The sequence below is a fragment of the Gymnoscopelus microlampas genome (genome assembly GCF_963454915.1).
Source record: "Gymnoscopelus microlampas genome assembly, chromosome: 16".
In the NCBI taxonomy this organism is placed as follows: Eukaryota; Metazoa; Chordata; class Actinopteri; order Myctophiformes; family Myctophidae; genus Gymnoscopelus; species Gymnoscopelus microlampas.
Window position 1 is genome coordinate 40340735 of NC_139953.1, and position 72089 is coordinate 40412823.

The following is a 72089-nucleotide window of genomic DNA, read 5'->3' on the forward strand; positions in this document are numbered from 1 at the left end:
CCCCCGGACCCCACTTTGAGAACCACTGTCCTACACTGTTTCCCTCTCAGCTGTCCTGTCTCTCTCTCATATACTGTCTGTCTCTCAGTGTTCTAGTAAAACATCTGAATGAGATTGAAAGCAGCCTTTTGGCACCGTCAACCCCTAACCCAACCCTAACCCCCACCCAAAAACAAATGCTTCTACTCAATCATTTGAAGCAATCGCTCTCCTCCTGTTGGCACACTTTACTATTTAGTTTGTCTGGAAGACTCTTTAAAAAACAATGGACCTCATTTGCCAACCATTCTTAAGAAGAAATGTCTCCTTAAGAGCTATTTACGCTGTTTTCACGAAGATTCTGACATTCACCAATGTTTTAGCTGCAATTTCTTCTTTTATAGGAAAGAACAGAATCTATACGCACAAATCTAGAGCAAGGGTTGCCAAACTTTTCAGGCCGCGACCTCCCAAAATAATCATATTTGAACTATAGGGACCCCCCACCCTGACAAGCACTTGGACTTGTAGGCATTACATTTAGTTTGACTCGGTTCCACACATATTGCAATGTTTGCCTCTTTCTTACGTGATATTTCACTATTTGGCCAATTTGGTATTAAAAAGGTCTTAAAGGTTGTTAAATTGTAACTTTAAAAATGTGCAGATAGTCATGTATACACTTAAACTGTTGAGTGAGAAAACAATGTTGCACATTAAGCTAATCATCTGGGGACCCCCCAAAATATTTTGGGGATCATCTGATCTGATTTATTTTTCTCCAATAACACAGTTTATAATAATAGGATTTAAATTACAATATTATTTTTTATAATTGTTATCATTAGAGTTCTCATCAGGCCTGAACATTTAAATTCAACCTAAACAGGTCCAGGTGAGTTGAAGCCTGAGTTGAAGCAACAACATGAAAAAGCAAAAAAGATACAAAACGGGGGAGATACAAACTAGACGCTTCACCGAGGCTTCACCGGCGTGTTTCAATGTTGTAGCGCTCCTTTAGCAGCCCTGCTTCTAAATTTCAGCGTTTTTCAGCGTTTTTTTTTTCTTCACGCCGTTTGGTGCCCCCTCCAAGGTTGGTGTCCTGTGCTTCAGCACCTCAAGCCCGTTGGATAAGCCACCACTGCATGTGAGTGAACAAATAAGTCGACTGCTGCTGAGTTCAGAATCCTGACAGCTTTCACATCTCTTATCTCTTATCTTGTTTATGGCAGTCTCTCGCTAAGCGGAATAATGACACACGCAGACACGGTCGGTAAGGCAAACATAATTGAACACCTGGCTCTTCTCGTAACACTAAAAAACAAAACAGTAAATGGCACACTGCAGTCATAAAGCTACTGTATAAAGCACAGTCTGGCACTTTTCTCAGTAATGATTATCTGTGCGGTAGCTGTTTCCTGTTTGATAGCCGTCCATAAAACCTTATATTACTGCCCGTACATATGCTTCTATTGACATTAAAAATGGTCAACAAAACACTATCTCTCTCTTTTAAAGCATTTATTTTTTAATGTTTAGGGGTATATTACTGTAGTCCTTTTTATAGCTATATTTATGCTCCTATTGACATTAAAAATGGTCAACAAAACACTATCTCTCTCTTTTAAAGCATATTTTTATAGGGGTATATTGCTGTAGTCCTTTTTCATAGCTATTTAAATGTTTGTCCAGCTGTAGTACAAATGACCCAAGATATAAAAGACAATAAATATGTATTTCATTTTTCTGTTTCTAAAATATAGAAGCATTGACCAAAACGTATCTGAAAATATCATGTTTGTGGATCTCTTGTGTGTATATGCAGCACCATAGTACACAGTTTTTTTTTGTACATTGTATAAGGTCAGAGAGAGAGAGAATGTTGTAGACATAATGAAAGCACTTAGATTTTACAGGGCGTTAAAATCCAAGTACTTTAATCATGTCTACAACATTTTGTAGACGTCCTCCGTTATGTTTTGAGTTCTCGGATCTTTCCTATTTTTCAAGGTGTATAAGGTCAAGTGGAAGTCTATGAAATCTGTGAGCTTATATCTCTCTATCTGGGATTAGAGGCTGAAGACACATGGGATAAGACATCGCAGTATAAGCACTCAATAACTGGATGTGATGAAGACAGACATAGACAAAGCCTGAATATCTGCTACTAATTTTTTTTCATTGTCCTCTTATTTGTATTAAACCAGCCAACATTAATCAACGTGGTTTAATGTTTTATGTTTTGTTTTGTTTTATAAAAACGGTACAAGAGCAAACCACTGTTCGTAATGACCTATGAACACAATCCTCTCCTCTCTCCTCAGGTTAGTGTTGATGAGGTCTCAGTCTAATGATGCCTCTTGTCCCCAATGTGCTCACAGCAAAGTGGAGGTGTCAGACGTTCCTTTGGGCCTGGGGCCCAGAATAACGTGTTCCTTCCACTCGCTATGTCCTACCGGGGAAACTCCCCCCTGTCAGGTGACAAGAAGGTGGCTCTCATGCATTGAAGGAGGCACAAGCTCGGCCCTGGGCTCCCTAGGGTGGTGGGGGGAGTGTAGTGCCCAGGATCACTTAGACAATTGGCACTGGGTGAAAAAGGGTTACAAAATCGTGGGATAAAAAAATAATAACTCTCACTTCTGGTCAGGCGATGGAGGAGCCAGGCCCGGAGGCAACCCACACAGTGCCTAGAGCCTCCTGGTGTCGCCAAACACCTGCTGCTAACATCTCACCTGCCACCCTAAGCCCCCAAGAGACAGTGGGGGCAGTAGCATGCCACTTGGACACACGCCGGGGTCTGATCAGCAAGACGCGAAACACCCAGTGACTCCAGGAAACAACACTGATGATGTGTCCAAGTTTGTGCATCAGTTGATGTTTTATTAACGGTAGGGGGATCAGATGATTAAGATTTAAGCCAGGGTTCTTCAAGAGGGGGTCCGGGACCGCTCCTCAGAGTTACAACAGGGGGGGCCACCAAATCTTTGAGTGATAGGATTTTTTTTTACATTAACCACTTGAACCCTATAGCATCCCTATTCTGAGGATAACTTTAGCCAAACCTCATATACAAAAGAAGCAGATCTACAAGCTCAAAACGCTTTGCGCCGCGTTTCGAGCTTGTGGATCTTCTACTTTAGATGCTTTTGTGTGACGCTGTAGTATGATCAAGTAGGGCGTTAGTTTACAAAAAAAAAAAACACAATACTTTTTTTTCAACTTTGAAATTGAAAAAAGTTTGTTTCAGTAGGAGTTTTTTGTCCCTTCAGCCATTGCTGCACTAAACAAACAAAGCTGATGGGATGGTTTTTGTGTATACTGGGGACTTTCCAAGCCCCCAGAACCAAGAGGGAGCAGTGAAGCGTTATTAAGGATCCCACTGCAGTTCTGGGCAAAACCCGCTGTGATTGGCCAGTAGTCGTTGTGATTGACAGTTCTCATTTCTGCAACTATGCCTAAACCTAGCCTTAACTCTTACCTCAATAAAACTATGCCTGCCAGGGAGCCAATCAGACACAGGTAAGGCGGGTCTATCATATAACGTTGGTGGGATTCATTAATCACGCAGCAGTGAAGCGCATTGGACATGGTGGCCGATCATAGGTACTGCAGCTTATTATGGCTGGGGCCAGACACATGAACGAGCGAAAACGGTTTCGACCAATGGGCTCGACTCGCGAGCTTTGCACGGCGTTGCGCACGGCCCCGCCGTCACATCTCCCAACCCCGGAAGAAGGGGTGAAAAGGGAGCATGCGATGGGTGAGCAACTCCATACAAGTGAATGGGCGGGGATTTCCGGTGCCCTCTCTATTATTTTTAACTCTATGGGACTTTCATGTATTGTCTTGGTGTCATGTTGTTGTGCGCTAATAGCTACGTTGCTTTGTGCTATATGTGCTTTTCTGTTTGAACATAATGTGAAGATGAATATCCCTGAGGGGACGATAAATACTATTATCAGTTGACCGGATTCCCAAGGGCTCTCCTGTTTTACGCTCTACTGTCCACTAAATATAACGCATTGTATTTCAGCTATTTTCGGCGAATGTTCCCCTCCCAGGACGGGGATGATATATAGGGTTCAAAAGTGAAAAGATAAAAGTGAACCATTCAACAAGATCACATCCATAAATACAGAATACATCTCTGTCTAGAAATGAATTAATTGATACATATTATGGATAATTAATTAGCCATAGTTTTATTTTATTTTTTTGCTGATAATGGATATCCACATCAAAAGAACTAGGCTACCACTCTTTTCGTACAAGGTCAGTCCAAAACATCCGCTAGTCGAGCCTGTCATTGTCTATTTAAAACCAAGAGCTCTTTTGTGTTGTCATAAATTAGTGTTTTCTGACACCTTTACTGTATGTGTGTGTGTGTGTTACAGCTCCTCAATTATACTCACTTCCTAATGGACAAGCCCTCTCTCTGATCTCCTGAATGCCTCCGTGTATGCGCGCTCGCACATAAATAAAATAGAAAAATACGTAATGGAAGAAAATATATATCATTGGAAAAACTAAAAGAAAGAAAGAGGGGAAAAAGAGGGGGAAAGGGGAATAAATGTTGTTACATAAACGTAACCTTTTTTTCACTCCTTCCTTCTCTCCCCTACATCACATACAGCTACTAATCATTTATATCACATCACGGGTTGGTTCACATTGGCTAGTATAAAACACAGTTCAGTCAAAAGGGTTAAGTGGTCTTAATCTGGGGGGAAGCACTGTTAGCTGGTCAAAATAACTTATTAGAGGCTGCCAGGTACATTTTTGAACTGATCCTCTGATAGTGAATTTTCCAATCTAAGGAATAACATGATGTCTTCCAGTATGAATGCTGATGATGGGGGTGATGGGGAGAGTCTGCAGTTCTGCAATGGGGAGTTCGTTCCACAGTTTTGGATCCAGAAGGGAGAATAGTCTGGGCCATGTGGAGCGTTGTCCCGGATGTTTTAGGGAAGGTTCTGACAGCTTCCCTGTGTTAGCAGATCTGCAAGCTCGAAACACGGCTCAAAGCGACACGCTTTGAGCTTGCGGATCTGCTACTTTTGCAGTTTTTTTATTTGAATCCTGAAAAGTAACAGTTTTTAGACATTATGAGATTTCCACCCCGACAGAGACAATAACGTCCTTGTATACTAGTGAGGGCCAAATGTCCTCAAAAAGTATGCAGAATTTGAGAAATAAGACATTGTTGAAGAATCCATGGTCGTCACATAGAGAACAAAATTGGTTGTTTTATGGTTGAAAAATATTTTTACATTCAGGCTTGCAATTAGGAAAAAAGATTCATGGCGTTAGTGGTTAGGGCTCTGGATTTATGATGATTGCCGTTGTAAGCTTGTAGATCGGCTATTTTCGGTACACGCAACACCGGCGCGCAACTATAACTATAACTATCACTCCGGCTTCGAGGTTAGTGTTTAAAAATGGCAAAGAAAATGGTAAAAATTACACTTCTAAAATTGCAGTCCTTACAATGTTGACGTCCTCACAATTATAGTAATACAAATGTGCGAGCGCGTGTGTGTGTGTGTGTGTGTGTACGTGTGTGTGTGTGAGAGGGCCCTCACACGCATTATATAACGTCTCTGTCGGGTGGAAACCTCATATCTCGACAACTGTTACATTTCAGGATTCAAATTCAAAAGCATCAAAAGCAGCAGATCTACACGCTCGAAACGCGTCGCTTCGCGCCGCGTTTCGAGCGTGTAGATCTGCTACTTTTCACGCTTTTGTGCGACGCTGTAGTGTGATCAAGTAGGGCGTTAATTCATACGGCGTTAAAATATGGAGATAAGAGGTTTCTGCCCGACAACAACGATTTTAACTTGAAGCACCCTGTTGGGTCCTTGAATGGGAATGAGTGAATGATTTCATGTTTCCATTGTTTTCCACTGATGATGTCACCTGTGTGTTGTTTTGGACGTGTACCTCCTGATAAGTTATCCCACACACAGCGCTGGACAGCAGTGGTGGAAAAAGTACTTACTTTTGAGTACTTTTAAAAGTATCAATACCGCATAGTAAAAGTATTCAAAATTGACTTGAGTAAAAGTACAACAGTATTGGTGTCAAAATGTACTTAAAGTACCAAAAGTATAAAGTACTCCTTGTGCAGCACGTCCCATTTCTCAAGTTTTCAAATGTATAAAATGTCTGAAAATCTTTTGAAAATAGCAGATCTATAGCATATATATATATCAAAAGAGAATATTTAATAATTTGTACTTTTGAATATATACTTTGTCCAATAGAGGGTATACGCATGCTTAAAGTGAATGGCATATCGAGTGGCAAAGCGAGTGGCAAAGCAACATGCAAAGTGAGTTTAACATTGTTTAATGTTGTTTAATGCAATCAGATATGACTTTTCTGTTTGGATGCATGGGCTGTCAAGGCCAGAAAGTATTTTTTTTACACTCAGTAGGCATTCCTGCATAACTTCCGGGTTTGATGATGATGTCACACGCATACCCTCTATACTGGTTGTTTTGAACATGTAAATCATACATGGGGTCATACGCTCTCCCACGCATTGGGCGTCCCTGTGGGCATGAAGGACAAAAACAACCAAACACCTGAAACGCCACGGCGTGTGCGAGGGAAAAAAATACAAGGCCTCTTCCTCTCTTCTCAAAGGATCAAACGGTGCTCGGATGGTTTATTGCTTTGTTTGGCACAGGGTGGGACGAAGACCCCACCCCTATACCAGGGCCGAAGGAAGGCTCCTCCTGACAAACAGAAAGGTGTGTGTGTGTGTGTGTGTGTGTGTGTGTGTGTGTGTGTGTGTGTGTGTGTGTGTGTGTGTGTGTGTGTGTGTGTGTGTGCTAATCAGACTAATCAATCTAATCAATTATAAAAAATATATAATATTGTAATAATTGAATCGAATATTGTTCAATATTAAGTGGTTAATGAGACTAATACATATATTTAAAAAAAAATCACATCAACTTCTCCATTGTTTGCCTAATCTGAAAAATAATTGTTAGAATAATCTAAGACAGTGATCCGGCCGGGGAACCCCAGGTGTTCTTGAGGCGGTTCCAGGGGGTCCCCAGCAAAAGTAGTTAATACAGCATTGCAATCATTTGAACACTTTTTATTATTTTAAACATTGGCTATTCAAAAATAGCCAACGGGGCTAGGCTTTGACTTTTACAGGGGCCAGTTCCGAATTGCAGCCAACTTGTAAGTGCTCTTTTAGAGCAGATTTGAAGGAGAGTAAGGATTCACATGTGTTTATGACTGTTTTTGTGGCATAGCAGTAGAACAAATTTAATCCCTTGTTAGTAAAAAAAAAAGGAAAACGTTTGAGAACCAGTGATCTAAGAAGCCAATGGATCTTTGCAGTCGTGTGTGCGTGAGAGAACGCATCCATCCTGACCAGTGGTGGAAAAAAGTACTCTAATTCTTTACTCAAGTAAAAGTACCAATACTGCAATATAGAAATATCGATCTGTTACAAGTAAAAGTCCAGAATTCAAAATTTACTTGAGTAAAAGTACAAAAGTATTGGCATCAAAATGTACTTAAAGTACCAAAAGTAAAAGTACTAAAATGATTGAAAATAGCTGATCTACAAGCTCACAACGCGTTGTAAGGTTGTAGATCGGCTATTTTCAAATAGCCTATGTATAAAATAGGGCTAAAGTGGTGAATTTATGTTTCATAATAGGCCTATCATAATTTATATCTGAAAAGTAACTAAAGTTTTCAAATAAATGTAGTGGAATATAAAGTACAATATTTGCCTTTGAGATGTAGTGGAGTAGAAGTAAAAGTATTGGAAATCGGAAATACTCAAGTAAAGTAAAAGTACCTCAGAATTGTACTTAAGTACAGTACTTGAGTAAATGTACTTAGTTACTTTACACCACTGCTCGTGTGTAGCGTGAGAGAACTCATCCCTCCTGACCCCTGGACAGGTGGGTTGGAAACCCCTGATTCTCTGAACGGATGTTGGAAAAAATAAGAATTAAGGAGTTAATATTTTTCAGGTGTGCAGAGCTGTTCATATGGCTGTGATGCAGGTCAATACTCTGGCCCTTTGTGTCCTACACAGTACAATCCTCAGCGTCCGTTTCGTTTTACCCTGGGAGCGTACAAACGGAACCCAAACGGAACCATTCGACATCCAGAGGGCCTCATTTGTCCAATGTGAGCTGAACAAATTTGATCGTAAATCGCTCGTAAACACATTTTACGCAAGCCGTGTGGGATTCGACGAAAGTATCGCGTATCAGTTTTGTTTGCAGGATACAAAGAGATTCCAGTGCTGTTTGTATCGTAGTAAATGGCGAAAACACAGCTGTATAAAACATGTTTTTCATGTTTTCTTTTTTGCTGTTATTACTCCATTCACTCATCTTTGATTTGGATCAAACTTAAACATGATGGAGCCCTGGTATTCTCTCTCTGCAGGGACCCCGCTGAATTGCCTTGTTCGCAGTGAAGACGGCTTATTATTCGACATACGATATCCATTCCAAAACACGACAAATGCGATATTACCTCACATCTGCACATGGATGTGGGAAATAAAAAACATTTTGTAAATATGGGAAAACAAAAACATATTGCTGTCACCCTCCAGGGTAATTTCAACTCTCCGATAATTCCAATGTGTTCATTCATTTTGAACAACTTGGCCAAACTCTGAGCAAAGTTGGCTGAGATTTTGCAACCCAACCTGAAAATGTATTTTCTGTTTATTAAAGAGCTGGGACAGGGCGACTCCTGTTACTGAACAGACACTATAGCAATGAATACTAACAGAATATAGTGATTTAACCTTTTACAAAAAAACTGTTTTAACCTAAAACTATCACTGTTTATGTAGGCCTGCACACAAATCTGATTCGTTTCTCAAATCTAATCTTTAGGACTGACTGTGCACACTTCTATTTGCAAGTGATCAGACTGGATGTGCGTATGACAGCACAAAGAAATAACAGATCTACTTTCACAACTGCTATTTTTGGTCGTATAACAAAGTATTAATCAGGCTTCAGTGTCAAGAGTGTCCAGCCTGAGACACATCTTTAGAAATCAGTCACAATCACAATCACTTCCATTAATCAAACGTTTCTCTGCCGTCTCTTTATATTGCAGCCAAAACAAAGGAATTCCAAGCTCCTTCAAATGGGATTTCTGGAGCTTCAACATAGGCTAAATGCCTACATTTTGTGACCGCTCTTCTCCTTTACATTTGATTGGTATTCATCAAGAAACGCTGTCTCTACACTTGTTCGGACAGACAGGCAGGCAGGCAGGCAGGCAGACGGAGACAGACAGACAGACAGCTGTAATTGTCTCCGCCAGGCCAGGAACAGCACTTTCCAGTACAAACTGAGATTGCAGCTGAGATCACAGCTGAGATCACACAATGCAACTAACTCTCATTACGCAAACTGAAGAAGCGGGAAATTATCGTCTGAAACCTCATGAAGAAGCAAAGGCGCAATGCCGACAGCAGAGAGCCAAAGCTAAGAAACAGAGACAAAGAGCCAAAATTAAGAAACAGAGACAAAGACCACCAATAAGAAGAGATGCTACAGAACAGCTAAAGAACAAGAAGACGTTCAAGCTGATGAAGCTGGTGCCGCATTCTTAAAGAAGATGTCAGAAAGTGGACCCAATTATGTCTGTTTCTCCTGTGAACGTTAAAACCTGCAAAGTACACAGCAACAATAGATACTGTACATGTCATCGCTCCATTAAAATGGGGAAACTCCCTCCACAGGCTTGGGCTAACAACTTATTACTGGACGCCATACCCCGAGAACTGCAGGATTTGCACCCGTTAGAGGAAAGGTTGGTAAGTCAACATATTGCCTTCATGAAACTTGTTGGCTTGCCAAGAGGCAGACAAAAGGCAATCCACGGTAATGCAGTCAATGTGCCATCTGACGTACACACTATCATCAAAGTTCCAATCTTGGAATAAATTCCAATATTTGATGGCGGAGACTTGTGCTCCGAGGAGCACATTTTCTATTTGTTTTTGTAGTCACTATTCTGCATAAGACAGACAGACATACTCCATTATTCCTTGTAGATCATTTCTACTTGTTCTCAAAGGGTTGTTGAACTGACTTTTTATTGTCTCCGCCAGGCCGAAAGGCATGGCTGAGAGATGTTATGCACTCTGTCCGTCCGTCCGTCCGTCCGTCCGTCCGTCCGTCCGTCCGTCCGTCCGTCCGTCCGTCCGTCCGTCCGTCCGTCCGTCCGTCCGTCCGTCCGTCCGTCCGTCCGTCCGTCCGTCCGTCCGTCCGTCCGTCCGTCCGTCCGTCCGTGTGTGTGTGTGTGTGTGTGTGTGTGTGTGTGTGTGTGTGTGTGTGTGTGTGTGTGTGTGTGTGTGTGTGTGTGTGTGTTCGCCCAACTGTAGACAGCTAATCTCTGGCACTGTTGGCTTGATCGCAGCGAAACTGTGCACACACACTCCCTGGATGCCAATTCTGCCCCAAATTTTTCACATGGGCCTGTTATAGCGCCAGTACTCCAACAGATGTTGTCCAAACATTACGCAAATCATTTGCAGGAGTGCTCCGTTTTGAACAAAATGCCTCAAATCATGAACACAGCGTGCAATTTCCGTGTAATTTTGCACATACATTCCCACTATGCCAAGGAAGAAATACCACTTGAAAATGTTCAAATCAGCCTCATGGTGGCGCTATAACATTCGTGTTTTTACCTGTAACTGCACCGATCTGTGTAAAACTTTGTATGTGCACTCCCTAGAGGCCCAAGAAAAAACATTGCCCTGCATTTATCACATTTGCCTTTATGCTGACTTATGTAAAACACATTTTTGGATTTTACTCCTTCAGATTGTATCCCAATTTCATGCAGATCGGTACACATGATCTCTATAGTCATGTGATCAAGACGGATCGGTTTGATTTTTCATATTCCATCCTGATTGGCTAGGATTGACTACATTTTGCAGGAGTGGCCCGTTTTGAACAAAATGGCGCAAATCATGAGCGCAGCGTCCGAGTGTGGTGAAACTTTGCATGCATATTCACACTGTGCTGAGGAACAAATGCCACCCTTTCAACATTGCCCTATTATAGCGGCACCAGGAGGCCGTTTTTTGGGGAAAAAAATAGATATATTACTCCTACAAATGATTTTTCACATTCCAGCCTGATTGGCGAATTCCAAACATTCCTGGCCCACACTAACCTACCTGACCTGGGGGAGACCTGCACTCTGAGGAGCACTTTTTCTAGTCGTCAATGAAACCTTTAAGATATTAATGTTCCTACCATCATGAGCTTTTCCCCTTTCTTTTTTATCAGTATTTCCATGGTTACAAGCTAAGAATCTGTGAATGTATATATCTCTCTCTCGCTCTCTCTATCCCTCTGTTTCTCTTCCTCCTCAGTACTTTTGTCCATCATTCTTTCATTTGTGGTTTTGTTATCTGCATCCACCCATCCATCCATCCATCCATCCCTCCATCCGTGGTTGTGTTGTGACTGCACTGCATGTCCTCCCAGGGGAGGACACACAGTGCTAGGGATACATAGTTCAGTCCCATCATGTTCCTCTGGGGACACGTCCGTCCCCTCTCTGTAAAATACAACCTGCCACTTGCACGCACGAACACACACACACACACACACACACACACGCACGCACCCACACACTCACACACATCCACCCAAGCACCCACCCACACACTCGCACACATACAGTACATGCACATACACACACCCCCACGCCCGCGCACACATACACACACCCACACACACTCTCTCTCTAAGGTCATTGGTCTATTATCCCTCCTTTCCACTTCTCTTCCGCCCACCCTCCCTCCCTCCCTCCCTCCCTCACTACATCCCTCCATCCTTCTCTCTCTCTCTCTCTCCACTCTTCCCCTCCGTATAGCTTCATCTCTCATTATGATCTGTTCTTTCTTTCTCTTTATTTTCCTGGAAGAGAAAAAAGGTGGAGAGATGATAACTGCAGGAAGGATATACCTGAATAAACATGCACCGTGTGTGTGTGTGTGTGTGTGTGTGTGTGTGTGTGTGTGTGTGTGTGTGTGTGTGTGTGTGTGTGTTGAGTTATACTGTGCTGCACAATGCTGTCGTGCACTGAAAATAGCTGATGTACAAGCCCACAACGTGTTTGCATTGCGATGCGTTGTGAGCTTGAAGACCAGCTATTTTAAGTGTGTGACACTGGCAAACAACTATGTATTAAACAGGCTTCTGTGCGCGCGTGCGTGCGTGCGTGCGTGCGTGCGTGCGTGCGTGGCTTCATGACAGCAGTGCTCTAATTAATACCTTGTACAAATGGATGAGACTGGACGATGTCAGCGCACGCACACACACACACACACACACACACACACACACACACACACACACACACACACACACACACACACACACACACACACACACACACACACACACACACACACACACACACACGTGATCTGCCATTGATGTTCCAGAGGAGAGCAGAGGAGGAGAGACAAGGAGTCAAGGATGGATAATCTCTACTCCTCCTAACTTGAATCACGCATTTAACCCATTGAGACTGGGAACATAATGTGTCATTTTTTAGATTTCCTTGAATTTTCCCAATTTAAAAATAGCAGATATACTGTACAAGCTCATAGCGTGGCGAGCTTGTATACAGTATCTGCTATTTTTGGGTCCGTGGGGTCCCCAGCTAAATGTGTTAATATAGCGTAACAATAATTTTAACCACTTTAACCATTATCTTATACTTTGGGTATTCAAAAATAGCAGATCTACAAGCTCATAGCGCGGCACCGAGTGCCGCGCTATGAGCTTGTATATCTGAAGTGAATGTTCACCACTTCCCCAACACCACTGAAGTGCCCTTGAGCAAGGCACTGAACCCCAACTGCTCCAGTGGAGCTGCGTAGTGGCCAACAGTATAAGACTGTGGTTGTACTAGTCAGCTCCCAGGTTTTAATGTGTCTGTCTGTCTGTGTGTTTCTATGTGCAGGGCGTTGCTGAAAATGAGCACTTGTGCTCAGCTACTACACTGGGTAAATAAAGAACAAAAAAAAAAAAGATCTGCTATTTTTGAAAAATCATGAAAACTTGTGCAAACTTTTGAATATATATATATTTTTAAGCAAACATTTGAAACTGGAATCTTTGCTTCTAAGGGTCCCTGGAACAAAATATTTTGAGATGGGGGTCGCGGGCCAAATACATATCATTTTGGGGGTCCTTGGCATGAAAAAGTTTGAGAACCACTGGGTTAAAGTATATCTTCTCTTCTCTTCTCCCCTCTTCTCTTCGCTCTCCTCTCCTCTCATCATCATGTTGTACTGATATACAGACATTCAATGTGTGTGTGTGTGTGTGTGTGTGCGTTGCATTGTCATATTGCTGTTCAGAGAGTGTGTGTTCAATAGGGAGTTGCGAAGGCTTTCATCATGACGGTCCTCTCAGCATCCTTAAAAGCTCCCTATAGTGGTCTCTCAGACACACACACACACACACACACACACACACACACACACACACACACACACACACACACACACACACACACACACACACACACACACACACACACACACACACACACACACACACACCTTAAGGAGGGAACTTGATAGCGACTTCCCAGCAGTGAGTCGTGCACCCTTTGTTTTTTCTGAAGCCCCCCTCAAACAGGTCGGATTACCACCTGTGTGTGTGTGTGTGTGTGTGTGTGTGTGTGTGTGTGTGTGTGTGTGTGTGTGTGTGTGTGTGTGTGTGTGTGTGTGTGTGTGTGTGTGTGTGTGTGTGTGTAGGAGAAAGGTGACACTGCAGTAATCCTTCTCTCCTTTCACCTCTGTTTTGTTTTCCATTCGTCTTTCCTTCTACTCCCAACATCCATCCATGCATCCATCCATGCTCCCATCCATCCATCATCCATCCTAACCATGGACTAGTTGAGTTGCAACAGGTTCCATGTCGTCTCTGTCGGGTGGAAACCTCATGTGTCCAAAACCGTTGCTTTTGAATTAAAAGCATCAAAAGTAGCAGATCTACAAGCTCGAGACACGCCACATTTCGAGCTTGTAGATCTGCTGCTTTTGATGCTTTTGAGTGACGCTGTAGTAAGATCAAGTAGCGCGTTAATTTACGAAAAAACAGTTAATATATGGAGATAAGAGGTTTCTGCCCGACAACAACGATTTATATCTACTACTTAGTTAGTTACTTACAGAACCCATGTTGTTCTTTGCCATGTTACTTGTCTAGTATGCTGGCATTGTATGAATGTTTAGTATTGATCATATGTTATTATGTATTTATCTGCCATCTCCCCAAAAAACAAATGGCACTGTTCCACATTTGCACTCAAAGGACCACAATGGAATACATATCAGATTTGCCATGTTTTATCGTTTTGACAGATATGTAAAAGTATCCATCGATCCAGTGTTGTAAAGTAACTAAGTACATTTACTCAACTACTGTACTTAAGGACAGTTTTGAGGCACTTTTACTCTACTGGAGTATTTTCAAATTTCAATACTTTTACTTCTACTCCACTGCATCTCAGTGACAAATATTGTACTTTTACTCCACTACAATTATTTCAAAACTTTAGTTACTAGTTAATTTGTAGATGTTGATTATTATTACAAAACGTATTAGCCACGCCGTATATACATTTCAGCCATTTGAAAATAGCCGATCTACAAGCTCACAATGCGTCGCGATGCAACACAGATTGGCTATTTTCAAAACATGTTTTTATACAGTACATTTTTAATTCCAGACCTTTTCTTGTAACAGAGTATTTCTATATTGCACAGCATTATTGATACTTTCACTTAAGTAAAAAATGTGAGTACTTTTTCCACCACTGTCTATCTATCCATCTCTTTTAATTTCTATCTCTCCCCCTCTCTATTTTAATTTCTCTTCTCTTCTCTCTTCTTTTCTCTTGCTCTTATCTAATCTTCTCTTATCTCATCTCCTCTTATCTCTGCCATCATCAGTGTCGTACAGCTCATCCAGTCATTATTTAGTGACTCTCATCATGTCACCAGTTCGTTTCCTTCCCAAACAGAAACTCCTGGTCGGATTTGTGATGAGCGGTGACCCCTACTGGTCAGCATGCAGAACAGCAGCACATATAACTGCTCAAACCCTGGAGGAAGCTGTGTGTCTCATGTACTGTATGTTTTACTGTCCATGTAGAGCAGGGATTCTCAAAGTGGGGTCCAGGGACCCTCAGGGGTCCTCGAGGGGTGTTCCAAGGGAGTCCCCATGCTCAATGAGTGATAGTTAGGAACCAAAATGGACCCTTATGGGTCTGTAACTCAGAGAGTGTATACAAATGGAACCAAATGTTCCTGTTAGCGTTGGGGTCCATTTGGTTCCATCCCTGCGTACATTCTCTCAGAGTTAAAGGGGTCTGTGGCCTAATGTATATCAAACTGAGGGTTCTGGAAATTAAAACGGCTGAGAACCACTGATATACTGTGGACCAGTGGTGGAAAAATAACCCAAATGTTTAACTCAATTAAAAGTATGAATACTGCAATGTAGAAGTACTCTTGTTACAAGTAAAAGTCCGGAATTAAAAATGTAAAAGTACAAAAGCATTGGTACTTAAAGTACCAAAAGTAAAAGTACTAAAATGTTTGAAAATAGCAGATCTACGAGGTCTTTGTAGATCGGCTATTTTCAAATAGCCTATATATAAAATAGGGCTAAAATGGTTAATGTATGTTTTATAATGTAAAAAGTGATACAGTATCTGGAAAGTAACTAAAGTTTTCAAATAATTGTAGTGGAGTAAAAGGTACAACATTTGTCTCTGAGATGTAGTGGAGTAGAAGTAAAAGTATAGACAATTGGAAATACTCCAGTAAAGTTAAAGTACCTGGAAATTGTACTTAAGTATAGTACTTGAGTAAATGTACTTAGTTACTTTACACCACTGCTATACCCAAACCAAACAGACTGTTTGACTCTGAGGAAGACGGCAAAAAATAAAAAGTGCTGCAGACCCAGCCGAGTGCTCCAGTATTTTATTTGGGTAGTCTCCTCTAAAGTGCCCAGATATTATTCTTTAGAGTACATGCTTGTTTGTCTGAGAAATGTGCTCATTTTTTTTACAAGCTAAGAATGTCTGAATGTACATATATCTCTCTCGCTCTCTCTATCCCTCCATTTCTCTTCCTCAGTTATTTTGTCCATCATTCTTTCATCTGTGGTCTGTCTTTCAGTTACAGATGAGAATAGACAGATCCACCATCCCTCTCTCTCTCTCTCTCTCTCCCTCCCTCTCTCCAACCCACTCATCGTCCTACGCTGTTCCTCTCCTCCTCCTCCTCCACACACACACACACACACACACACACACACACACACACACACACACACACACACACACACACACACACACACACACACACACACACACACACACACAGTGCAAACACACAGTGCAAACACACACACACACACACACACACACACACACACACACACACACACACACACACACACACACACACACACACACACACACACACACACACACACACACACACACACACACTGCAAACACATGAATATGCACATACACACCCTCCCACACACTTGACAGCACTTCTCTCTCCCTAAGAGCTGGAATAGCTCCTACAGTGTAGAATCCAGTACTTATATTGTATTGTCAAGTCAGTCATAATTCATGTTCATTTGAGGTTAATATTAAACAAAAAAACACAACTCTTGAATCATATCATTTGGTAAGTCTAGGAAAAGCATGGCATAATAAACGAATACAATATATTGTCCATGTCGGGTGGAAATCTGAAATGTCCAAAACTGTTACTTTTCAGGATTCAAATCCAAAAGTAACAAAAGTAGCAGAAAACGCTCGAAACTCGTCACTTAATGTTGTACTTTGTCGTACTCGTACAAGAGTGTCAGGCACATTGTGCCGCGCTGCCAGCTTGTACATCTGCTTTTTTACAGATTTGTTTAAGTGTTTTTTGTTAACACAAGTTTTCTCTTCTGGGACACAAAATATTTTCAGATTGGGGTCCGCGGCCAAATGTATAGACTTTTGGGGGTCCTTGACATGAAAAGGTTTGAGAACCACTATACAGTGTTTGTTCAGTAACAGGGGTCTCCCCATCTCCCAGCTCTTCAATACACATCATAATTTCATCCAATCAGGAGAGAGTACCCAATTATCAGCTTCAATGTTAAAGTGTTCCATGTTAAAGTGTGTCATCACTTCCAATTCCACTTGTTTATCCTGTATCCAGTATGAGTTCTCTCAATTTCACTTGTTTATCCTGTATGAGTTCTCTCTCTCCCGATTGGATGAAATCGGTATCCTTATCTGGAATAAAAAAACACTATAGCAATGATTACAATAAAAAGATATATATAGAGCTATTTAACTTATTTTAAGAAATAAATATAATTTACTGCACCTTTAATATGCAAGATTAATCATCCATCCACGTTACAGTATTATGGGGGGGGGGGGGGGGGCAGTTGAGTGGCTGTAAATTACCCTGAAGCTGCCTCAATTAATTATTCATGACCGCTAATTAATTATGGAACGATATCAGTAATCCAACACCAGTCCAGTAGGTTTGTGGTTGCCAGGTAACCGTGACCCATATTAAATGCCAGCATTGTTGTCCGTAATCAGAGCGCCCGTTTTTTTTCTTTTACCCAGAAGGCAATGGGGCCTTAGTGCGTGCCATGGTGGTAGAAGAGGTAGTCAGATTTATTTTACTTTAGCAGTGGTGGAAAAAGTACTCATATTTTTTACTTAAGTAAAAGTATCAATACTGCAATGTAGAAATACTCTGTTACAAGTAAAAGTCCGGAATTCAAAATTTGCTTGAGTAAAAGTACAAATGTATTGGCATCAAAATGTGCTTAAAGCACCAAAAGTAAGTACTCGTTATGCAGAATGTCCCAAGTTTTACTTTTTTTTGTTGAAAGTAGCAGATCTATGTACATAGGGCTGAAGTGGTTAATGTATCTTTTGTGATAATAATCAAAATCTACAAAGTAACTAGTAACTCAAGTTTTCAAATAATTGTAGTGGAGTAAAAATGTGTCACTTAGTCACTTTACACCACTGTAGCTAAAAGTAACAATAGCACGATATAAAAATACTATATGGTCTCAGTCGGGTGGAAACCTCATACTGTACGTCCAAAACGGGATTCAAATTCAAAAGCAGCCAAAAGTATTAAAGTAATAAAGAATAGTTATAGGCATATAGAATATGGAGAGCAGAGTTTTCTGCCCAACAGCAAGGAAGTATCACAAAATGAAAATAGTCAAGTAAATTAAAAAGTACCTCAAAATTGTACTTAATACAGTACTTGAGTAAATGTACTTAGTTACTTTCCACCACAGCTTGCGCCATTGTGGTGGAGAGTAAATAAAACGATGTGTGTGTGAACGTACACATGTGGGTGCGTGTGAGTGTGTGTGTGTGTGTGAGAGTAAACGAGTTCGCATTCATAAATATTAGAGTGTGTTTGTGCATGCAGTGCATACATCACGCCATCATGCGTGTTTGTGTTGAATATGGATGTATGTGTGTGTATAGGTTCGTGTAAGCTAACACACACCCACACACACACACACACACACACACGCACACACACACACACGTGTGTGTGTACTTGTAATACAATACTTGAGAGGGCCAAATATTCCTAAACAAATATGGTAAAATTTTTGCCAATAATTTCATGACCAGCGCACCGGTAGGCAGCGGTACCGGTAGGAGACACAAAGGAGACTCTTTGTGTCTCCTACAGGTCCGCTGGTCATCAAATTATTGGCTTAGGAATGCGACAAAAACAAAAAAAAATCCATGAATTCAAATCTCCATGGGGTGACTAATCGATAGAAAAAAAGTCATTTTGGGGGGGAACTATCCCTTTAAACCAGATAAATTGTTATTCAGGTTAGGAATTGATGTCCTCACAAGTATAGTTGCACAAATGTGTGTGTGTGTGTGTGTGTGTGCGTGCGTGCGTGCGTGCGTGCAGTCATATCATAATGGCTGAGGTTGATCACACAGGGCAAACAAGTGAATCTGTTTAATAATGCAGTGTTTTTGGCTCGTGTGGTGAATTGAGTTGTGGTCGGGGTGTGTGTGTGTGTGTGTGTGTGTGTGTGTGTGTGTGTGTGTGTGTGTGTGTGTGTGTGTGTGTGTGTGTGTGTGTGTGTGTGTGTGTGTGTGTGTGTGTGTGTGTGTGTGTGACCACTAATGGGCTTCACCGCAGCGAGTCCGACCGACCCGAGAGAACAACAACAACCAGCGGGGCAGAAAGTCACTAAGTACATTTACTCTTACTAAGTACTACTTACTGTCTGGAGCACGTGTAGGTCTGCTGCCGCTCTTATTTATTTTAAAACACGACTAAAGACCTTTCTTTTTGCCGCTGCCTTTGGTCGAGTTATTTTTCTTTCTCTTCTGCAATGTAACTGTATCCGTTTTAGTTTTAGTTTTTTAACTTCTTTTGTTTTATGCATGCTAATGTCATTGTATAATTGTGTTTCCTTTGCTTGATGTTCTGTGTAAAGCACATTGAATTGCCTTGTTGTTAAAGTGTGTTATACAAATAAAACTGCCTTGCCTTACTAAGTATAATTTTGAGGTATTTTGTTTTTACTTTATCACTAAATGTTTTTCAATACTTTATAAGTTATACTTCTACCCCGCTACATCTCAGAGGCATTGTTTTCTTTATTCACAACAATGACTTGAAAACATTACTTTGTTTACTCAAGTAACAAATCTGACTACTTCTAGAACAACACTCTCCCGGCCAGGCCCCCGGCCCTGTGACACAACACACACACCCACACACACACACACACACCCATCCACTGGGACACATAACCACTAAGCACTCCACTTTGTTGGCACTTGTTCCACAACTGTATGAAGCTCATTTCCCCAGTGGGCATTCCGAGACTTCAATATAATGATTTGCGTCAGTGTTTGTGATTGTTGGACCGGCTGTTTTTTTATAGGAGGGGATCAAGTCTTGTGGCTGTGTGTTTTTTTTTTCAGAGCCATTAATTTTTATTAAGGTTCTGACACTTAAAGCGTACATTGATGTCCCTGACATGATGCGCCAAGCATTCACGTTATGGAAGCGCCAAATCGCCTCGATACTCGGCTGTGTTGTGTAGAGCAGTGGACGTGGTTCTCAAAGTTTTTCATGTCAAGGACCCCCAAAATGATTTGGCTGCAGACCCCCCATCTCACAACTATTTTGTGCCAGGGATTTTTTTTAAATAGCAGATCTACAAGCTCATAGCACGGCACGAAGTGACGCGCTATGAGCTTGTAGATCTGCTATTTTTGAATAACCAAAATATAAAAGGTTAAAGTGGTTAAAACTATTGTGATGCTATATTAACACATTTTTGCAAACCCCCCCCAAGGGTCCTTGGGGGGGGGGTTCCAGGGGGTCCCCGGACCCCACTTTGAGAACCAATGGTGTACTGTATTGTTGCTTGGTGTTTTGTATTGTATGGCTGCCGTCTGTTCCCCGTAGCTGGCCGTATTCTCAGGAGTATAATAGGCAACCTTATAGGCACGGGTGCCAATATTGGCACAGGGGACGGTAATCACTAACTGGCATAAGTGTGAGAGAGAATTTGTGTAGTCAATTAGTCAATTAAATTAAGTCCCCTCACATCTGTATGCAATTTACAACCTGCACATACATTCTACATTCATTCAAACTCTGAACTCTGACTGGGGAGGGAGTCTGGGAGATACTGTAGGTGGGTTATTACCAGTGGTGTAAAGTAACTAAGTACATTTACTCAAGTACTGTGTTTAAAGGGGAAGCTGTTAGAGCTGTTGTGTGGAAATAAGAAAAAAAAATCCATGTTGTCCAGAACTGGATAATTGATTGAGGCCATGTGATCAGTGACATACGCAAGGTGTACTTTTGGCTGAGGGGGCGGGGCCAAAAGTACATGACATGTCCAAAATAGGGAGGCCACTTTTTAAGTGATTAATGAATGTATGGTTGCTGAAAGAAAACAAGTGTCTATAAGTGTCGATCTATTAATCTGCAAAAAAAGGTGGGAGAAATATTAATAAAAAGACGAAAAGCAAAAGCTAACCCCAAATGACGCCCCGGGTATACGTACCAAAACACACAAACCACAACCCACACGACAACATGGGAAATCTTATGCCTCAGCATGCCTTGGCTGGCATTCTTCTGACACAGATGTGTGATCATACCCAGAGGAGACATAAATACCAGGCCCGGATTAACGCATGGGCTCACGGGGGCACCAAGCTCCAGGGGGGCAAAAAATAGTCACGACCGAAAATGGAAAAAACCCTCCAAGAAACAATGTGGTCGGTATTTTTGAGGAAAAGTATTTCATCATTTCTTTATGATTTGTATGTGCTGATTCCATTTCTGCTGTATGCCAAGCTGTTAAAGTCACTGTTGTTTGTAGTCATACATGGAGAAATTAGCATAGTTTAGCATAGTTTAGCATAGCGTAGTAGCATAGTTTTGCTTCTATTTAACTTCATCTGTTACCATGGTGCAGTTATGGCACCTTTCCTTTTATAGCATCATTTGTATAAAATGTAACAGGTACAGTATGTACAAAACAGGAAATTGCTACGTTAATTTCTTTATTTTAGTCAACTTAGAAAGATGATCTTAGTCTAAAGTCTAAGTTTTAAAAGTTCATCTCTTGTCATACTGTATATATATATATATATAAAAATAAATGTTGTGCCCAAGCGGAAAGGCCCGTCTGAGTCTTGGATGTGCTGTTGCATGGTGGGAGATCGTATCATCCTCTTCGGAGCATACAACACCACATGACTTGTGCATCTTAGACTTAAGTCCTAGCCTGAAGATGATAGCAGTTATTCAGTATGGTCTGAAGCAGTCTGGACTCCCAAATGACCTCCTGTGGAAACTGGTGTCCATGACTACCAACAACAACAGATACAATACTCCTACTGTAGGCCACTATCATAAGAAAGAAAACAATGACTCGTTGGGTTCACCACTAAAACAAACAAATGAAAAAAATAACAGTGAGACTACAAAAACGGGTCTGAGATCAACCCCACCCACAGCAACCAGCCGGGGTCAGCACCGCCTGAGAAGAACAACACCAACACCAACCAGTCAGTGGCCGCACCACCCGAGGAGGCCAGCCCTTTGGCCATCTTGGAGGACGATGAATGCGGAGCCTTCAAGTGTATGGATACTCATGAGGCTGGGAGCCCAGACGGGATCCCAGGTGGCGTCCTAAAAGCATGTGTGGACCAAGCTGGAAGGAGTCATTGCCTCTCGCGCTCCCAGGCCGTGGTCAGGTTACTAAACCTCCACCTTTGTGCCCATCCCCAAGCAGGCTACCTGGCTGGCAGGTCGGTTCCACAAATATTGGGAACATTCTTAGGAAATATTTTACAATGTGAATGTGATGGTCAGTGTTTGACCATCATCTGGGGACCCCCTGGGGGTCCTGACCCACAGGTTGAGAACCACTGACCTAGATGATAAGACAGCTGAAGGACAAAAATGTACGATGGATGTTGTTTCAACACCATAGTCCCAGCCAGGCTCCACACTAATCTCAGAAACCTCGAGCATGTGTGACTGGATACTAGACTTCCTGACGAACCGCCGCCAGGTGGTGAGAATGGACAACCACATCACATCTGACTCCCTTACTGTCAACACAGGAGCCCCCCCAGGGTAAAAGTAAATTCCTATCAGTGTCGTTCACTGCCGCTGGTTTTCCTTTTTCTCCTTTGTACATAATAGTGTTTTGTATTTGTTGATGGAGAAGATAAAAACATCCGCACACTGTTTTTAAGCTCCAAAAACATACTTTTATTTATCAGCGCAACTTTTCAGAGTGGGAAATATTTCAATATTTGCTTGATGAAGATCTAAAAACAAAAAACAGTGTGCGGATGTTTTGATCTTCTCCTTGATTCTCGCCTTGATGCCAATCACCTGGCCTAAATACAGGCATAAGATGTGCACACAATCTTCTCTGTGAACTTGTATTGTTGATGACATGTAATATTGTGTTCATCTTTTATGCTATGTTGATGAATTGAATACAAAAGTCCCCAGGACCTTTTTTGTGTTATGCTCTTAATGTCTGACTCGTGCTGTTTACATTTCTGAAGGGTAAAGTATTCAATCAATCAAAAAAACGAATGCGCGCCAAGTCCTCTCCTCTACTCCAATGTCATCATCATCAAGTATGCTGACGACGCTACAGTGATTGTGCCGGATTGCCAAAAACGATGAATCAGCCTAAAGGGACCACCAGGTCACTTCACTGGCACTCTGGTGTCAGTGAAAAGACAGTCATAATACTGTACCATCAGAGAACCATCAGACTGCTGTGCTGAACAATGAACCCACTAAGACCAGGAAAGTATTTGTGTCATTTTTACACACAGACGATGCCTACCTGACCATGGTGTTGATGCGTTCGCCCAGGCTTTGGAACATGACCAGGGTGAGCGGGATGCCCAGGAGAGCATATACCATGCAGAACACCTTCACTCCATCTGTGCTGGGGGCTGCATGTCCGTAGCCTGCAGGACACCACACACACACACACACACACACTTTTTTAGAAAGGGTACAAAAACGACTCTGCCCATAATGACGACATGCCCAAAATAGGTGACGCCAGGTTAAAAGAGGTTTGAAAACAGATTCGGCGTAACTGTGTGTAAAAATGGAGCATGAGTCAAAATAACAGCCTGTAAATAGAGAGTGTTTGCTACTCTTAAATCTGGGAACATCCTGCTCCGAGTGACACGTGTGTGTGTGTGTGTGTGTGTGTGTGTGTGTGTGTGTGTGTGTGTGTGTGTGTGTGTGTGTGTGTGTGTGTGTGTGTGTGTGTATATTTGTGTGAAAGGTAGCCTATTTGTCCCTTTCCTTCCCCATCGTGACCCAGTGTGAGTCTAGGAGTGGAAAAAACTGTTTCACAACATCAGATATAAATAAAAAAAGACATTGAAGAGTGTTCAATACTGAGTGTACAGCACTGTTTACCAACCCTGGCTTTTTTCCCTTGGGAACCCCCCCCCCCCCCCCTTCTTTCATCAGATAAAAGTTGAGACCCCCCCACACATGTGTGCACGCCACAAACTTGCACAAGTGAGCACGTGCACACGCACACACACGTTTTTCATGTTAACCACTCAATTAACTTGACCTTAGGCTTTGCCCCTGTACTTTTTCCCCCTCTACACCAAATCTCTTTGCCTAAAATAGCAGATCTACAAGCTCACAGCTCTATTTACTGTGACCCCCCCCCCCCCCTAAATAGGGATGCTAGGGTTCAAGTGGTTATGCCTTATTTAAGCCTACGATAAATAGCGAAAGTAGCAGAAAAGTAGCAGATCTACAGAACCTCACAAAGTAGGTTTTGGGACATATAATGTTTTCACCCACTGACAACATGTTGGCCTAAATGAGCCAATTCGCCAATCGGTACAGTTGTCATAGGTTCGGCATTTGAGAAAAGGAGAAAAACATAGGGCAAGACAAAGAAGAGGGTCATAGTCATACTATTGTCAGTTTAAGTGCAACACGTCAGCTGTCAACTACAGTAAACAAAGAGCCACACACGCAGCAGTGTGAGCAGTGGTTCTCAAACTTGTTTTGCCAAGGACCCCCAAATTGATATCTATGTGGCCGCGGACCCCCACCTGAACATATGTTGTGCCAGGGACCCCCTGAAACAAAGATTTGCATTAAAAATGTTCGCCTTAAAAAAAAAAAAAAAGATTTAAAGATTTGCACACATTTTCAAGATCTCTCAAAAATAGCAAAGCTACAAGCTCATAGCACGGCACTCGGTGCCGCGCTATGAGCTTGTAGCTTTGCTATTTTTGAATAGCCAAAGTATAAAATATGGATAAAGGGGTTAAAATAATTGTGACGCTTTATTAACAAATATTGCCCCTAGTATCCCCCCCAAGGACCCCTGGGGGTCCCCGGACCCCACTTTGAGAACCAATGCTCTAGAACACCCCACACACACACACACACACACACCCCCCCAATAACAACACCACCACATAGTGCCGTATAGTACGTGCCCCTCCTGAAGACCTCTGCATTTCCTGTTAGTTCCTCAATAAATGCAGGAACAAGCGGCTTCCATTTCCTGCTTCTCAGGCTGGCAGAGGAAGGAACCGCCGTCTGGTCACACGGTGCTCACCCCCCCCCCCCCCCCCCCCACCCCCTTCACACACCCTCCTCCCGTTCTACACTCCTCTCTCTCGCTCTCTAACCTCGCGTCACCAGGCGTTCCACCAACGGAGGAGGAAAAGCCTGGTTTCATTTTCACTAAAACTGCAGCCGTGTGATCTGGTTTAGAAAAAAAGGAAAAGAACCTTTGGGTTCCGGTTGGCGTGGCATTGTTTTTGTTCCTCAACATAATGAGAATCAATTAGTTTTAGTCTCGCTGGTCACGCTATATGAGTTGAGAAACGAAACGATTACACCAAACCAAACACATTTTTAACTTATAGGGGAATCATTTTGGAGGTGCACGGCGCGCTTGGTCCCGGCGGTGGGGTTCCGGCCGCCTGATGACGTAAAGTTATTTCCGCTCCAGACCGGATCAGAAAAGGAAAATGTTATTGATCCTAAGGGCTGTCACGATTACAAATTCAAGTTGACGATTAATTGTCAAACAAATAATTGCAATTAACGTTTTAATTGTGTCTCTGTCGTTGAACATTATTGGAACATTGTGAATAAAAATGTAATTTCTGTTTGGCTTTTAGCCTTCGTAAACAACGGTTGCACAGGGCAGATATGACAAATAACACATATTTCATTAATTACACTATTACTTAAATATTAATAGTGTAAATAGCAGATCTACAAGCTCAAAACGTGTCGCGACGCGTTTTGAGCTTGTAGATCTGCTATTTCTACAAATATTTTTTTTCTAAATATATAAACATTTTTTACCTTAAAATGATTATGACGATTGTGCAAAAAATAATTGCCGTTTATCTAAAATAATTGCAATTAGGCTATTATGTAATAATTGTGACAGGCCTAAATGATCCCAGGTTACTCTCGCTCTATCCATTATTATTTTCCTTCCCCCTCTTGTTTTTTCTCTCTCTCTCATCTCTCTGTTCTCTACGGCAGTGTTTCCCAACCTGGGGTCCGGGCCCCCCCTAGGTCACCGGAGGGGGGCGTGCCGTGGAGATGACAGGAGGGGTGGGCGTGCTGTGAGGTCTTGTCTGCTTGGAGGTAGTCCAACATTTTAAACATGTTACACAAAACCATAACTTGCTTTAATCCATTCAATGTGATATCAGTCCAACTTTGTCATAACATTGCTGTCAGGCAGAAACCTCTCATCTCCATGTGTTAACTTTTCGTATTTTTTTGTAAATTAATGCCCTACTTGAAAAAGTGCTCCTCGGAGCACAAGTCTGCGCCAGGTCAGGTAGGTTATTGTGGGCCAGCAATGTTGGGAATTCGCCAATCAGGATGGAATATGAACAATCTGACGGACCGGTCTTGATCACTGATTTGCGTGATGTTTTGCGTGATGTTTGGACAATGAAAAAACACAAAAAGTTAAAAATACGGAGAGGTTTCTGCCGGACAGCAACGATAAACATGTAGGCGGAACACAGAACTGAAGGCCTCACGTAGAATGCCTGGTGTCCAGGCCTTGGCTCCCTTCCTGGGTTTAACAGTGTGAACATTCTGCAAGGTTCCCTCGGCCATCGCTCTCTCCCATGCATGCATGACGCCCAACACGTCACGCAATTAACGCCAACGCCCCGGACAAGTCCCCACCGACACACTTTGATGAGAGAGCACAAAAATTAGCCTGCAGGACGTCATGAGCGCCGTTGCCAGATTTTGTGAGAGAAATAAGCAACCAGGTATATTGAAAACAAGCCCAAAAGAAGTGACTAGGCTACATGAAGACTTTAAAATAGCCCAGCTTGTACAGCAGATCAGCTGTCTTCAAAAAGATATTGAGAAGAAAAAAAGCGACATTCAGATGGGGGTCTGTGGAGAAATACACACATTTGGGCGTCCTTGACATCCAGGCCCAAATAACTACACTTTAAAAACAATCCCGAAAAAACGCAACCCCCAATATTTACAAGCAACTTTACAGACAAACAAGCCCAAAGTTGCTTATAATAAGCAGACATGGCAACACCGGCCATGAGGGAAAGTGCCCGCGCGCCAAGCATGTCGCAACCGCCGGGGCCCCATAGGGGGGCCGCAGGCCAGGGGCCCCATGCAGCTCCTCCTTGGGCAGGGTCTCTCTCCCGTCTCTCACCATGGCATCTCCCCTCAGCCCAAACCCAGCTGAACAAATGGATGACATGTTGGATGTCACAGTGAATAATAGAGGCTTCTGGCCAAGCCTTCTACTACCGGTCGTCAAAATAATCACTGTAGCCTGTGCAAACAGAGCGCAGGTGCTTTGCAGTGGCGGGGGCTGGATGAAACGGGGCCCCCCACGCCGGATTGCAGGGGCCGGCGCCTCGCAGCGGGTTGCCTTGGGAACCCCTCGGTCTCTCACTCTCTCCTCTCCTGCTTATCGCCACGTTTTTTTTATTTTATATGTGCACCATGCTTTCAGTGACAGCCCCCATCCCCCATCCCCCTTAATATGTACACATACGCGCACACACACACACACACACACACACACACACACACACACATGCACACACACAAGCTTGCGTTACCATACTTGTGAGGACATCAGCATTTCGGGACAGCGATTTTTTAAATGTTTTCCCCATTTTTAACTCTAGAACAGTGGTTCTAAAACGTTTTAATGTCAAGGACCCCCAAATTGATAGTTTGCGAGGGACCTCCAGAAGCAAAGATATTTGTTAATGCTCCCTTTAAAAATATATATTCAAAGATTTGCACACATTTAAAAAAAATAGCGGATCTACAAGTTCATGAACTTGTATATCTGCTATTTTTGAATAGCCAAAGTATAAAATTATGGTTAAAGTGGTAAAAATGATTGTGACGCTATATTAACTAATTTAGCTGGGGACCCCTGGTACCCCCCAAGGACCCCTGGGGGTCCCCAGACCCACTTTGAGAACCAATGCTCTAGAACAATCTACTGCACACACACACACACACACACACACACACACACACACACACACACACACACACACACACACACACACACACACACACACACACACACACACACACACACACACACACACACACACACACACACACACACACACACACACACACAGCGTAAAGAGAACATGCTATTACATCCATCAGTGAGGAAAGTGCCTGTGGTGTGTTCTGGAAGGCAGCCGTCCTGAAAGAGCATTTCTTTGGTTTGGTTTTTAATGGATTCTGTCAAGTACAGCTTTGTGGAGGCGGCAGACAGACAGTGGCTCAACACTCAGGCGGTACTGTAGAGCGGACGCTTGGGGAATCGGAGAGGTTTCCCGGTTCAATCCCCGGTCCATGAGCAAGGCAGGCACTTAACCGTTTAACGCCTTATACTAACTGCTCCCGATGATGATGAGCAGGCTTGGTGCCTTGCATGGTTGCCTTGCGCTGTTGGTGTGTGATTGTGTGTGTGAATGGGGTTAATGCTGTGATTTCCCCCAGGACCTCCAGTTTGATAGGCATTAGGCCCCACAGACCGCCCCATGGGGGGTGGGGGCGCCCCTGCCAGCTACACCCCCCCCCCCACACACACACACACACACACACACACACACACACTGGTGTTCTGGATACCAGGGGGTCCCCAGCTAAATTAGTTAACATAGCGTCACAAACATTTCAACCACTTAGCTTTGGCTTTATCTTTGAATAATACATATGTTTTTAAAGCGAACATTTTTAACTAAAATCTTTTATAGCATGACACTGTCATGCTATACAATGACATCTTGTTCGTTCTCGCTTTCCTTTTCGAGCACTGGACCCCTGATTTCTCTCTCTCTCTGTCTCTCTGTCTCTGTCTCTCTCTGTCTCTCTCACACTTCTCTCTCAATTGAATTCAATTTAAAGGAGTTTTATTGGCATGAGAAAACATATACTTTACATTGCATCGCTAAAGCAAGTGGCAATCTTGTCCTCCATCATGCTTCAAATCAAACCACATTCTCCAACCTCTCCAGCCCCCAACCCCGGCCGTTTTTTAATTCATTTAATGTATACATCCTATGTTACACAACACGCAGGCCGCTCTGCTAGGTGACGTGTAGGGATGCCACAATCTGACCTTCAGCCAATTCGAAATTCGGACAGCCCTGGCGAATATTTTTCGATTATTCGACAGCGCCGTTTTTTGAAAAATATTTTTAAAAAAAAAAAAAAACATTTTTTTTTTTTTTTTTTTTTTTAAATATTTTCGCTCCTGTTTTAGCATTATTACGGTCATTTCCGGGTTGCGCGGCCCAATTATCAGTTACATTAATGTTTGGGCTGGGATGCTTTCCAGCAGGGGCCTCAGTGCGGCTGCAGAGTTCATGTTTGGGCTGGGCTGAAACAGTGAAACGCTCTGAAACTGTGGCCATTTACAATTATTAAGACTATAATATTACTATTATTAGTATTAGCATATATTTTGATTGAAACTAAGGCATACAAAAGTAAAAAGTAAAAAAAAGTAAAAAAAAAAAAAGTAAAAAAAAAAAAAAATCTTAAAAAATAATAAAAAATATATATAATTAAAATCGAATTTTAAAAATCATTTTCGATTATGGAGACTGTAACGAATATTCGAAAATTCGAATATTAGGTGGCATCCCTAGTGACGTGGCCTGCATTTAGCGCAAAAAGCTCTTTATGACATAGTGCATAGTTCTCAAACCTTTTCAGGTCAAGGACCTTGATATGTACTGTATTTGGCCGCAAACCCCCACCTGAAAAGGTTTGGTGCCAGGGACTGTCCGCCGCCACTATCGTAAAACTATCGTAAAACTATCGTCCACCGTACCTCACAACGCCTCACATCATCCGTATCAAAACCATCCCCCACAAGATGAGATTCATGTTAAAAACAAATATCAAAATTATTCTAAAACAATAAATAAATCAAAAATAGCAGATTTACAAGCGCGGCACGAAGTGAAGTGCTGTGAGCTTGTAGATCTGCTATTCTTGAATGGACAACATATAAATCGATAAAAGTGGTTGAAACTATTGTGATGCTATGTTAACTACTTTTGCTGGGGGGGACCCCCTGGAACCCCCCAAGGACCCCTGGGGGTCCCCAGACCCCACTTTGAGAAGCAATGCTTTATGATTTCGAGAGAAGAGAGAGAGAGAGAGAGAGAGAGAGAGAGAGAGAGAGAGACCTTGGCTCATCACCAGCAGAGATGACTAAACTGGAGATTGCCGTGGTGAAATAGTTCACATAGTAAATCTGCATGAAGTCATTGAATAGGGAGCGCGTATTGTTCCAGGGGAAGGCCATAAATCACTGCAATGTGTGAGATTTGGACCATGAGAGTGTTGATTCTGATATAAACATTCACATTATAACTTTTCCGCAAATCTATACCAGCCATATTATGATTATATATCAAAAGCGGAGCGCCACAGATCTCTGTATATGATAACGTTTGTTTTTTCCTAATTTGACTAAATATGGTTTCCCCCTCGTCGTGTATCAACAAATACGAACACAATACTGTGTGTGTGTGTGTGTGTGTGTGTGTGTGTGTGTGTGTGTGTGTGTGTGTGTGTGTGTGTGTGTGTGTGTGTGTGTGTGTGTGTGTGGTGCTCAGGACTGGACCTCTACTGCCTCTTAGTGGACGTGGGAGGGAGTGCAGTCATCTCATGCTGTACTTGTATGGAATGGAACACAATAGAGAAAAGAACACAAAAACATAAACATTGAACAAAACATTCGGAAATTTGGGTTTGGGAGATTATAGTCTCTCTGTTGAAACAATGTTTCTTGGCAATAACTTTTACGCTGTTGGAAAACATGTTTATTTTCCTTTTAAATGCTGTCCCACTTGTAAGGAACATGCATTTTTAGGACCAAGTATGCGGGTTGCGCCCATGAGAGATTTGCCAAATCCATTCTGACAATGCCAAACAGCTTATCTTTGCTATCGGGCAGAAACCTTTTATCTCCATATTTGAAATTTGTTGTGTTTTTTCGTAAATGAATGCCGTACTTCAACACATGCAAACTCCACACAGAACACTATTGATTCTGATATTACATACTGTACATGTATCTGAATCATTCGGTTTCTGTTCTCTCAATTGCACTCAGAACCAAGACACAAACGCTGCAGGTAATTAAACGCTTTGCTGACCACAGCTGATAATGTGTTACTGGTGTTACCGTGCACCAGTACGCACCAGTACCACCAGTTTACCTCCATGTTCAACTGGGAGGCAGAGCCGCTGAAAGGTGTGAGTCAACGCAGCACTTATTCTCCGCTAATATGAATCTCACACACACACACACACACACACACACACACACACACACACACACACACACACACACACACACACACACACACACACACACATACTCAGGGTCATGGGAACGCGACGGTGAGCTCATTCAGTGTTTATTCTCTATGGTTTCCTATTGGAGTGTGTCCTGCTCGCAGGAATCTTAATGGTTTCCCCTTTCCCAGGCCAGCAGGGGAGTGTGAGTCAGGTTAGAGTGTGAGCAGACCATTCCAGACTGTGCCAGTGTGTACCAGCCCACACCAGGTCATACCAGACTGTGCCTAGCCTGGGATCAATACCATTTTTCGGGTTTCTGATCCGGTCGGAGCGGAAATAACTTTACATCATCAGGTGGCCGGAACCACCGGTATTTCGTTTTGTTTTTTTTGGTACAATTATCGTTTGGTATTTCCATTTTCTCGTAGCGCGACTAAACTAATTGATTCGCAAAACAATGTGATGGGGCAACCGGAACCCACCACCGAAACCACAATAATTGTCTTCCTTTTTTTCTAAACCGGATCACACAGAATATTTTAGAACAAATACCAGGCTTTCCTCCGCGGTGGAAACGCTGGTGACACAAGGTAAGACTGTGCCAGGTGGTACCAGGTCGTGCCAGTGTGTACCAGGTCGTGCCAGGTGGTACCAGGTTGTGCCAGTGTGTACCAGGTCGTGCCAGGTGGTTCCAGACTGTGCCAGTGTGTACAAGACTTTGCCAGTGTGTGTACCAGGCTGTGCCAGGCGCAGCGCCAGACTGCTACCAGGTCGCATCAGGCTGCAAACAGGCCACACCAGACCAGACTATTCCAAACCATACCAAACTATACCAGAATGTACCACGTCAGGCCAGAGTAGCTACAGCCACCATGTATGAGGTACTGCAAACCCCTAGAATCCTATTGACATTTTTATCCTCTTGTTTAATGGTTGCTTGAGGCTGACTGTTGACTGTACTCATAACATTGATTTATTGCATTAGTTGTATTTGTTTTCCTGTGTTTTATTGCATGCGTGTGTCATCATCATCTGTCTCTATGTCTGGAGAGTCCCGTCCAGGACAGGCTTCAGACGTGCCTCCTGCAGGAGACTTAGCTCAACTCTGAACCCATTTGATTTGGCCAGAGCCTTGTATTAGAGAGTTGCGTCACCTCGGGGGCAGAAAACAGTGCTGGTCCCGTGGTTCATCTAAACTCGAAATAGTGACAAACACTCATAGACTCCAGTGCATTCCGTAAACTTCTGGTTCAAGGCTTTGTCACTATTCGCCAATGGAAGGCTCTGTAGAAGACTGGCCCGATGAAGTGAACAGAGGTGACGCAACTCTCCTTATATGGCTCCGGATTTGGCATTAGGGACCTGTTGCGACCGCATGCCCTTGCTGACATCGACACCGAGTAGGGTTCAAACCCGGCCACAACCTTCCACATGAAAGGCGTATAATATGCGCTAACCGCTACACACAATATCCGAACCTGGGTCTGCCTCATGGGAAAACCAAACATGTACCGCAAAGACATATTAGGCTTTTGGGCTTGAGGCTGAGCTACTCTGCTACACATGCGTGAGTGTGTGTGTGCATGTGAATATGTGTTGTCCCACGACAAACTTAAAAACAGCCATGAAACAAACCAAGGTTATAATAGTTTTTTCATTTTAGTTTAGTTTTATTTAGTTTTAAATATATATTTTTTCTAATTCAGTTAGTTTTAATTAGTTTTTAGATTAAAACGTACTTTTAGTTTTTATTTTTTTTAAATGCTTTAGTTTTAATTCGTTTTTATTAGTTTTAGTTTTTTTATACTTTGGGTTATTTGTCAGGTGCAGGATTGAAAAGGTAAGTATTGTGTAAAAACTTAACAAAGGATAGCATTTATTGTCTATAATTTCAGTTATTTTTTGTTAGTTTTGTAAACACACAATACATTTTCAGTTAGTTAATACTTTTTTTTATTCCAGTTTTTATTTAGTTCAGTTAACGAAAATGTTTTTTAAATTTTGTTAAATACAATAACCTTGAAACAAACTCCAGAATGTTTGTTGAGGCCGTGGGATGAGAATGAATGGGTTCCTATACTGGCTGTAGTGTGTGTGTGTGTGTGTGGGTCTGTCTCTCTTACGAGTTACAATGTGCTTGTAGGTGTTGGCAGCTCTGTCAGGATGTAGCCGTCTGCTGACTGCCCAGCTGAAGAATGGAATTACTGGATGGCAGCCATAGTGCTGTAGGCTAATGTAGTGGGTTCTCAAACACTTTCATGTCAAGGACTCCCAAAACTGATGCAGTATCGCTGTTGTCTGGCAGAAACCTACCATCTCCATATTCTAACTTTTTGTGGCTTTTGGTAAATTAGCGCCCTACTTGACCATACTACAGCGTCACACAAAAGCATCAAAAGTAGCAGATCTACAAGCTCGAAACGCGTCGCAAAGCGACGCGTTTCGAGCTTGTAGATCTGCTGCTTTTGTATTTGAATCCTGAAAAGTAACAGTTTTGGACGTATGAGGTTTTCACCCGACAGAGACAATATGTATTTGGCAGTGGACCCCCATTTGAAAAGGTTTCTTTGCCAGGGACCCCCGTATCATAAGATTTGTGTTACGTTCAAGATACAAAAAAAGGGGTTAAAGTGGTTCAATTGATTTGGATGCTATTTTAACAAAACATTTACTTGAGTAAAAGTACAAAAGTATTGGCATCAAAATACACTTTAAAATACCAAAATAAAGCTACTCAAATATTTTAAAATGTGTCAATCTTTTTCAAAAACAGCATATCTACAAGCTCACAACGTGTCTTGATGCAGCACGTTGTTAGCTTGTAGATCGTCTATTTTTTAATAGCCAAAGTGTAACATAGGGCTAACATGGTTAACATGACCTGTGTACAAAACACAAAACGTTAAAACATGGAGATAATAAGCGGTTTCTGCCCCGACAGCAATGATATAATATATTATGCTGTGACTGGAATCTGGATCTGGACAGTATTACAAAAGTTGGCCGTAAATATTCAATACGAACGGTATTTTCGTTTATCTGTTTACCAGGATGATTTATGTACACATGTGCAGAGTTCATCTGGTAGCACAGTGAGGAGTGGATTTATCTGCTGAGACGTGGAGTCTGGAGGTAGGGGTGTATAACTCAAGCCGAGAGCCCCGCGCCGCCGGCTGAATTGGCTCTCCAAAAGAATGCTAATGTGACATTCTAGCTTTAACCCATTCAAACCGGGAACGCACCGGTGTAACCGCTTTATCCATATTTTTTACACTTTGGCTATACAAAAATATCAGATCTACAAGCTCATAGCGCGGCACCGAGTGCCGCGCTATGAGCTTGTAGGTCTGCTATTTTAGAAAAATCGTGAACATTTGTGCAAATCTTTGAATATATATATATTTTTAAGCAAACATTTGTAACTCAAATCCTTGCGTCTGGGGGGTCCCTGGAACAAGACATTTTGAGATGGGGGTCAAATACATATAATTGTGGGGGTCCTTGACATGAAAATATAGCTGATATATAGCAAAAAAAAACTGTTAGGATTTAGAAGACATTTGTAGAATCCCCCAGAAGCATGAGTTACAAACGTTCGCTTTAAAAAAATATATATATTCAAAGATTTGCACACATTTTCACGATTTTTCAAAAAATAGCAGATCTACAAGTTCATAGCGCGGCACTCGGTGCCGCGCTATGAGCTTGTATATCTGCTATTTTTGAATAGCCAAAGAAATCCATTAAAATGACACAGATGCGTTCCCGGTCTTAATGGCTTAATAATCTCCCAGACGCTTTGGACAAATGTTGACATTTCGCGAAAGCGATTCAACTTGAGACGCCGACAGTAGGAGTCACAGCGGCCCTCAACACGCCGGGGCCCTTACAGCGGTCCTCAACACGCCGGGGCCCTCCACTTTCAACTCAGACATCAGTGGTTATCCTCCCAGGCTGATGTAAAAAGTACTTTCTCTGAGAGAGAGAGAGAGAGACAGAGAGGGGGGAATACAGATGAAGAATGGCCACTTGAAGGGAGATTGATCGGAGTTGGCTGTTTGTTGGATGGTGGTGTCGCTACCCCGGGCCCACCACTTGAGGGCACTGTTGTCAGATTTGTAATTTCCTTTTCCCACAGCTCTCACATTTTAGAGCATATTATTTCTCAGTGTTGAATCTGTTGATGATAATAATTCATATCAACTGTGGATGTTAGAAGCAGATGATGATATTAATGTGTTGGCCTTTTACACCCAAAGCCTGCTCTATACTTCAATACATCTCCTACAGCCTTGCTCGGTGGAGCAATTTGGCTTAGCAATAATAATAGTAATTTCAAACACCTTCTTGTAGCCAGCTCACCGCTGTCATCCATCTATATCAGTGGTTATCAAACAGTGGTCTGGGGACCACCAGTGGTCCTTTATGGGTTCCCAGGTGGTCCCCAGCTAAATGATGGAGAGTTGGTAACCAAATGGACCCTTATAGATCTTTAACTCTTGAGAGCGAAAAATGAGGACACAAACTTTGTGTCACATTTGTGCCGCTGCACCAATATTAGTGGTAGTTCAACGATACCATTCCTGTACAGCAATGCACACAATCTATCTGTCTGTCTGCGTGTCTGTCTGTCTCCCATGTATGGCCATGTACTGAACATCATTGGTTCACAAAGTGGGGTCCGGGGACCCCCAGGGGTCCTTGAGGGGGGGTTTCCAGGGGGTCCCCAGCAAAAGCAGTTCACACAGCATCACAATCGTCTTAAACACTTTATCCATGTATATGTTGGCTATTCAAAAATAGCAGATGTACAAGCTCACTGTGAGCTTGTACATCTGCTATTTTTGAAAATATTTGAAAAATGTCGAAAATGTTTGGAACATTTTGAATAATTTTGAATTATTTTAACGCAAATCTTCTCTTCTGCGGGTCCCTGGCACAAAACCTTTTCATATGGGGGGTTTGCGGCCAAATACATATGAATTTGTGGGTCCTTGACACGAAAAAGTTTGAGAACTACTGCTGTAGCCTACATCATCAACACAACCACCATATCATTGCTGTCAGGCAGAAGCTGAGAACTTTTGCCGTTTTTCATAAATTAACGCCCTAATAAGTCATACTACAGCATCACACAAAAGCATCAAACGTATCAGAATTACCAATGATCAAAATAAAGAATGCTAAATAATTGTATATTCAGAAGGCACCCTGAAGGCCTCAAGAAGAGTCTATTAACCACAGAATAAAACTACTTTTGTACTTTTTTAAAACTCAGCCCCGCTTGTCAAGTTCATTCCGTGTTGAGCACACATCTGCGTGGGGAAACTTTTCTGTCTGAACATCCAGGATCTCTCACCTGCCAAAATGTAAGCCGATATCCTAATTATTCAGACAGAAGTGCTCAGCCGAATGAACTTGACAAGCGGCTGAGTTTTTAAAGTACAAAAAAATAGTTTTATTTGGCGGGCAGCCACATGTAAGCCTCTCTCTCCCTTCACTCCCGTGCCAATCTGGCTAGTGATTAAACTGAGGATTACGCCACTCTCAATTGGCAGGTGAGACAATGTGGTTATCAGTGGTGGAAAGTAACTAAGTACACTTACGTATACTGTACTTAAAAAATGCACTTGAAATGAGACCTTCTGCATATTGAGTACTTTAATTTTGGTACTTTAAGTATCTTTTGATGCCAATACATCACTGCCCACACAGGAGTGCTCAAACTGAATGAACTTTGACAAGAGGTTGCGTTATAAAAGTATTAAATAGTTTTATTTTGGCGGTGAGCAGACTCTTGTTGGGGCTCTGGGGGGGAGGGGGGTTACTGATGACTAATAAAAAACACTCTAAGCAGAAACAGGCACAGAACTAATGTAAAAACAGATGAACCTGAACGACTAGGAAATGGGAGGGAGGGGGATTCATATCCCCCAGAAGAAAAGAACCCGGGGCCAATTAACCACTTTCAACCTGGTGTGTCCCTATCTTGGATGTGTCATGATAGGCAAAAATTGTCAAACATTGTCAAAAAATAGCTGAGCTTGTAGACCGACTAATGTTTGCGGCGCGAAATGCAACTCGGTTCAAAGCACTGCCACTAGGGGGAGACTGTGAGGGCGTAGTGACTAAAGACAGTGGTTCTCAAGGTCCGGTCCCTCTGGGGGACCACCAGGTCCGGTCTGGGGGGACCACAAGGGTTCCAAATGGACCCCCAGTTTGATTAACACTATAAGGCATGGGTCTTCAACAGGGGGTCCGGGACCCCTAGGGGATCCTCAGAGTTATTACAGAGGGGGCCGCCACATCTTTGTGTAATTGGAATTTTAGTTTTTTTACACTAACCACTTGAACCCTTGCATCACTATTCTGAGGGGAACGTTAGCCGAAAATAGCAGATCTACAAGCTCACAACGCGCCTTGCACTGTGAGCTTGTAGATCGGCTATTTTTGGCAAAGAGGTTTGGCGTAGAGGGGAAAAAAGAGCAGACCAAGCCTATGGTCAAGATTACTAAGAATTGAGGGTTTAAGTGGTTGAAGGTCTGAAAATACACATTAACAGGAATCCAACATATGAATAGAAAAGATAATGTGTAAATAAACAGCATAAATGTACACAACACGGATGATAGTACTGTCAAACAAGTATATGAAGCTATCTATGAAATCTAATAAAACATACTTTCATGCGCTATGTCCCTGCTTCATTTCTCTCTCAGCTAAGGGGTCCTTGGACCCCTGCTCTAAGGATTTCACAGTGTAGATTGGGGTTCCAGAGATACAAAAAACAACAAAAAAAACAAGACTGACATTTAAATGTCATTTACAGGGTTAAATCTGACACCGCTGTGCTCTGCTGTGTCTCTGTGTCTCTCTCGCGCGCGCCGGTAAGTGAAATCTTACACCACTGAGGAAAAAGTGTTGAGAAGTGATGACTAGGTACGGGTCTGTTCATAGACAAGCTGGCTTTTCAAGCCACCCTGTAAAAAAATAATGGGGGTCTTTGGCCTCATGCCAACCTCAAAAGGTTAAGAATCAATGAACTAAACGGCGAGGGAGATGCAAGTGGAAGAGAGAGGCCACTACACCGGGGCTTGGTGATGAGGTGGTTATCTTCTTCCTCCATATAGTGTCACATCAGCATAATGAACCCATACAATTACTTTGAAGCCGTTTTCCTGCGAGATTGAAAAGGGAAACTAATGAAGGTGGATGTCTAAATGACAGAGGGGTCGTTACACCACACTTACTGTATCGCTCCAACCTAACGCTGTGATTGGCTCAGAGGCCCTCTAAAGCAGTGATTTACAACCTGTGGGTCGGGCCCAGGGGGGCCCGACAAATTATTTTGGGGGGTCCCCAGATGATTAGCTTAATGTGCAACATTGTTTTCCTCACTCAACAGTAAACGAACGAACATACTGTACATCATAAGTGTATTTTGAGTTTTTAAAATGACAATTTAAGGACGTTTAAGTCCTTTTTAATACCTCTAAAATGAAAAAAAAATAAAAAATAAAATAAGTAATCAAAAGTAATCATCAAACTATACTAACAAATTGTCAAACATTGGCCAAAGTGTTAAATATTACCTATAAGAAAGAAGCAACAACTGTGAAACTGAATTTCTTACAATATTTATCTGTGGACCCGGGCCGAGTCAAACTAAATGTAAAAACTCCTACAATTCCAATTGCTTGTCCCAGTTCACATTATGATTATTGTGGGGGGACTCGGGAGAGCTTCCTGTCCGACAGAAACGATCAATATTTTATAAATACATAAATAAATATATATATACATACATACCTACATACAAATACTACTACTACTACTACATGAGGTGGAGCTCCATACCGTGACATTAGTACTGGTGAGCTGATCTACTGCGATTGCAGAACAGGCTAAGGGACTGCTGTACTTACTGTAAGGTAGTCAGTAACCTTACAGAGCACTCCCTTAGCCAGTCATTAGCATATGGAGCACATCACACATACTGTAGGTATCGATGGATCCTAACGAGAGGCACACACCTGCATTGATTCTCAGTCTCCACCGAGGGCCCGCCAGGTGTCATATTCCCCTGCTCTGTGTACAGTAGGTGATGCAAGAGACAAGGTCATAATAACCCTCCACCAACCCCCTGTGTATATTTCTCATACATATCTACTGTATATGAATGTCTTTATGCGCATTGTAAGGCTTGATTTACACATAGTGGTGCACCGGTGTATCGTGCACTGAAAATAGCCCACCGTACACGCTCACAACGCGTCGCAGAGCTTGTAGGTCTATTTTCAACTTGTGTTACTTCCTACAGATAGAGGAGAGGAGAGTATAGTTTCCAGACTACTAATGATGCCTCCATTTATCCTGTTCTAGCCTGTACGATTTTGCTATAAAAATGTTTGAAACAGGAAAAGTTTTTTTCCTTGGAGCCCTCCCTTCTCACATCTGACAAAGCTGAAACCACGAACACGTGTGCAGGTACAACCGGATATTTTAACCAGTTAATTCCTATACTCGTTGGACAAACTTCCAAAATGGCAGATATACAAGCTCACAAGGTGTCACAATGCACAAAAGACTCGCCGCAAAACACGCTCTGCCCCCATTTTTCAAGAACCGTGGATTTGTTTTACTGAGGATACGGTTAGATATAAGTTTAGGGTTAGGCATAGTTTGACTGAGGTTACGTTTGGGAATAAGGTTAGGTTTTGGCGCCGTTTTACTGACATTACGTTTAGGAATAATGTTCGGTTTAGGCATAGTTTTACTGAGGTTACGTTTAGGAATACCAGGTGAATACCGCCGGATTTGCCCCGGGGCGACTGGTTTTTGCGGCGAGCGTTTTGGTATTCTGCAGACAACCACCCCCCCCCCCCCCCCAAAATAAAGAAAAGAAAAGGTTTCTACAGTATATAAAGGGAACCATTTTAGCTTGTTCATTTCAGTTGTTCGTTTTTTTTTACAAAGAACCCACGCTTCTTTTTATAGAAACAAAATACTGTATGGTTCCCATGGAACCTTAATACAGCCTCATAACCTTCTTCACTGTAATATAATTTGTTTTGTGGTAATAGGATATGGAGAAAAAAAAAAGCTTTGGCTTTCGGGGCATATAGGAGAAACAAACATAACATTACAACGTATAAACCTCCAGCAGCCCAGACAGACTTGACTCTCGTGGGGAAACGAGGCGAGGCTCGACATCCTCATTAGCGTCCCTGGCTAGCGCTGCGGCTAGCTGAGATTGCCAGGTTCTCTGGGATGTGGAGGATGCGTGTGAGAGAGGGGCCCCGCGGCCCCAAGCCAACACATTACCATAACCCACACAGCACTGTAGCCAGGCCGCAGCGCTAATGAAATGTCGATACGGACTACCATCTACTTTAATCAGCTCCTTAAGCCTTTCAATCCGGGAACGCATGTCTGTGTCATTTTTTAATTCCTTTGGCTATTCAAAAAATAGCGGATCTAGAAGCTCATAGCGCGGCACCGAGTGCCGCGCTATGAGCTTGTAGATCTGCTATTTTTGAAAAATCTTGACAATTTGTGCAAATCTTTCAATATATCACATTTGTAACTCAAATCTTTGCTTCTGGGGGGGTCCCTGGAACAAAACATTTTGAGATGGGGGTCTGCGGCCAAATACATATCTAAAAATGTTTTCTAAATCCCTATAACAGTATGTTGCTATATCAGTGGTGCTCCAACCTTGTCAAGGACCCCCCAAAAATGATATGAATTTGGCCGCGGACCCCCATCTCAAAATATGTAGTTCCAGCCAGGGACCCCCAGAAGCACAGAAAGGAGTTAGAAATGTTCGCTTTAAAACATACATATATATATATTCAAAGATTTGCAAAAAAAAATCCAGATCTACAAGCTCATAGTATGGCTATGAGCTTGTATATCTGCCATTTTTGAATCGCCAAAGAAATCTTAAAATGACACAGATACGTTCCCGGTATTAATGGGTTAATTGAGAAAGTGATGGATGATGACTGCACTGCAGCTACAGTTTGGATGGATACTCACTCTTTTATATATCGTCACTGTCCTTCAGAAAACAATGATATCGTTGTTGTCGGGCAGATATATATATATATTTTTGCGTCACTGTTGGGCAGAAACCTCTTATCTCCATATTCTAACTTTGCTGTTTTTTTCCCCGTAAATGAATGCCCTACTTCAGTGGTTCTCAAACGTTTTCATGTCAAGGACCCCCAAATTGACCCTTATTAGCCCGCGGACCCCCATTTGAAAAGATATGCCAGGGACACCCATAAGAGAATATTTTTACGGCTCTAGCAGTGATTCTCGACCATTTTAATTTCAAGGACCCCCAGTTTGACCTGCATTAGGCTACGGACCCCCATTTAATGGCATTTATATCTCTGGGACCCCAATTTAAATAGTAAAATCAATGTTAATTTAACTCTGAGAGTGTACAAATGGAACCAAATGGACTCGTCAGGGTCCATTTGGTTCATAAAATCATTTAGCTGGGGACCCCCTGGAACTCCCTCAAGGACCCCTGGGGGTCCCCGGACCCCACTTTGAGAACCAAGGCCCTAATTGATCATAGTACAGTGTCACACGAAAGCATCAAAAGTAGCAGTTTTTGTATTTCAATCCTGATAAAGAGCTTCCTGATGAAGTAACAGTTTTGGACAGATTCCACCCGACAGAGATGATACATACATGTAAACAACATACACATGTAAACAAGGATACAAATGTAAAATATAGCAGCAATTGTTCAAAACTATTCAACCGTATATTATGCTCTGTTTGTATTTATAGTACTGTAGGTCTATGTACTGAGATCCTTATGGTTCAGATACTCCATGATTCCAGTGGAGGTCTTTTTCTTGTCACAAGAGCTCACAAATCTGTCTGCAATGACCACATTCTGTTGGCACATTGCTGTACTTGACCCAGCAGATATGGTAAATGGTGCATTTATATAGCGCTTTTCTCCAAAGCGCTTTACATTGATTGTGCCATTCACCCATTCACACACACATTCATATATCGATGGCGGAGGAAACCATGCAAGGCACCAACCTGCTCATCGGGAGCAATTAGGGGTTCAGCGTCTTGCTCAAGGACACTTCGACACTAACTCTAGGGGAGCGCCCCAGCCAGGGATCGAACTGGGAACCTGGTGGTTTCCAGTTCACTCTACCCGGCCACTCTACCCCTGAGCCACTGCCGTCCGGTGGGAGTGGCTCATGGGAGTTTTTTGTTACTAGATTTTCAGCCCTATATCGCACTCATCAAAGCAATGCTCATGGCCATTTGAAGAGTTAAACACTGCTGTAGTGCCCTGTACTGTATGTGTGAAATATAGTTTTTTTTTTTTGTGTAGCTATTCTCATGCCAGACGCCCAAAAAGTATTTGTGCCAAGTTTGGAGTGGATCATAGCAACGATATGCCTGTGGCCCCCGGAGGCTCCTGGAGGCTACTGGTGTGGCCCCTGCTGTGACTATTTTCATTGCAGTGTTTGTGCCGGTGCGCCTCGCAAGTTTAGTTATGTTATGTTTGTTAAGTCAACCGCCGCCCCCTCTGCTTATCTATCTGCCAGTCTAAGTAGATCTGCTATTTTCTGCAAAGATATTTAATGTAGCGCAAAAACTGAAAAATACACTAGTATAGCGCCCTGAGGGACTCAGGGCTCAACAACATATTGGGTTTAAGTGGTAAAGTATTTGTGTGTGTTTGTAATCTGTGGCTAGTATGTGTCTCTGTAGCTCTGGTCCATAGCGTTAGGAGTTCTCCTTAACGCTTTGTTACTTTCGAGCCGTGGCCCACAGACCCCCGGTAGCGCAGCGACCGCAGCCTCTCGTCAAGATGTTGAAAGCCTACTTTCCTTAGTGGGAAAACATTTAAAATAATCCACCGGTGGAGGAAAAAAAAATGTGTTTACTCCCCTGTGCCCTCTACAGATCCGGTCAATGGAATTTTTCTATTGAGTTCTATAGAGGGCACAGGGGAGTAACACATTTTCTTTCCCCCTTCCAGAGGATTATTTCATATTTTGGTCAAAAAGTGTATTTTAGATGTGAGGTTGGGGGCTCCGAGTGTTCCCACTCTGCCGTCTTTTAAAACCGTCTTTGTTTTGGTGAGTAGCAAGAGTGTATTTTTTATTTTTTACTAAAGACGAGAGGCTGCGCAGGCTAGGGTGTGCGCGCAACGGCTCAAAAGTACCACAGCGTTAAAGAACCAATACACTTCTTTTTTTTTACTACATATATATTTTTTTCATTTTGTATAGTACCATTAAAAGCTTATAGTGTTTCGCTAATTAGTTGGGGGCCCACTTGCAATGACCGCCCCATGACCCATTCTCAACCTGCAAGCCCCGGACGCACGGGTTGAGAACCACTGCCGAAGCAATAGCTATACCTAATTACCTTAAGCTTAAGTTTGGACCTCAGCAATCTGGCATCAATTGGGCTCTAGTACTGTATAACGTTCTGTCTTATAACGTCTCTGTCGGGTGGAAAACCTTGCATGTCCAAAATTTTTCAGGATTCAAATTCCAAAGTAGCAGATCTACAAGCTCAAAACGCGTCGCTTCGCGCCGCGTTTTGAGCTTGTAGATCTGCTACTTTCGATGTTTTTTTGTGACGCTGTAGTATGATCAAGTATAGGGCGTTAATTTACGGAAAATGGACACAAAAAGTTAGAATATGGAGATAATAGGTTTCTGCCCGACGGCGTCGATATGCCATGGAAAAGCACCATGTTTCCACTCCTTGATTACACAGCTGAGATGGAAATCAGCAGCTGTCTGGTTCGATGAGGCCGGAGTTGAGAACCGATGTTCAGTGGTGGAAAGTAACTAAGTACAATTTTTTACTCAAGTATACGGTACTTAAAGCTGTACTATGTAACTTTCCTCTTCTACCGTGAGTAGGAGAGGTGTTGATTGTGCTCGGGTGGCACATTGCTCATCTCCTAACAGTGTACTGTGTGTGTGTGTGTGTGTGTGGGTGTGCGCGCACACGCGCGTTCGTACAATGATGGGGTTTCAAAGCTTGAAGTCAGTAATTCTAATTACATCTGCAGACAAAAGGTCAATGTTAATGAGACAGAGCATCTGATTACATTCAAGATATGAATCTGTGTACACACTCACACACACACACACATTCTGACTGGCGCCCGCACAGCAGTACCGTGCACCGATAATAGACGAAATACATAAGCTCACAACATTCGCGACGCGTTGAGAGCTTGTATATCGGTTATCAATGCCGCGTGACACCATCGTACAACAGAGCATAAATTAGGCATGAGGCACTCGATCGCAAACTGACATTTTGTAGCGACATTTCGTACCCAATGCCCCCTATAGCCCCGCTCGCCCCCCCCCCTCCTCATCCAACTCACTCACTCCTCTGCAGACACATCATTAGCGCTGATAGCCAATTAACCCATTCAGACCGGGAACGCATCGGTGTCATGTTTTTATTTATTTCTTTGGGCTATTTTTGAGAAAATCGTGTGACATTTGTAACTCAAATCTTTGCTTCATGCGGGTCCCTGGAACAAAACATTTTGAGATGTATGGGGTCCGCGGCCAAAACAAAATCTAAAAATGATTTCTAAATCCTAACAGTACGTTGCTATATCAGTGGTGCTCCAACATTTTCATGTCAACGACCACCCAAAATTATATGTATTTGGCCGTGGACCCCCATCTCAAAATACGTTGTTCCAGGGACCCCCAGAAGCAAATAAATGAGTTAAAAATGTTCTCTTTAAGAAATATATATATATTCAAAGATTTGCACACATATTTCACGATTTTTCAAAAATAGCAGATCTACAAGCTCATAGCGCGGCACTCGGTGCCGCGCTATGAGCTTGTATATCTGCTATTTTTGAATAGCCAAAGAAATCTAAAAATACACAGACACAGATGCGTTCCCGGTCTAAAAGGATTAACAGAGATGAGACTTGCTAACCTTTTCCCCGTCTCTCCTTCGGGCACACTAACGACCCCCGGCCCCGCGATGCCTCTCGTTCATGTGTGTGCTCGAACCGGCAACGTTCCTCGCTGTCTGTCTGTTGCGGAGGCGTAGTCAGTGGCAGTCTTTAGCTTTAATTAGTTTCATAGGTTATGAGGAAAACGGAGCGATGGACTTCATCATTTCTACAAAGCTCCAAGCATTTCGCAGAGTTCTGCTTCGTTTGGAGGCGAAGGTTGAAAAGTCATTGGAAAAAGTGATAGTGCAAGCGCATGAGACTGATTTGTTTAGAAGTTTTTAAACTTTAGATTGTTTGCTCTAGCACCACAATCAGGACTATTGGCCCACAATGGCAGTTGAGTAAGTTTGGCATAATAAGAAATATGGACGTGCCGGACAGGCAGGTGGGCGGATTGTGGCCAAAATATGAACATGCTCGTGGCATTGTTGGGCCACGGTTTCCGTTGTGTATGCCATCAGACCAGAGCTCGATCAGTGCGCGAGAGAGAGAAAGAGGAGACGGGAGGGAGAGAGAGGCAAAAGGTGACGGAGGGAGAGAGAGAACTCGATAACCTGGGCAATGCTGGGTGCTCATCTAAGCTGATCAACGTGGCACAAAGAGGGAGAGCAGTGGTGTAAAGTAACATTTACTCAAGTACTGTACTTGAGTACAATTTTGAGGTATTTTTTACTTTACTGGAGTATTTCCATTTTTTTTGTACTTTCAAATCTCAGAGGCAAATATTGTACTTTTACTCCACAATTATTTGAAAACTTTAGTTCCTAGTTACTTTGTAGATTTTGATTATTATTACAAAACATACATTAACCACTTCAGCCCTGTATACATTTCAGCCATTTGAAAATAGCCGATCTACAAGCTCACAATGCGTCGCGATGCAACGCATTGTAAGCTTGTAGATCTGCTATTTCAAAGAGATTCAAAAGATTTGTATGCATTTTATTCATTTGAAAACTTGTGAAATTGGACATTCTGCATAATGAGTACGTTCTACTTTTGGTACTTTAAGTTCATTTTGATACCTATACTTTTGTACTTTTACCACATGTGCATTTTGAATTCCGGACTTTTACTTGTAACAGAGAATATCTACATTGCAGTATTGGTACTTTTACTTAAGTAAAATATATGAGTATATTTTTCCACCACTGAGAGAGGGAGGGAGAGAGTTTACTTCACCCACACAATAAATGCTGGTTACCGAATAATTGGACACGCTGATCAACTCTTGTCAAGACAATCAAGAAGGTTAAGCGCAATAACCCCATCAACGCAGTGCAAGCTTGTAATAATAATCATAGGAAGAAGAAGAAGAGGGAAAACAAGATGATATTAAAAAGAAAAGACGGCTACAATTCCTCTGTATATGCAGGTGGACATCAGGTTCAGACCTCACAGCAGGTTGAAGACAACAGGTCGTGCCCACGCACACACTGTCTGCCTGGACGTTATGAGAACAGACAAGCTCAGAAAATGACCTCGGGGAGGTGTGTGTGTGCGTGTGTGTGTGTGTGTGTGTGTGTGTGTGTGTGTGTGTGTGTGTGTGTGTGTGTGTGTGTGTGTGTGTGTGTGTGTGTGTGTGTGCGTGTTAGTAAGGCGAGCTACCTGCCTTCCAGGTCCGCAGGGATGCTTTTTGATTGGTGCGGGTGAATGAGTCATGCGCCCGCATTCACCGAGCCCAGCAGGACCACCAGACGTACCCATGAGCAAGGCAACGTATATAGCCTGAGGCTTTTGTGCAGCTGTTTTCTACAAGACTGTGTAGGAGGATGCTGTTTGTTAAGAGATACAGGAATGGAGAGGAAAGTATAGATTTTGTGGTGCTTTACTTGCACAGAGAGACCGGGGTTTTTCACCCAAGAAAAAACGGACAATGACATTTTTAAATGAACATGCTTCTCTCTATGTCCTCTTGCACACCTGCTCTGAAATTGTTTAACTGTCGAGTCCAGTTCGATTCCTGCATATTTTTTTTCGGATGAGTTGAAAACTTTACTATAGTGTTGGCCTTTAGTCTTTTGATTTTGCTTTCCTACACAGACTCAGAGGAGACATGAGACATATAGGCAGACCTGAGGGGCGGGGGGGCGGGGGGGGAGAGAGAGAGAGAGCGGGAGCGAGAGAGCGCGAGAGAGAGAATCTGTTTGGTGCCTGCACAACCACAAAGTGTGGCCACCAAACAGAAACCCAAATACAGTTGTTCTCAAACTTTTTTCATGTAAAGGACCCCCACATTAATACGTATTTGGCTGAGGACCCCCATCTGAAAAGATTGTGTGCCAGGGACACCAAGAAGAGAAGATGTACCGAAAAACAAAACAAAATCCTTTTTTGATATTTTTCAGAAATGTAAAATAAAAAAAACAGATGCACAAGCTCCCAGCACTGTGAGCTTGTAGATCTGCTATTTTTGCCAAAAAACACACTTAGCTGCCAGTATACACTCTGGCAGAATAGCTGAGCACAGTGACTATAATCCTGGACTATGTACTGACTCAATGAGCACAGCATTGCCATGTCAGCCAGGTCCTCATTGTAAATGTTAACTTCATTAACTTAACTTGCCTGGTTTAAATTAAGGCTAAAATACAATTACGATTAAGAGAGGCCGCCCCCAGGCAGACCTGCATGGCTCCCAGGAGAAAACGTGGTGGAAACAGAGCCGCACTTTCTAACTGTACCCGCCCACTGTACCAAGACATCAGAGACACTAGCTCTGGTCCATAGCGTTAGAAGGAGTTCTCCTTAAGACCTGAGGCCGATTCTGCAAAATCCAGTCTCCAGTATTCTGAAAAAACGTATGTTTGTATATCAGTGGCACTCAAACTTTTTCATGTCAAGGACCCCCAAAATGATATATATTTGGCCACGACCCCCATCTCAAAATATGTTGTTCCAGGGACCCCCAGATGCAGAGATTTGAGTTAAAAATGTTCGCTTTAAAACAATATATATTCAAAGATTTGCACATATTTTCACGATTTTTCAAAAATAGCACATCTACAAGATCGTAGCGCGGCACTCTACTTAGTTACTTTCCACCACTGATAATTATAGTATGCCCTCCGAAAAAACCTATAGGACACACCACTGCTGGCAGGTGAGTCAGTATAGGATACAATACAACAGCAGTGACAACACAGAAATGTGTGTGGGGAGGAAATAATTGGCATAACCTACCCTATACACTGCTTCAAAAAACACCATAAAAGAGCACCTGTCTGCAATTTACTACTGTCTGGACCTATAGACAAGTCTTCTAGCTTGCCAAAATAAATCAGCCCCCACTGTTTTTATGAAAATATACTTTTACTGCTCCTAGTATTGATGATTTATTATCTAGAACCTCCAGAAAAATGTGATTATGCGATCGCAGAATTTACCGCATAATCATCAAAATGGCGCATAATTATGCGGGGTTAAAGTTTTTTTCCGCATCGCATACTATGCACATCGCATTGCATACTATGCACATTGCATAATATGCACTTCGCATCGCATATTTCTGCATATTTCGCAACTTTTCAGATATTTCGAATTTTTTGCAACTTTTCACATATTTCACAACTTCCCGCAATTTCACCGCATAAAATTGCAAAAAAAAACCTGCATATTTCATCGCAAAATCAAGGATTTTAGCCCGCATAATCAAGAGTTTTAGCCCGCATAATCAAGGATTTTAGCCCGCATAATCAAGGATTTTACCCCGCATAATCAAGAGTTTTAGCCTGCATAATCAAGAGTTTTAGCCCGCATAATCAAGGATTTTAGCCCGCATAATCAAGAGTTTTAGCCCGCATAATCAAGGATTTTACCCCGCATAATCAAGAGTTTTAGCCCGCATAATCAAGAGTTTTAGCCCGCATAATCAAGAGTTTTAGCCCGCATAATCAAGAGTTTTAGCCCGCATAATCAAGAGTTTTAGCCCGCATAATCAAGGATTTTTTCCCGCGTTTCTCTGGAGGGTCTACTTATCGTATAGTGTTGTATTGTATGTCTTTATTTGTCTTGATGAATTGAATACACAGGACCACAATGAAAACAAGCCCTTTTTGTGTGATCCTTTCAGCATTATTGTAGAACTGTACCTCTGTACTTTTAAAAAAAAAATAGCTGTTATTAAAGTATTCAATCTATCAATCAATCAAAAACAACTAAATTGGGAGAAATAGGGGTATTTTTTTCTTCTTCTTTTGCTGAATAGATAGAATACAAAAGTAGGTTTCATAGATCAATGCAGAGGTAATACGTGTGTGTGGGAATTGATTTTGTGTCCACCTTTAGAATACAAAACTGGAGCTGAGAAGCAATTATCTAGCAGGTTGAATAGAACACACGTATAGTACCCTGCTCCTACAGTATAGGGTCCTGAGAGGCACTGCCTTACTGGTAGAAAGTAACTAAGCGCATTTACTCAAGTACAGTACAATTGGTGAGGTACATTTACTTTACTTGAATATTTTCATTATTTGACACTACATCTCAGAGGCAAATAGTGTATACTTTTTAATCCACTGCAGTTGACAGCTTTAGTTACTAAATACAGATTTAGATTATTATTGCAAAAACATACATTAACCAAGCCTTATACTTTGGCTAAAACACATATTCTTGAAACACTGGACTACTTTTACTTTGGTATTATGCGTATATTTTGTTTTTGTTTTTACTTTTACTCAAGTCAAATTTTAAGCATAGGCCTTTTACTTGTAACAGAGTACTTTTATAATGCTGGTATTCCTACTACTTACCTAAAAACCTCAGTACTTCTCCCACCACAGATTATTATAGAATCAATTATTATACAGTATGTGTGATGTAGTTCCATGAAGTGCCAGTAGGGGGCAGTGAATGTCAGTGTACAGGACTCAGTGTGTCAGTAGTGTTAGCCTCCCCTCCAGTGCTGATGGCAGGTCATTTAGTGCAGTTGTTCTCAAAGTGTGGTCCGGGGACCCCCAGGGGTCCTTGGGGGGTAGGGGGTCCCCAGCAAAATAATTTTAACCACCTTATCCATGTTGGCTATTCAAAAATAGCAGATCTACTTTTTATTTATTTATATATATTTCGAAAATGTTTGAATAATGTTGATTTTTTTTAACATAAATCTTCCCTTCTGGGGGTCCCTAGGACGAAACCTTTCCAGATGGGGGTCTGCGGCCAAATACACACATGACTTGAAAAAGTTTGAGGACCACTGATTTACTGTACATTTAAAATGTGATGGCCAGTCTGCTGTGGCTAAAACCTGAATGCCAGACTCACACCCACCTGTAATGAAACTGTATACAGGCTTTAAACACACACATACTGTAGATAGAAATATACTATGTATAGGGGTCTTCAATGTTTTCAGGACAAGGACCCCCTAGCTGAGAGAGAGAGATGAAGCAGGGACCCCCTCTGTATTGTATAAAATTGTGTTTCAGATTAAACTTTTTTTGGTTTATGTGGCCTGCTCTTTTTTTTCCATCTACACACCTATACCTCTTTGCCAAAAATAGCAGATCTACAAGCTCACAACGCCTCGCAGTGCGAGGCGTTGTGAGCTTGTAGATCTGCTATTTTTGGCTAATGTTCTCCTCAGAAAATGAATTCTAGGGCTCAAGTGGTTAATGTAAAAAAAACAAAATCCTATCACACAAAAATTTGGCGGACCCCCTATAGTAGCTCCGAGGACCCCCTAGGGGTCCCGGGCTTTCTGGGCTGTGGTCATTGCCCAGCTGGTATAGCAAAACATAATGTAGCTTGTGAGTTGATCTACACTTTTCATCAAGCAGATCAATACATACAGTAGTGAAGTATTGATGAGAACAGTTCTAATATCTCTGTTATGTCACTGCAGCAGCTCTGGGCTGCACAAACATGATGTCAACAAAGTGGTGGAATGGAGTGATAATTAACGCTTTTGAGATTAACACAGAAAAATGTCATTTTCTTCGCCAGCTGACACTCATAAAACTCCTATTATACATAATGAAAAGACCAAGCAGGCTTTTTAATATTCCGTACACATACATAGGTGTAATGAGTTATCCTCATTATCCTCTGAACTAAGAAATTGTCTGCAAGACAAAAACAAACCATTTGTTTTCTCTACTGCCTTAGGTCTCCTAAGGAGAGAAGAAAAACTTTAGATTATTTTACTTTATGAGAGTTCTACACCGATGGTTCTCAAAGCATCAAAAGTAGCAGATCTACAAGCTCGAAACGTGACACAAAACGTCACGTTTCAAAATTTTCTAATGCCAGACACCTGAACAGTGTTTGTGCCAAGTTTTGTGCAGAGTACAGTGCACCTGGTGGCCCTGGTGTGACTGATTGTCATAGCAGACACCTGCCTGAACCGGTCTTGATTTAAAACTATAACGAAAAATGTTAGTCGACTACCTTTTTTCACTGATAAAACCTAAATAAAAACTAAGCTATGATGACTAAAACTAAGAGTAAATATATTGACAATTTCGTCAAGAAATAAAAACTATACTAAAAAGGGAGTGACGAGTGGAGAAGAGATCCAGTAGAACTAAAAGACAAGTCATTTTATGCTTGTTTGCGCTTGGGTGTGGCGCTCTGACAATAGCCAATCTACAAGCTCACAACACGCCACAGCTGTGGGCTTGTAGATCGGCTATTTTTTAGCATGCAACCAAGTGTAAAATCAGACAATACGAGCTCAGTCCAAAACTTACAGCCCAGAGGCGTTGTGGGCTTGTAGATCGGCTATTTTTGGCAAAGAGGTATAGGTGTAGAGGGAAAAAAGAGCAGACCAAGTAAACAAAAAAAAGTATAATTTACTTGAGCACCTGCCCCTCAAAATGTCTGTGCACGCCACTGCACACACACGCACGCACACGCGCACTCACACTCTGTGTTGTTGGGATCAAGTCTCCAACACTGAACTCATAAGTCACTTTCACGTCTCTCTCTCCAGAAAGAGAGACAGTCTGAAATACATAAAAAAAACTTCAATCAACACCCCCCCCCCCCTCCAGGCTCTCAGCCTGCTGTGATATATGCAACAAACATAAACATGTTTACTTGTAACCGGCTGATTTACTGGAGATATCAAATACATAGCAGTGTAGGCCTATAGCGTTGTTGTTGTCGGGCAGAAAGCTTGTATCTCCCATATATTTCAACTTTTTTGTATTTTTTTCGTAAATTAACCTAGCATATCATAGCGCGGCACCATGTGCTATTTTTTTAATAATGAAAATGTGTGCAAATCTTTGATTATATATTCTTTAAAGTGAACATTTGTAACTCAAATCTTTGCTTCTGTGGGGTCCCTGGAACAGAGATGGGGGTCTACAGCCAAATACAGGTCATTTTAGGGGGCCCTTGACATGAAAAAGAGAACCACTGATTATGGCAACATAAGTTTTTTCAAACAACTGTTTTTAGAAGACATTTGTAGAATCCCCAGAAATAAATATTTGAGTTACAAATGTTCACTTTAAAAATATATAGAGATTTGCACACATTTTCATGATTTAAAACAAAAAAGAATAGCAGATCTACAAGCTCATAGCTCGGCTCATAGCGCGGCACTCGTGCTGCGCTATGCTGGTTAAAATGGTTAAAAACAGATGCTTTCCCAGTCATACAAGGTTTTCACATAAACAGCGCCGAACATAAACGTGTTTACTTGTTCCGACTGATTTACCGTAGAAAACAACAACATAACAGCATAGCATGAATCATTCTCTACATTCATCTTTCCACGCTAGCGGCAGTGGTGGGAAAAGTACTCAAAATGTTTTACTTAAGTAAAAGTAGCAATACCACAAATATCGTAGGCAGAAACCTCTTATCTCCATATTCAACCTTTTAGTTATTTCTTAAATTAACGCACACACACTTAAATGAACATACTACAGCATCCAGAAACAGGAAATACTCAAGTAAGAATAACTTAAAATTGTACTTAAGTACCACATTGGTCCTCAAAGTGGGGTCCGGGGAACCCTAGGGATCCTTGGGGGGGTTCCAGGGGGTCCCCAGCAGAAGTAGTTAAAGGGATAGTTCACACAGTAAAGTACTTTTTTTTCTATCGACCCCATGGAGACTTGAATTCATGTCTACTCTCCATGGGGTGAGTAATCGATAGGAAAAAAAGTCATTTTGGGGGTGAACTATCCCTTTAATGTAGCATCACAATCATTCAACGATGTATATGTTGGCTATTCAAAAATAGCAGATCTACAAGCTCACAGCGTGTCACTTCGTGTCACGCTATGCAAGCTTGTACATCTGGTATTTTTGATATTTTGGATTATTTTCTCTTCTCATAAAAAAAAATCTGATGGGGGGGGGTCCGTGGCCAAATACATTTGGGGGGTCCTTGCCTTGGCATGAAAAAGTTTGAGAACCACTTTAGTACAGTATTTGAGTAAATATACTCAGATACTGTACTCCGCCCCTGCAGCATATACACATAGCATGAATCATCGCCATCGTTCATCTCTCCCTGCTCTGGCGGCTGGTGACAGCATGCAGCGCGGCCCGGAGTGTGTGTCACTCCATCAGGATTTAATGCACGATTCCACACATTGTTATGAGCAGCTTTGTGAACGTGAATGACAGAGTGACCTTATGGGACTTTTTAAATGGCTGAAGTAGAGCAGAGCAGAGAGAGAGAGTGACTCGGGGGTTTGGAGCTTTTTTTTCCCGGTCGTGTCCCAGTTCAACCTGAGAAAAATGTGTGTACGCCTGCTCAGCAGTGTTGATTTCGTCGACCAAAACTATGACGAGAAAAGTTTGTTTTCACTGACGAAAACTAAATAATAACTAGGCTATGATATGATGACTAAAACCAAGACTGAATATAGTGGCAATTTTGTCAACAAATAAAAACTAGACTAAAAATGTTAACTCGTTCACCGCCAACAACTTTTTCGGTGTGGGCTTTTTTCCAAAGCCCACACCGCCAATGACGTGTTTGACGTTTTCCGTGGTGTTTTCAGTTAGATGGCGCTAGATGGCGCTCTTCGCTAACCTATGAGTCACCATTTGACACCCAGTGAAGCAGCAAATCACGTGATCGCAAAAAAAAAACCAGCCACATTCACTTCCATTACATTACAGTCATTTACCAGACGCTTTTATCCAAATCGACGGTAGGGAACGAAACTACTAATCACCAGAAGTGCATTCTCTTCTAAAACAAGCAACCAAGAGTATACCTAGCGCTAAGGTAAAAGTGCTATATATCAGCTACCTACTTTCTTAAACAGATGAGACAAAATAGCAAAATCAAATGAGCAAGAGCTAAAACAAATAAGTGTATCGACTAAACAAGATCCAATAAAACAATACAACAATAAAACAAGAGTTTGTACAACTAGTTAACAAGTAGGCAAGGCGAAGAGGAAGGGTAGTGTTTCCTGAAGAGGTGGGTTTTTAGCCTGCGGCGAAAGATGGGCAGTGACTCTGCTGTCCTGACATCAGTGGGAAGTTCATTCCACCACTGTGGGGCCAGAACAGAAAAAAGTCGTGACCGTGACTAGGGGTGTAGGCATCGACCATAGCCCGGAGGTAAGAAGGAGCTGTTCCTTTCACTGCCCTATAGGCTAGCACCAGGGTTTTAAACTGAATGCGAGCCGCTACGGGGAGCCAGTGCAGAGAACGGAGAAGGATAGTTGTAATGGATTTGGAAGAACACCCTTTTCTCTGCTTTGAGTGCTTTCTGTTGCTTTTTTGGCGAAAACAACCTACATTCTACTGCCAATAACTATGGAACGGATGATCGCGGTGGCACCTTTCCTCCCCGAATGCCATTTCCCCCCCCCTCGTTTTGTTCCTGTTTACATTGAGTGTAATTCCGTCTTTCACCGGATGCACCCCATCACTAACGCCCATTGGGAACTTCCGACAGAATCGGCCACAGACAGATTTAAAACACTTCTTCATTGAAAAATATGGACTAATATACATTGCACAAATACTCTGCACACCTAGTTTACATTTGGTAGGTTTCCACCCGACTGAGACGATATTATCAGTTTACCTGCCTGGACGGGAAACTCAACAATACGTGTTTCAGGATACAGACTACAGATACAGGAAGCATCCTCATACAGTATGTGGGCGACTGCCAATTATCACAGACATGGAACAGAATTTAGCAAATGCCTTATTAGCTCTGGGCTTGTAGCCTGGTAAACCATCCCCCTTCCGGAAATCTCATTTGCATTTGATTTCAGGAATTAAAATCAAATGCAAATGAGATTTTACGAAAGGGGGATGGTTTACCATTCTACTCGGCTTGGGCATTCCAATCTGCAGGCCTCTCACAACAGATTTATGGAAATTACATAGGCTTCCAAATATGAACACAAGCAGTTTACATTTGTAACCAAGCTGTGTAATGGCATCCCCATTTAGACCTGAGGCCGATTCTAAAAACGCCTTCTAAAACTTAACCTAAGATTTCTGAAAATGTTTAAATTCTTACTAAAAAAATGTATACAACATGATGTTGCTATATGTATAGCAACAACTAATGAGACAGAGGTGGCTCCCGGATTCAAAGGTATAACAACAGCTGTATAGGTGGCAGCAGGTCAATAGTTCACCCCAAAAAATGGCCTATTTTCTATCAATTACACACCCCATGAAGCCCATGAAGCATGCGTGTGTGGGTGCGTGCGTGCGCAGCGTGCACAGCGTGTGTGAGTGTATGTTACTTTTCCAAACCGCCTCATTAAGGACAAACACGCCAAACTTTTCTTTGGTTAAATGTGTTAGTCTTCCTTCCAGCAGAGTGTTGTTTACTCTGAGAAGAAGAAGTGCTGCAGCTAAGATGAAAGTATTGTTTCAGCGTGGTGTTGGTCTGCGACGTACAGCACCGAAACATGAAGGCCTCGTCGTGTTCTCCTAATCAGCATGATAGCACGGCCTGTTTCCAAATTAATCCATTCAAACCGGGAACGCATCTGTGTGTAACCACTTTAAACCATTGTTTTATACTTTGGCTATTCAAAAATAGCAGATCTATAAAGCTCATAGCGCGGCATTTTTTAACTCAAATCTTTGCTCCTGGGAGGGTCCCTGGAACAACAGGTATGCGGCCAAATACATATCATTTTGGGGGTCCTTGACATGAAAAAAGTTTTGAGAACCACTGATATTATAGCAACATATGTTTAGAAAATAAAAAAAACTGTTAGGAATTAGAAGATATCTGTAGAATCCCCAGAAGCAAAGATTTGAGTTAAAATGTTTGCTTTAAAATATATATATATTCAAAGATTTGCACAAATTTAAAAAAAAAATGTAATAGCAGATCTACAAGCTCGTTCGTGGCACTTGATGCCGCGCTATGAGCTTGTATATCTGCTTTTTTGAATAGCCAAAGGAAACCCATTCCCGGTGTAAATGGGTTAAGTTACAGTTGTAACACTTGTTTTTCAGTTGTTTAATCAGTCAGCATCACGTTTGTAATTTGCTCGTTCTTCGGCTCCCGATCGAAAACACACCAGTAATTAAAAAAACAACACTTTCAAAACATTTCCATTTTAATGTCCAGAGGGGATGGTTTATCTGCTAACAGTTTACTTTATATACACATTTGAAATGCAGCTAAATCATTTATGTGTGTTCTGTAACCACCACGCTCCAAACTGTTTGTGGTGCTGGGTAAAGTAAATCCCTTTAGATGAGAACTTGCAAAGAAACATACAGCATATACTCTCACTTTCACTTCTGCTATTTCTCTCTGTCAGCGTTGACAAATGAAGCAGCGACGAGTTTGCGAGGAAGTATGTAATTTAGAATGTTCTGTATCCAGTGACTGATTGATTGATTGAATTGATTTGGAGTTTTAGAAGTACACGCACGCATGCACGCACACGCACACGCACACTTTTGTTATTTACTAGATTTGTGAGATCATTTTTTTAGGATGGCAATTTCATGAATGACATTTTTACATTTTTGTACTGTTTATTTATGTATTTCAAAGTTCATAAATACAGTTTCTGACATTGTGTTACGTTACAAAATATCCTCGGCCGCTAGGACCCTTTTTGAGCGGTACTTCTGTATAGAATTCAGTTTTTTTTTTTTTACGGTTTTAGAATTATTTAACTAAGCTTGTGACTAAATAAATGGTGCATTTATATAGCGCTTTTATCCAAAGCGCTTTACATAGATTGTGCATTACAATCACCCATTCACACACACACACACACACACACATTCATACACCGATGGCAGAGGAAACCAACCTGCTCATCGGGAGAAGGTTGGGGTTCAGCGGTTCAGCGGTTCAGCAGGTTAGGGGTTCAGCGTCTTACTCAAGGACACTTTGACACCAACTATGGGGGAGCCCCCCAGCCCGGGATCGAACTGGGAATTCACTCTACCAAGCCACTCTACCCCTGAGCCACTGCCGCCCCCGTATATATAATATGTATAATCACAGAAAACTGTAATAATGAAGCCTATAGAAACGCCTATAAAACTTCAGCATAAAAAATGCAACCGAATCAACTTAAAGGACAGTCATTTATCTTTTTTAATGTAAACATTCTGAGCTGGATGAAAAAAAGTGAGTCATTCGTCAACATTTGTATCTAGGTCTAAAACCCTTGCCTCTTTTTCTTCTTTTTTTTCTGGCATCCCAATTTATTTACAGGTCCTGGCTTTGCATATTAATTAACTCCAGAATGTGTAGCTAATTTGCAGACACAGTGCTGTGTTACACTACATCAAATTCAGAACTCGTACGAGCGCCTCTTACCCAGCAGTCTACTGCAAAAACAAAACAAAAAAAGTGCCATGGTGACTCTACCGGAAAGAGTGCGGAAAGAGCTTCACACCACATTAATAAGTTAATAGTCCAGGCCAGGCTAAAGTCCAGCTTGGACTTCTTGCCGTAGTCTCGAGGGTTCTCAAACTTTTCGGGCCGCGACCCCCGAAAATAATCATACTTGAACCGTGGACCCCCCCACCCTGACAAGCACTTGGAATTATAGGCATTACATTTAGTTTGACTCGGTTCCACAGATAAATATTGTGAAAATAGCCAAACTGCAATAGTCCCGACCCCCAGTTTGGGAACCACAGCCGTAGTCCAGTGGTTCAACCTTTTCAGGCTGTGACCCCCTAAAATAATCACATTTGAACTGGGGACCCCCCAACCTGACAAGCACTTGGAACTGTAGGAGTTGAGGCATTATATTTAGTTTGACTCACTTCCACAGATAAATATTGTGAAAATAGCAGATCTACAAGCTCACAACACCTCGCGTTGTGAGGCGTTGTGAGCTTGTAAATCGGCTATTTAAAACATTAATCTTATATTTCTTATATTATTTGACAATTCGGCCAATGTTTGACCAGTTTTTTGATTACTTTTGATGCAGTAATGATATTTTTTCTTTCTTTTTTCTCTTTTTTTTAAGTATTAGAAAGGTTTTAAACGTTCTTAAATTGTCACTTAACTGTCATGTGGGGACCCCCCCCCAAAAGCATGTGGGGACCCCCCTGGGAGTCCAGACCCACAGGTTGAGAACCACTACCGTATGGTCAATCGAAGGAGAGGTGAAACCAGAGACAGTTACACTAGAAGCTGTGCAGGACTTTCTGTCTCTCTGTGCTCACAAAGTCTGTATATAGTCAAGGATTTCCTTTAGTTTTTGGATCAGTTACAGTGCTCAGCTATTTTACTAGTGTGTATTCTCCGTCTAGGGCCAAATAGATGCGTCAGGAAAGAAAATGTTATCCTTAAAATTTGGCTTATTGGGTTTCTGTTTGGTGGCTGCAATTGTGGTTGTGAACAGAGTCCCAGAATCAGCTAGCTCACAGCCCAGGATAAACAATTACCTCAAGAACAGATATACAATTAGTGTAATATCACTTATATGCCAATATCTCATTTGGCTGACCTGTTGAAACACTTTTAAACCCATTTATCGGTTGTTGTTGTTTTTTTTCGTAGTTACTGCACTTTGGCTTTGTAGGGCAGTATACTTTGGAGACATTTGGCCCTCTTAAGTATAGTAATAGAAGTACATGCACACACGCGCACACACAAAAACAGTCACCGCACGCACATGCACGCACACGCACGCACACACACACACACACACACACACACACACACACACACACCCACACACACCCACACACACACACGCACACACACACACACACACACACACACACACACACACACAGGTCAACAGGGGAGATGGAGAAAGACATAAAGAACCATTTTGTAGACACTAAACATTAATAATTTCTAGCCGTGTGCAAACAGAGATGAAGGCTGGCGATGAAGATGATGATAACAGATTACCAGTATGTACACAGACCATAGGGCTGGGCTAATCTATCAGTATTACAGTGTATAGATGAGACTAGATTATCGTCTGGCATTTTGGATAGATGTTTTCCTGTTTTTAATCACGTCAGCCTTATTTTATATAGGCCTACTTTCAAAACATTTAAAGTTTTTAAACGTTTAAAAAAAATAGGAAACATTGCAAGCTTGTGGATTGGGTATTCTAGCTAGTTTTTATGTTGGATTTTATCATCAAAAAAGATAATATTTGTGAAACAGTGAGGCGATGCTGGGTGGTGATGAAGAGGATGGTATTTATTGACAGGTGGCCTCAACAGTGTTGGATTGAAGGAGGATTCAATCCACTGCTTGGGACTGAAGTCTGTACAAAGTCTGCTGTGGTTAAAAAACAAATATTGATTGCGGTCCGAAACCTTTTATGAGGCAATAAAATATTAAATAGTGATACAAGAAAAAATGTGTCTTATTTGTAGGATACAAAAACAAACTGTGTTATCTCTCCTGGCTGGTCCAGTACAACAGTAAACAAGTTGTACTTTGCTCCTGGCAACACGCTGTTGAGGAGGAAAAGTCTCTCGTTGGAGTTGTTGTTGGTGTAATGTCGTATACAACAACTAAATGGAACACATCCGTTTCAGTAAACTGCAGTAACTACGGGGGGAAAAAATCAATGATAAATGGGTTGAAAAGTGTTTAAACTGGTCAGCCAAATGAGATATCGGCATAATAAGTGATATTACACTAATTGTATATATGTTCTTGAGGTAATTGTTTATCCCCCAAAATCACGAAGGCTAATTTGACCTTTGGGATACACAAATAAGTCGGTGTGTCCAAAAACGTAGTTACTGCACTTTGGCTTTGTAGTGCTTCTCATCTTACCAAGAGTAAGCAAGATTTATCCAGTTTGATAAAACGCTGTGAACTTTCAAGTTTTTTTTTTGTAATGTTCGCTGTCATTTGTGGGTTGTTAGAGAAAGATGGGAAGAATGTGATAGGAAGGTATTATTTGGGAATTATAAAGAAGGCAGAGAGATAGAGAGAGAGAGACACACACGTCTATGAATTTGGTTCTCATTTGCACATTTGCGCTTCAGGGAACTCCCAAATTGATTGGTATTTGGCTGCGGACCCTCATTTTAAAATAGTTTGTGCCAGGGACATCCATGAGATAATATTGTTAACATTTTTCAAAATGCTTCCAAATGTGTTCATTTATTCGAAAATAGCTGATCCACAAGCTCACAATGCGTGGCATGGCAGCGCATGGTGAGCTTGTAGATAGATCAGCTATTTCCGAATAGCCAAAGTATTAATATAGGGTTAAAGTGCTTAAAATGTTCCTCAGCAATGACCAAGGAGGTCAGTGAAGGTTTGAGAACACCACAGGAGGTCGGAGTACATTTACTGGAGATATACATTCCCCCCAAATTACCGGAATTGATAGTTTTCATCCAGTGTAAAGTACCTTAAAATTGTACTTAAGTACTGTTCTTAATGTAATGTACTTACTGACTCATGACTCTGAGGAAGGTCGTAACACCGAAACGTCAGTCTATTTTGTTACTTGCACCGCACTAAATAAAAAGGCCTAAATTGTCCGTGTTGCTCCAGCGTTCCTCTCTTCTGCTACTATTATATCCCTACTCTTGTGACGCACCGGACTGGCCGTTTAAGGCTGAGGCGCAACGGTAGAATCCCTTTGTACTTGTAAGTTACTTTCCACCACTGCTCTCTGTCCTTGGCTACACTCTCCTGCCGTTAAAACTGCCATACAAAATAGGAAAGAGAAGCTTTTAAATATTTACAAAAAAAACTAAAACTAAACGAAAACAACAACCCATAAAATAACAATGAGATTATTTAAAAGCCAAATAGTAAATGGGCAGTAGCTCACTCATGTCCTTGGATCAGGGCGTTCCCCAATTTTGGGGTAAAGTTGATTCTCTTTGTTCGACTATATTTAACCATGTGAATCCTATAGCGTCCTTATTCTGGGCAGACTGGGCATGTGATGATAGGCGAACATAATACGGTGGTGAAATGAGCAGATTGGCTATTTACGGCAAAGAGTTGTGGAGGGAAAAAAGGACACCTGGAGGACACCATCATAGACTCAACCCGTCACTTTTCCCAACCCGCTGAGTTTTTAAACGTTTAAAAAAAAAGATAGGAACAATGGCGAGCTGGTAGATTAGGCTATTCTAGCTAGTTTTTTTGCTTTGAAAAAAAAAAAGAAAAGCTTTTATCATCAAAAAATATAATATTTCATTTTATCCATATTTTCCAGCCCTGAAACAGTGAGGCGATGCTGGGTGGTGATGAAGAGAATGACAGATGGCCTCAACAGTGTTAATTGAAGGAGGATTCAATCCACTGCTTGAGATTGAACAAAGCTCTGAACAAAGTTTAAACAAAATGTTGATTACAGTCCAACGGCCTGAAACCTTTTATGAGGCAATCAAATATTAAATAGTGATAAAAGAAAAAAAATCTGGACATTATCGACCAGCATGTCTTCCTGTGTGGGGGGGGGGGGGGGGGCATGCGCTTCACTGATTACACACTGAACTACACAGTACTGGAGAGATTATACTGACAAGATCATCGGTCTTCAACGGGGGGTGCTCAGAGTTACTACAGGGGGGGGTCTCCAAATCTTTGTGTGATTGGAACACTTGAACCCTATAGAATCCCTATTCTGAGGGGAACATAAGAAAATAGCGTTCCGTTTGTTACTTACGTTTGTTTTCCTCACCACAACGTTAAAAATGTAAATTAGACAGCATTTTGTTTAAAACAGATGTTATAGGTTCATTGTTGACCTGGTATCCCGTAGTCAACGTAGTCAAAGTTCAATGTACAAATTGTGATTTCAATAGTATAATTATTATTATATATCACATTTCTAACAGGCACTACAACCGTTTCTCTGCATTCTACAGCCTTGGTTCTCAAAGTGGGGTCCGGGGACCCCCAGGGGTACTTGAGGGGGTTCCAGGGGGTACCCAGCAAAATGTGTAAATATAGCATCAGAATAATTATGACCTTTTATACTTTGGCTATTCAAAAATAGCAGATATACAAGCTCATAGCGCGGCACCGAGTGCCGCGCTATGAGCTTGTAGATCTGCTATTTTTGAAAAATCTTGAAAATGTGTGCAAATCTTTGAACATTTTTAACTCAAATCTTTGCTTCTGGGGGTCGCTGGCACAACATTTTCCGATGGGGGTCCGCCGCCAAATGTATATCAATTTAGGGGTCCTTGGCATGGAAAAGTTTGAGAACCACTGTTCTACAGTATGTAAGGTATGTAGCTTGCTTATTGCAAGTCGCTGTGGATAAGAGTGTCTGCTAAATGCCTAAATAGGCTCTATATGCACAGCAGCCATATTTAGAAGGCCCCCATAACTCTGAGAGTTACACACCCGTAAGGTGCCATTTGGAACCCCCCAAGGAACCCACTGGTGTAGCAGAGTGTTTCTAGTGAGTCAACATGCACAACATCAGTACCCTGACACTGTTTGACCAGAATGGAACAGAGCCTTCATTAGTATCATTGGTAACACCTGTGTAGGAAGTAAGACAGAGACACAATTTCTTTACAATATGGCTGCTGTGCATAGAGCCTATTGTAAATCGTAGTGCGGTAAAGAGTGTGATAGAAAGAGAGAGAGAGAGAGGGAGAGAACGAGAGTGATAAAGACAGAGAGTGAGAGAGTTAGAGAAAAAGAGAGACAGAGCAGACAGAGAGATTGATAGGAGGCATAAAATGGGTGAAATAAATTGAGACAAAGGGAAAGTTTGTCCAACATCATCTCCCCTGTCATCAGACTGACCTGTTGCTATGGTAACAGCACAGAGGCTGCATCAAAAACCCATGTCCCCTCTGTCATTATGTTTGCTTCATCAAGCAGCCATCAACTTTACCCTGAGCTTCCTCTCAAGCGGCGGTGTAAAGTAACTAAGTACATTTACTCAAGTGCTGTACTTAAGTAAAATGTTTAGGTACTTTTACTTTACTGGAGTATTTCCAATTTTCAATACTTTTACATCTACTCCATTACATCTCAGAGGCAAATGTTGTACTTTTACTCCACTACAATTATTTGAAAACTTTAGTTACTTGTTACTTTACAGATATAAATTATTCTAAAACATAGCCTAAATTAACCACTTTAACCCTATTTTATACATCTACAAGCTCACAACGCGATGCGACGCGTTGTGAGCTTGTAGATCTGCTATTTTGAAACATTTTAGTACTTTTACTTTTCGTACTTTAAGTGCATTTTGATAGCAATACTTTTGTACTTTTACTTAAGTAAACCATTTGAGTACTTTTTCCAGCACTGCTCTCAAGCCCGCTTTATATGCCTCCTTATACGGTGGTATGGTGCAGCGATTATAGCCGATACACAAGCCCACACACCGCACCGCGAACGGTGGTCTTGTATAGATCGGCTGTATATGTCGGCCGTGTGATACCGTCGTACCAAGGAGGCATACATCAAACAGACAAACAGACCAGGCTTGCTGAGGGCTTCACGCTTCGGTGCACATATGGAGCAGGAATACTCCACGTCAGGTGTTATTTTTAATCTGCTAAGCATTTTGCGACGCTACGCACGCACGCACACAGTTATTGCAGGTGTTCCGAAATGTCTCCATGCCATGGACCCTCAAATAGCCATAGCCGTGCACCCCCCCTCCCCTCCTCCCCCCATTGCAAAATGGGTTTAAAAACACACATACAAAAAAAACTGAAAATAGTACAGCGAAAACAGAAAAGTTACAGAGCCATGTACAGGGTTTATAAGTGGTTAAGATCGCTCCTTACGCCATTGGTTCACAAAGTGGGGTCCCAGGGGTCCTTGGTGTGTGGGGGGGGGGGGGTTCCAGGGGGTCCCCAGCAAAAGTAGTTAACTTACTGAGTGCCATTAACGTGTTTCACGTGTTGTTACTGCTATGGCGCTGGGTGCCATTAACGTGTTTGACGTGTTTTTGAAAAAATAGTAAAGTAGTAGTAAGTAGTTTTTTTTTTTTTTTTAAAACATGTTCAGAACCCAAGATATCATCATCTGAAGATGTGCAGCTCCATCCACTCCTTGTTTAACTTATAACTGAAAAAGGCTGTATCTCGCTTCCTAAGCACTTTTTGTTTTCTGTGAAAAAAACTCTGGCACTTTTCAGAATCAATTCTGAAATAATTCTGGCAATCCTGGCACTCAGGGAGTTAACATAACATCACAATTATTTTAACCACTTTATCCATTAGTTGGCTATTAAAACAATTGCAAGTTCACAGCGAGCATCTGCTACAGATGTGCCACTTCAAAACTTCACACGTTACTGTTCTTTCCCTGAAAGTGCCCTGAAAATGCATTTTTTCCTCCCTGTTCTGCCCTTGAAAATGCACTTTGGAAAATATTTTTTAACATATTTGATTTTTTGAATAATTCCATTTCTTTTTAACATAATTCTTCTCTTCTGGGGGTCCCTGCCACAAAACCTTTGCAGATGGGGGGGGTGCGTGGCCAACTACATATCAATGTGGGGGTCCTTGACGTGAAAACGTTTGAGAACCACTGCCTTACGCTGTTGGCGACCACCGATGAGTGAGCTGCTCCTCCACTTGTTATGTAAGTGGCAAGGGGTAAAGTAGTGCCTTGCTTAAAAGATTGAGACCTGGGATGCATCTGTGTCTCTTTTTGATTTGAGCTAAAAAGCATTATTTTACACTTTGGCTATTCAAAAATAGCAGATCTACAAGCTCATAGCACATGAAAAACTTTGAGAACCACTGATATAAAACATAGTTTTTCAAAAAATTGTAGGATTTTGAAGAGATTTTGTAGAATCCCTAGAACCAAAGATTTGAGTTAAAAATGTTCGCTTTAAAAAAAAATATATATATATTCAAAGATTTGCACAAATGTTCAGGATTTTTCAAAGATAGCAGATCTACAAGCTCATAGCGCGGCACTCGTGCCGCGCTATGAGCTTGTAGATCTGCTATTTTTGAATAGCCCAAAGTGTAAAATAATGCTTTTTAGGTCAAATCAAAAAATGACACAGATGCTTCTCCAGGTCTTAAAGGGTTAAGGGAACGTCACTGGAAATTCATGCATTAGCAGCCCCGAGTCTCAGATTCACACCACGCTCCCTCTCATGCCAACCTATAACTCCTTGCTGGGGATTTCACAAACAAGATGTTTCTTTCTCAAACTTTGGACGGAGAGTCTGCAGCGACCTCAAGGCTCCCGCTGCCCCACTTCTGTTTGATATGCAGTGGTGGAAGATCTCAGATGTGTTACTTAAAGCATTGGTTCTCAAAGTGGGGTCCGGGGACCCCCAGGGGTCCTTGAGGGAGTTCCAGGGGGTCCCCAGCTAAATGATGGATAGTTAGGAACCAAAATGGACCCTTATGGGTCTGTAACTCTGAGAGTGTACAAATGGAACCAAATGGACCCGTACACTCTCAGAGTTAAAGTTATTGAAATGAAAATGGTTGAGAATCACTGCTAGAGACGTAAAAATCTTCTCTTATGGGGGTCCCTGGCATATCTTTTCAAATGGGGGTCCGCGGGCTAATAAGTGTCAATTTGGGGGTCCCTGACATGAAAAGGTTTGAGAACCGCTGACTTAAAGGAGTACTTTTTTTTGTTTTTGTCGAATTCCTGAGCCAATAATTTGATGTCTGGTGGAGTGAGTCTCCTTGAGTCTCCTATTGACCGATGACCCAGTCCTCAAATGATTGGCTTAGGAATGAGAAAAAAAAAAAAACATCTCCAGGAATTCAATGCTTCATGGGCTGTGTAATTGTCTTGATAGAAAATAAGACATTTTTTGGGTGAACTACTCCTTTAACCAAAAATAGAAATATCACAGTAATAATACTTGACTAAAAGTGGAATGGCTATTTTCAAATAACCGCAAAGTAAAAGATTGGGCTAAAGTGGGGCCACTGCCCCGTCACTATGACTCAGATATAACCATATAGAGATATAACCATATCAACATCACTGCAGTGATATGTAAGTGCTTTCATTTGGACCCGCATGCCATCCCAGACTGTCCTCTGTTCAATAATGGAGAAATAGGCTGCAGAAAACCCACTGGTGATGTGGTCTCATTGATGTGGTGTTCGCCATCACACTTGGTCTCAGCTATAAGATTATGCGGAGCTGTGGAGTCATCATCTGTGTGTGTGTGTGTGTGTGTGTGTGTGTGTGTGTGTGTGTGTGTGTGTGTGTGTGTGTGTGTGTGTGTGTGTGTGTGTGTGTGTGTGTGTGTGTGTGTGTGTGTGTGTGTGTGTGTGTGTGTGTGTGCGCGGTGGTGATTTACTCAAGTATTGTACATAAGTGTACAATTTTAAGGTATTTTTACTTTACTGGGGTATTTCCAATTTTCAATACTTTTACTTCTACTCCAATACATCTCAGAGGAAAATATTGTACTTTTACTCCACTACAATTATTGGAAAACTTTAGTTAATAGTTACTTTGCAGATATAAATTATTATATTATAAAACATACAATAACCACTTGAGCCTTATTTTATACATACAGTGTAGGCTATTTGAAAATAGCCGATCTACAAGCTCACAACGCGTCGCATCGCGACGCGTTGTGAGCTTGTAGATCGGCTATTTTTCAAGTAACATTTTGAACACAGGCCTTTTACTTGTAACAGAGTATTTCTACAGTACATTGGCATTGATACTTTTACTTAAGTAAAATATCTGAGCACTTCTTCCACCACTGTGCGTGCGTGTGTGCGTGCACGTGCGGATGCAGGGCTGAGTGTTGTGCGTGGCTGTGTTTAGGATGCAGGTGGACTCGGATGCTAAAGGATCCATGGGTCTCTGGGGAGAAGACAGCCTGCTCTTACGGGTGATTTATACGCATTCATTTGACGGTGTGCACAATAAGCTCACCACGCGGCACATCCATGATGTGTTGTTGTTGTGAGCTATACTTCATCAGCTAAATTCAGTGGTGGAAAGTAACTAAGTAAATTTGTACTTTACTTGAGTATTTCCAATTTCCAATGCTTTTACTTCTACTCCGCCACATCTCAGAGGACAATATTGTACTTTTACTCCACTACAATTATTTGAAAACTTTAGTTAGGCTACTAGTTACTTTGTAATTTTTTATTATTTTTACAAAACATACTTTAGCCACTAAGCCAGTAAACCTGAGTGTCCTCCTTGTTAACCTAAAGGGAAGGCTGTAGCACAGAACATAGTAGATGCAAAATTCAACAGAGAGTAAATCATTAATTGATCCACACCTTCTGTTGACATCATCCAGACGACAGTCAGTTGGAGTAACGTGATTGGGTAATTCTAGTGTTCCTGAGACAGGCAGACATCGAAGATCCACTGGAGGACCCCACCTCGGTTAGTAGGCCTATACCGCTTAACTCTTAACTGCCTGGATTCTGCTAAGGCGCTGCCTGCCGTCGACGAGAAAGACGAGATTTTTTGTTTTTTAATGCATACACTAAAAGTAGCAATACCAGAATATAAAAATACTCTGTTACAAGTAAACGGCCTGTGTTCAAAATGTTACTTACTGTAAGTAAAAGTACAAAAGTATTGGCATCAAAATATATTTAAAGTACCAAAAGTAAAAGTACTAAAATGTTTGAAAATAGCAGATCTACAAGCTGTGAGCTTGTAGATCGGCTATTTTCAAATAGCCTATATATAAAACAGGGCTAAAGTGGTTAATGTATGTTTTAAAATACAATAATATATCTGCAAAGTACAGTAAGTTTTCAAATAATTGTAGTGGAGTTAAAGTACAATATTTGCCTCTGAGATGTAGTGGAGCAGAAGTAAAAGTATTGAACATTGGAAACACTCCAGTAAAGTAAAAGTACCTCAAAATTGTACTTAAGAGTAAATGTGCTTAGTTACTTTACACCACTGCAAGCAGCAACATGTTTAATCATAGACGTGTGTGTGTCTCTCTCTCTCTGCCTTCTTTATAATTCCCAAATAACACCTTCCTATCACGTTCCTCCATCTTTCTCTCACAACCAACAAATTAAAAAAAACATCACAAAAAAAAACTACGTTAAAGTTTGCGGCGTTTCATCAAACTGGATAAATCATGCTTGCTCTTGGTAAGATAAATCTTAACCCATTAAGACCGGGAACGTATCTGTGTCATTTGCTATTTTTGAAAAATCATGAACATTTTGTGCAAACCTTGAATATATATAATTTTAAAGTGTCATTTATTTACTGAAATCTTTGCTTCTGGGGGTCCCTGGAACAAAATATATTGTGATGGGGGACGCGGCCAAATACATATCATTTTGGGGGTCCTTGACATGAAAAAGTTTGAGAACCATTGATATAGCAACATTGTTAGGATTTGGAAGACATTTTTGTAGAATCGTCCTCAGGTCTTAATGGGTTAAAATTAAAACATACAGGAAGGCCCTCTGCAAGGCCAGAGCCTATTCCTCATCTTTAAAAAGAGGAAAACACACCTTTATTGATCAATGTATTCCTATTAGTCTCAGTGGTAACAACATACTGTACATTTATGTACTTAATTGATGAAATTCTAACTGCTAGAGACAGCTTTAACACAGGACCCCCTTTTCCCCTCCTCCAATCAATCTCTCTGTGTTTACCTCCAACGATTTCTTCATCTGAACCATCAACCTGTCTCGTAGAGCCCATCCATCCCAACTAGACTATAGCCTTAGTTTGCACTTCTTTACTACATGGGATCAATCCGTCATTAGTAACAGGATATGCACCGCAGTTCTTTAACCACAGATGAGCCCTACAGGAGCCCTAGTCAGGGGCCAACATCAGTGGTGTAAAGTAACTAAGTACATTTACTCAAGTACTGCACTTAAGTACAATTTTGAGGTATTTTTTTTTACTTTACTAGAGTAGAGTATTTCCAATTGTCTATACTTTTACTTCTACTCCACTACATCTCAGAGGCAAATATTGTACTTTTACTCCACTACACTTATTTGAAAACTTTAGTGACTAGTTACTTTGCGGACATAAATTTATATCATTTATACATAGGCTATTTGAAAATAGACGATCTACAAGCTCACTTGTAGATCTGCTATTTTCAAACATTTTAGTACTTTTACTTTTGGTACTTTAAGTACATTTTGATACTTTTACTTAAGTAAAACTGGGCAAACATACAGTGAAAATAAGAGATTTGATAGATAGATACCTTTTTTACAATATATATACTGCGGGGGAATTTCAGTTGCCCAGAGGCAGCAGAGCACAGCAGTTACAGGTGCAGAGAAGGAAAGTATGCAGTCGTATACAGCAATACAAAGGCAAAAAAACACAATACAATACAAAACCAGTAAAATGAAAATAATAATAAAAAAAGGAACTGCAGAAATATATAAGAGATAAGAAGAGTCTTGAGGCTGGTGCAGCTACAACGTGTGAAGCTATAATGGAGATGTTTTGCCTGCCAAGTCAGCTAAAGCCAGTGATGCCATTACTGATAACCTACAGCTTATCTACCCGTGACTAACAGCAGCAATCCATTTAAGAGCCCAAGAAGGCCTCCTTTTCTGTGCAGAATGCCCCCAGGTTTCCAGAAGGTGGCGTACATACCCGCTTGCCCGTTTTCCTGCTCTTCATTTGATTGCCCTGGCAGCAGATCATCTCTGTCGGGTGGAAACCTCATTATGTCCATAACTGTTACTTTTCAGGATTCAAAATCAGCAAAAGTAGCAGATCTACAAGCTCTAAACGCGTCGCTTCGCGCCGCGTTTAGAGCTTGTGGATCTGCTACTTTTTTTTTTAAATATATATTTTTTGTGGCTTCTCTGCCTTTAATTGATAGCGTACAGTGTAGATGGAAAGGAAACAGGGAGAGAGAGATGGGGAGAAACATGCAGCAAAGATCGTCAGAAACGGGACTCGAAACCACGATGTCAGGCTACATTAGAGTCTATGCGCCTGGACCGCTAAGCCAGCTTTTTGTATGATACTGTAGTATGATCAATAGGGCCTTAATACTAAAAAATCACACCCTGTGTGAAGGTAGTGGCGCCTTTGATACATTATGTCATCGATATGTGTTTATAATGTGTTTATAGCCATGTGTCACGTGAAGCTTGACCAATCACTTTGTTGACGGGTCTGACCAATCAGAACGTTGACGGGTCTGACCAATCAGAGCGTTGACGGTGAACACGGACAAAGTCAGGTATAGAGCAGGATCCGCTCTATACCTAAAGCGCCGCTAAAAACACAAACAGTTGGAATATGGAGATGGGAGGTTTCTACCCAACAGCAACAATATTTTTCCAAATTTAAAATCTGCTGTGTGTGTGTGTGTGTGTGTACAGTACAGGCACGAGAGAGAGAGAGAGAGAGAGAGAGAGAGAGAGAGAGAGAGAGAGAGAGAGAGAGAGAGAGAGAGAGAGAGAGAGAGAGATATGAATTCATTATGAGGCCTGTATTGGTGCCTGGATTGGGTTCCAACTTCTGTAGTCTTGCTTGCTTGATTGCTTGCTTATGGATAATTAATCATGTAAATGAAAGTTATTTGTAGAGGATTATTTCATTACTGTGGAAGCCTGTTGGGTGTCGAGTAATCTGCATTCGAGCGCCATATTTGCATTGATTTGTGTGTGTGTGTGTGTGTGTGTGTGTGTGTGTGTGTGTGTGTGTGTGTGTGTGTGTGTGTGTGTGTGTGTGTGTGTGTGTGTCTTAATTATATAAGCCTAATCTAATTTACAGTAACAACACACAACACCCCCCCCCCCCCCCCCCTTCTGAAAGTGGGCCATTCAAGGGAATAAGCCAAATGTTTGAGGTACTTTTACTCTATCCACTTGGGCATGTCCATTTTCCAATACTTTATACTTCTACGCCACTATATCTCAGAGGCCAACATTGTACTTTTTACTCCACTACATTTATTTGAAAACTTTAGTTAGAAGGTTACTCTGCAGATTAATATGCCATTACTGTGCCAGTTTAATTAAAATATTGTAATAACACCTCACATTCACTGAGTCTACAGTAATTGTTTTATGGTCTTCCTTGCAGCAATTAAAACATTATTGAAACAACGTCCTTCTTGATAGCGGCCAAATTTGTACTCAAATTAAAGTACTGAAGTACTTGCTTTTAAAATACGTAAGTATTCAAAAGTACATGCTTTGCTTAAGTATTCAGAAGCACAAATAACAGGCATAACAATAATCAATGCATTATGCATCTGCCTCATT